We start from the raw sequence: 72,089 nt of genomic DNA on the forward strand, positions 1-72,089 counted from the left end.
CTATAATAAGGCATCGATCCTCAAGGCGAAGGTACACGTGATTACTCACATTCAAGCTCTCTAGCATTCATACTTAGCTCGCAAACACAGTATTCTGACTTAAGCATTGGAGTGACCTCACCAGGTCTTCCACCCCAGTCCCTCTGAGCATTGTTTTGTAGATTGATCCAGCTCACCACGCAAGTACGTCTAGGTAGTTCTCCAACTAGGAGCTTCCAGATCACGCACCATCAATTGACATCGTTTGTGAGAACTGATCAAAAGGTCATCCCAATCTCAGTTGCAGTTCTATCTTTTGATCTATCTCAACGGATTCTTCTAGCAACACTAGGAAAAGCATTGAGATGAATACCACCGAAGGGCAAGATCAGCCATCAACCTTCCCCCAAGGCCCCACGGTATGTATTGGCCAGTTTACTATTCCCCTTATAGTTTTAGGGGTCTCGCCATTGCCCGTACCATAGGGCACCACGCAAGTGAGCATCCCGCTCCCCCCAGTAGGCGCAACTTTCTCTAAGCCATCCGTGGTCCCCCTGGAATCGAGCAGTCCCAATTCCATGACATCGTTTAGTGCATCCGAACGATACAGATCCAGATGCAGCAGGCCCAACAACTTCAACAATATCAACAGTACTACCTGTACCAGTAGTATCAGCAGCAATTCCCACCACTACAGCCGAACCAACAATTGATTCCACCCCAACACCTAGGGTTGCGCCAGGGCCAAAACCAGAACCATCCCGGAACCAGCCAGAATGTCCGCCGATCCCCCCATCGAGGTGAGGGGACCTTGCAGGTGCTAATCCCTCCCAGGGGTTAGACTCCACCTCGTGGGAGGAGGGACGGTCAACACACTCCTCTAGTATCACAAGGAAACTTTAGAAATAGGCTTGAGGATAGCCAACTCAATAGGGCCAAACCGCTGCGGCATTCATAGTAGGAGAACAATGGATCGCGGGGAGATAACAACCAGCCCGAAGTCTGAGGTGCGAATTCGAGGTCGGTCCCTCCGATGCCTTGTGATAGCCGATGCGAACTCCACAACTAGGAGAACTCAACAAGAAGGAACCAGGACCCTCCTCATGACAATGTTTGTAATGATGCCGAGATACCAGACCAAACCGAGATCAGCAACACCAATGCTGAGCCGGTGAAGAAGCAACAAAGGCAACGCTTAAGACACGTCGCTCCTCGGCCAGAAACAGTCCGCTAGCAAAGCCAAACCAACAAGTAGAGCGAGTTAAAGAAAGGGAAGAAGTGAGCTCGGCGACAACGAAGACTATGCCTCCCTTGCTTAGCCAATCATCTCCTCCGTCTCCCGAGCTCCTAGCAACCCCAATGCCAAAAGACTTCAAGGTTCCCCCACTAGATAAGTATGACGGGTCGTTTGACCCCAATGATCATGTGGATTCTTTCCAATCTCAAATGCACTTAGTCGGGGCTGACGAAGTCTACATGTGTGTGGCCTTCTCTACCACGTTATGGGGGTAGTTACGACTTGGTATAGGAACCTCGCACTACGCATTTTATTACTGGCAAGAAATGCCCTAAGTCATAAAAGAGCCTTCTGAATGTGGTTCAGAGGGAAGGAGAGTCAATCAAAAGCTACATCAAGCGCATCATCGATACTTGCCTACAAATATCGGACCTTGATCTAGCGATGCGTCTCATTGCAGCAAAGAAATGAATCACCCACAAAGAGTTCCAGTGGCATGTGGTAGCCAACAAACCAAAAGATATCACCAAGTTTCTTAAGTTGGCAGACCAGTTCATCGGTACCGAGGAGTAGATTAATTAGAAGATTGATAATCCACTGGCTGAAAAGTGGAAGAGAGAGAATGAAGGGACGAGCAGCAGTGGACAGAAAAGGAAGAAGAGCAAGTCCCTGAGCAGAGGAAGAAGCAAGTCAAGAAGTAGATCCCCCTCGTGCGGCCACAAATCAGGTCAGCGTTCTAGAACTCCGCCCATAGAGAGAATGAACTATACACCTCTGAATGCTAAGCGATGAAAGATCTTAATGATTATTAAGGACTCCTCCTTCGTCAAATGTCCTCCCAGGCTAAGGGGAGACCCGACAACAAGAAACCCAAATATCCATGGACATTTCCACCGAGATCATGAACACAACATGGAAAATTGCATGAATCTCTGCAATGAGATCGTAGAACTTATCCATCGTGGGTACCTGAAGAATTACATCCTGCGAGAAGAGAGGGGGCAGGCAGACCATCAGAGGGATCGTCAGAGGGACCAGAGGAGGAATGCCCCCAAGACTAGCAGGCAGAATGAGCAGCCATCTCAGCAACTGCCAGAGGAGAGGCCAGTTTGCAGAGTGATCAATATGATCACCGACGAGCCCATCATTAAGGGATGTACATCAGCAGTTGGGAGGACCTTGGTTCGCGAATTGGAGAATGAAGGCGAAAACCCACCAAAGCAACCTTGGCTCAAAGAACCTATATCTACTTCACAAAGGACGATGCACGGGATCCAGTACCCACATGGTGATTCTTTCATAGTGAAGCTAAGGATCAACGACTTCGAGGTGAAACGCATTTTAGTAGACTCAAGAAGTTCAGCAGACATACTCTTTAAGGAGACCTTTGAAAAATTACAGTTACAACAGAGCGACCTGAAGCCGGTAGATACACCCTTGATAGGGTTCAACGGCGAAGAGGTCAGGCCTCTTGGTCGAGTCACAATACCCGTGGAGGCAGGCACGTGGCCAAACATTGTACGATTTGAGCATACGTTCTTAGTGGTCACGACTCCCTCCCCCTACAATGCGATAGTAGGTCGGCCTATCATGCACGTTTTGCATGCGATAGTGCTCACTTACTACTTAGTGATAAAGTTCCCAATTGATTATAGAGTGGGGGTCGTGCAAGGTGACCAGCTCGAATCCCTCAAGTATTACACTCTGAAAGAAAAAGCAAAGCTAGTGGAAGATGTCAAGCTCGAGCAACTAGTGGAGTACACCGATGAACGAGCTGCCCCGAAAGAAGAAATGGTCCACATACCGATCTCTGACGCCGAACCGACCATAACTCTTCAGATCGATGCCTTGATCAGTGAGCCACTTTGAACTCAACTAGGAAGTTTTTTACTTAAAAATTTTGATATTTTTGCTTAGTCCATGACAAAGATGCCCGGGACTGACCAAAAAATAATAACTCACAAGCTTAATGCCGACCCTTTAATTAGGCCAGTAAGACAAAAGAAACGCAACCTCGCCCCAGAACGTTGGAGAGTAGTCGATGAGGAGGTCGGAAAGCTCATCGCGGCAGACTTCACCAAGGAAGTCCATTACCCAAGCTGGGTGGCCAACCCAATTCTGGTGAAGAAGGCCAATGGCAAGCGGCGCATGTGCGTCGACTACACCGACCTAAACAGAGCCTACCCGAAAGACGTCTGCCCACTGCCCAAGATAGACCGCTTAGTGGATGCGACCTCAAGGCACGAGTTGCAAAGTTTCTTGGATGCCTATTCTGGTTACAACCAGATTAGGATGGATCCTACTGATGAGAACAAGACCATATTTGTAACTGAGCTCGGGCTATATTGTTATAAGGTCATGCCCTTTGGACTGAAAAACACTGGAGCAACATTTCAGTGCCTTGTAAACAAAGTTTTTGAACCATTGATCAGTAATAAAGTAGAATGTTATGTTGATGACATGGTCGTGAAGACCCAGTTTTTGAACTCTTTGTTAATTGATTTAAATGATGTCTTTCAAATTTTAAGAAGGTATAATATAAAATTAAATTCGAATAGATGTGTCTTCGGAGTCACATCGGATAAATTCCTAGGCTACATAGTCAACTGACATGGCATCCAGGTCAACCCGAAAAAAATAAAGGCAATTCTGGATATGAGACCACCTTAGAAAGTAAAAGAAGTCTAGAGGCTGATTGGCTGGGTACCTACCCTAAGTTGCTTCATGTCTAAATCAGCGGACCAATGCCTACCCTTCCTTAAAGCAATTAAAAAGAGCAAGAATTTCAAATGGACCAAAGAGTGCCAGCTCGCCTTTGATGAGCTGAAAAGGTACCTAAGTACTGCACCGGTTTTAACTCGACCTGAAGAAGGGGACGAGTTAAAACTATACCTCTTCACGAGCAACGAAGTAGTTAGTTCGGTACTGATCAAAGAAGTAGATCAGGTCCAATGACCCATCTACTGTTAGTAAAGTTTTGCAGGATGCAGAGGCTACGTATCCGGAGATCGAGAAACTAGCATACGCGCTGGTCATAGCAGCCCGGAAACTACGCCCATACTTCCAGGCCTACAATATAGCTCGGAGGGTAGAGCGTCAATCAGCCAAGTACATCCTCGTAGACGGACAGCTGTACTGGAGATCCTTCTCACTCCCCTACCTACGTTGCTTGCGACCCTTAGAAGCTGAGCTCATACTTCGCGACACCCATGAAGGCTTGTGTAGTGAACACCTGGGGGGCAGAGCCCTCGCACAGAAAGTGTTAAGGTAGGGCTACTATTGGCCCACAATGAAGGCAGACGAACTTGAGCTCATCAAGAAGTGTGACAAATGTCAGAGGCATGCCAATATTCACCATTAACCTACTGCCAATTTGAGGTACCTTACTAGCCCGTGGCCCTTCGCACAGTGGGGAATCAACGTCCTCACTCCTTTCCTGCTAGCAACGGGTCAAAGGAGGTTCCTGGTTGTGGCAGTAGATTACTTTATGTGGTGGGTATAAGTCAAGCTCTTAGTAACCATCATAACTCGTAACATATAGAATTTCTTCTGGAGGAGCATAGTATGCTGCTTCGGACTACTCCGGGTGCTGATATTCGACAATTGGAAGCAGTTCGAAGATATTAAGCTCCAAAAATGGTGTAGAGATGGGCATTCAACAAAACTTCACATCGGTGGTACACCCTCAAGCGAATGGACAAGCAAAAGTAACTAACAGGGCGATACTTCGCATATTGAAAGCTCGCCTAGCTCGAGCAAAGGGATTGTGGGTGGATGAGCTTCCCAGTGTCGTTTGGGCCTACCGAACTACTATCAAGACTACGACAGGTGAAATCCCCTTCAACCTCACTTATGGTACATAGACGGTGACCCCGACAGAAATCGAGGTACCCACATTGCGACTTGAGGCCTATGATGAGGAAGCAAACGACAACAAGTTTCGTACCAACCTGGACTTGGTAGAGGAGGTGCGAGACCTGGCCTACATTTGAACTGCGGCCTACCAACAGGGAGCAGCTCGGTACTATAATGCCAGGTCAAAGAAGTGATAGTTTTGTGTCGATGACCTGGTTTTTCGGAAAGTTATGGTACCTAATCTTGACACAGGTAAGCTCAGACCGAACTGGGAAGGCTCATACTGTGTAAGGCGGGTGTTCGGGGAAGGCACGTATGAGCTCGAGACTTTGGAAGGGAAGCAGGTACCTCGAGCATGTAACATCGATAACCTAAGAAGGTATTACATATGAGTCCATGACTCCAAGGTAAAATTCCTCTAAGACCATGGGACCACTGAACTGGTCAAAAAGACAACGAGCTGGAGAGAGGACTATGAGTCACTCCCATAAGCCTAAGGGCCACGATGCTGAGATGACAGAAGATCTTGGCACTATAGTAAGTCCTAGTCGCCTCTTCGGCATGGGCAGATAAGTCCTAATTGCCTCCTCGACATAGGCGCGACAAGTCCCAATCGTCTCTTCAGCTTGGACAAGTGAGTAGCTCGTGCATAGATAGGTCGGGTACATACCCTACAGTGTCCATCCACCTCGGTGTATAGCAATACTGGGTTATTCCTACTTGGAATTCAGCTCGTTAGCTTGGCACTTCGGGATAACCAACACTTAGAAAAAATTTTTTGTTCTTCCTACTTGGAGTCCAACTCGTTAGCTTGACACATTGGGATAACCAACACTTAGAAAAAATTTTGGTTATTCCTACTTGGAGTTCAACTCGTTAGCTTGACACTTCGGGATAATAAACACTTAGAAAAAATTTTGGGATAACTAAGACTTAGAAAAATTTTTGTACACAAAAGGATCTTTGAATCATTATGCTTCATTAACAAAAAGTTCTGAGTACATGGAAAAAAAAACAACTATAGCCGAAATCAGAGATCTGAGACATACACTATGTGCGGGGGGTCCAAGAAAAGAGGCAAGAGGTTTCAATCAATCTGGGGTTCTTCGTCCCTAGTAGCAGTGTTGGTTGGCTGATCAGTCTCCAGGTGATCGGCGGCGACATCACCTCCCTCATCCCCTTCCATAGTCTCCTCGCCGAGGAGGTCGTCACTCTCCTCTTCCTAGTAGTCGGGGTCCTTAGCTACCTCGAGGTCCATCTCCTCGGTGATCTTTGATGTTGTAATGGTGCTAAGGTCGAGGTGAGGAAACTCACATTGGGTCAACCACCTGCTGAGCTTGAAGCCTTTGTGGTAGCCCATCGTTCCGGTCTCGAAAAGCAGCTCGCGTTGTTCCACCGAAGACTTATAGTCCTTGACGTTCTTAATCTTCACCTCCTCCATCGAGCGAAGCAGGATGCCAGTCCGCTCCTTCACCAGCTCTTCAAGGTTCTGGACCTCTCTCTTAAGGGTTGCCTCACACTTCTTTAGCTCCTCTTCCGCCATCAGAATAGTTAATAATTCTTTCTGAGCTCGCACATCCCTCATTAATTTGTTGTTCTTGTTGTGAGCAAGGTTCAGATTGGAGTGAGCCTTGCGAGATGATTCCTCGGCCTCGAGAGCCCGCTTCAAGTTCATCTCGGATTGGTAGACCAGGGCATGGATCAAAGAGTTCACCTGACAATAGGAGAAACGAGACATAAGTATTGAGAAAAAATCTATGTATAGAAGGATTGAAGGTTGGGTACATACCACCTTGCATTGTGTCGCCGCTCTTCCCCCGAGTTGAGCGGCCGGTAGTTTGGCCCACCGAGTAACCTCTTCAGGGAAGACCGCATCTTTGCTCTTGAGGAGACCAACCTTCGGGGTCAAGACGCTCTGAGCTGGGACGTCGCTGCTTGATAGGATGGCGTCTTGAGCTTGTTGAGCCTCGAAGGATGTAGTTTCCTTGGGTAATTGGTGTGGGGAAGCTCTATCCTGGTCCTCCTTGATCAAGTCAATTATTGGGGGTTGTTTGGTGTTAGCTGGGGGTTTGGAGGAGGTGGCACCAACGCCCGAAGTGGGAACCTCCTCTTGAATGCGGACCTTCTTGGAGACCCTCTTCTTCTTCTTGCCCTTTTGCATGCCTTTGAAGAGTCGTCGACAAAGAAGTCGGCCATGAAGACTGCAAGAAAGCAACAAATAGAGTCAAATGCAATATCATCAAAGTAAAACAAAATAAGAAAAAGATCACAATAGTTGGTGACCTACCGGGAGGACTTAGGCCGGCCTACGCGAGTGTCTCTTCGGTCACAAAGTTCTCGAACTTCAAGCCTAGCTTCGCCTAAGCCCGGACTTCCTCCCACACTTTTTTATCCAGCCTAACGCTGGGGTCCTAGATGGCACGTCTCCAATGGGTTGGAAAAGGCCACCCTTCCGCGTTACGAACTACGAAGTAACGCCTCTTCCAGGTCGGGACTTTATTGGGGAGCTCGTGTAAAAACTTGTACCAGGGGCGAGGAGACATGTTACATCTATGCTTGTGCTCAGGTAGAACACAGGTAGAATTCTTTTTGATGGAAAGGATCGAGGAAAAAATGGCAAGGTCAAGAGGTCGGTTATAGTCATGAAAAAGGGAGATGGTACCTATAATGTTGCGAATTGAGTTCGGGTGGAGCTGGTCTATGGCGATGTCAAAGAATTTGACGATCTCGATTGTGAAAGGGTGGAGTGGAAAACGAAGGCCAGTTACGAGCTGTTCCTCGAAAACTACGATCTTGCTGTGACCGTGATCCCAAGGAAAATTGCCTAAGGGGATACTGTAAAAGAGATCGTTAGGAAGTCTATAGCGATCAACCAAGGATAGGAGCCTGCTCGTTGTCATTGTAGACGGGCCAAAGCTGTCTAATAGACGACCTTAGTGTGAGGGGGAAGCTGATTTGCCAGAAGCTTCTCGCTGTCGCCGAGGGGAGTCTACCTCGGAAGAATCAGGGTTCTCATCCTATGCTGAAGTGCCCACCTCGACAGGATGAGGTTCCGCAGTCCGTGCCGAGGTACCCACCTCGGCCCTAGCGGATTCACCGCTCCCATCACGAAGGCTATCTAAACTAAGGCTAAACATAATGAATAAGAAAGGAAACAAGTAAACTCACCGAAAGACGAAAAAAGAAAGCAGACTACCCTGGACACAAGACGCGAGCTGAAGAATGGACGCACGACCTCAACTCTCGAATGCGCTTTGAGGGACGAAGGAAAGGGGACTTGGATCCCCCCTATTTATAACCACCATACTCGGGAACCGGCGGTTCATATTGGCGCAATCCAACGACTCTCGTGAAAACCGGCCGCACTCTCTCTAAGGAGAGGTTTTGGCTAAGCTTGATTTTTGGCGTCCGCGGAGTTTATAGACCGCGTTGCATTCGTGCATCCCCAACATGCGACCTGTTTTTTCCATTGAGCCACATGGGTTACATCGGTCCGAACATAAAACCAAGAGATGAGCCAAGAAGAAACTAGGCCAACCTGCTTGCGTTGACCGTAAACTCCCCGCACCAGGGTTGCAACCCCTAGCACAGGGAGTGGGGGGCAATTGATGAGGGGTAATTTGGCCCGACCTAGCGACCGAAGTACACGTGGATGCAATCAGCCACTAGGGTGACAACTTAGCAAGGGAGCCTCGCCAGCAGCTCGGGAGCTTGGGGCCTTGAGCACCTCAACACCTAATTCAGTTCGGGGCCAAAGAAATGAGGTTCCAGTTCGGAGCTAAAGAACCGAGGTGCCAGTTCAGGACCAAAGATCCGAAGTGCCCCGTAATCGACTCCAGAATCTTCCCCAACGGACTCTGAATCTCCTGGGATAACAACGTCTAATAACAGGACTCATCCTCACCCCGCCTGAATCAGAGGAAAGTGATAAACCTTATCAACTGGCGCATTGCTCTCATTCAAAAACAAAATGGATCTTATCTATGCAGCCCGTGGATCGCGGAGCTTTTTTGTAAGGATCATGGCTATTCAACTATATAAAGGCATCGATCCTCAAGGTGAAGGTATGCGCGAATACTCACATTCAAGCTCTCTAGCATTCATACTTAGCTTGCAAATACACAGTATTCTAACTTAAGCATCAGAGCGACCTCACCGGGTCTTCCACCCCGATCCCTTTGAGTATTATTTTGCATATTAATCCAGCTCACCATGCGAATACGTCCAAAAAATTCTCCAAGTAAGAGCTTCCAGATCACACAGTCATCAATTTCTATTATTCTACTAGTAAACTACAATGTCCTCCATATCTCTTCAAAATGCTTAGTGGGAATTATTAAACTAGTAAGCTACCAAGAGTTCTCTAAGGGCCACTTATTAACCATTCCATTAAAAAACACCAAGACATCTGATGCCCTAATTAGTGACGAAATTGTATGTTACTTCTTTTGATGTTACCCTACATCCGTGTAAAGTGGGGAAGCATTAACTTGAGGACCACATCCATCTTTTCCCATCTCCTTGTCTCCGTCATGGCCTTCTAAGAGATGGGCCATCCAGAGAATAACTTAAAAGTGGTTAAGTACATACCAATTGGATGGCTAACAGTGGATGCCCCACTCTTGACTGTTTGTTCAAGCAGAGAAGCATCCACTTTTTTTTTCTATATATATGTTTTTAATTTTTTTTTCTCTTTTATTTGGATGACTGCACGTGCTAGCACATTTAAAGGAATCAGAGTAGAATTAATTAATTGAGTTATGAGTTTTTTAACCCATGATTTATATTTTTTTAATTAATTCCAAAGTTGTCTACTGATTTTCGCCAATCAAGATCACATCAATCAATGACAAAATACGTTTATTGTCTTAATATTGCTTAAGTAATTAATTAATTATACCAAATTAAATATCAAAATCACATCAATAATTGAAATCGTTGAAAAAGGAAAAGTTATTTTATTGCAGTGATGGATCGTGTTGACATACATAGGACGGGACTTCTAGATGGATGTAGGCCCCGTTATCTGCATTTAAAATTAAAATTATTTTCAAATCTATATAAAGCCCACTAGGCCCCAATATCAAGCAGAATAGAGAGGCCTGGCCCAAATCACAAGCCCATAGCCGTATCCATTGACATGGAGTGGAGACATCGTATGTCGTACACATAATAAGATAAAGATATTACCTGGAATTAATTAATACGTGTCCAGCTCAAGGCCCAGAAACATAGAAATTAGGAACAAAGACCCACCACCGACCAATGAAATTTCAACTACTCGAGGCAGTATCTCCGACGAGTGTGACTGCTGATGACTGGGACTTGTACGTGCAAGATACGCGGCGCCAATTCCCAAAATGTTACACGTGTCTTGTATACGACGAGAATGCGTGAAAGCTATAGATGCATGAACGATGGACCCCCCTGTGGTTCGCCACCTCGTTATACCTCGTCAAATTTGCCAACAAAGTGGAGTCCTTTAACCGACTGCATTTATGAACTTCACATTCATCTCTTTCCTTGACGATTCCATTTGCATGGATCAGGTTCGTTTAGCCCACGCCCACACCTGAGTCGTATGGGCTGTAAGTGGGCCGCCCAATTAATCCACTTTGATGGTTTCTCTATTTTCAAAGGATGAAGGAGACCCATTATGCCTGCTGTGTCCCATGACTCCTATCTGAGTAGCAAATGGAGAGAAATTCGGGGGTTCATGAATAGGTCCATGAATCTGCCGTGGACAAATCACATCTTTTACCGAAATTAAGGCCTACTTGTACCTGGACAAATGTCATCCAAAATTACTTTTTTGGTTTCAGCATAAAAGTACTTTCCAAGTGCTTATTATAAGAACTGAAATCCTTTGTTGCCTCCTCCCTAGTCCCTCCACCTTGAAATATATCTTTATGGATGATGGGATCCCATCCATCATGTGAAGCCAAACACCTTTCACGATTTGTCACATGGATCGGTGGGAAATTGAAGCCAACTTTGTAATACAAAAACCCTATAAATCCAACCCATCTGAGCTCCATACTCTGTCAGGGTTTGAGGGGGAGTGGAAATGAAGCCAATCTATGCTGGTGTTCATGCTTGTTGTTTGGCCTCAGAAATCCCTTTCTGGTAGGTATGACGGGATGGATACCATACCCATCTGGTGTTTGGTTCCATTTGTCTGCAAAAGCAATTTTGATAGTAGTTGGTCCCATTGGCCTGCAAAAGCAATTCTGATGGACCAAACACGCAAGAATTATATCAAGGGGGTGAAAAAATAGGTGGTGAATTTTTAGGATTGGTCTAAAATTCTCAGGAACTCGAAGGAGGCCCTGGAAGTTACGCCAACAGTGGGGGACGGAAGAGTGAATTTGTTATTCTACGTGTAATGTCTAATGTGCCTGGCTTGCTAGTTTCTAGATTGTGCAAGGTCGGCAGTGCGCACACTAGTGCTTTCAACTTACGTGTACTGGTTTACTCGCTGAGGTGCTAACGTGTAGGTTTGCATTGCAAGGGTGCGCAAGTACGCGGAGGCGTTGGTTAGTATTTCGCGCGTATGTTTTGTTTTTTTTTTCAAGTTCCAACCGCTTTCGTCGTTCGCTTGAGACTAGAGCGAGCTTTAAAATCTCCGAAACAAGAAACTTGACCGCTCTGCGGAGAGTCGTCACTCGTCAGCTTATCACAGTTGATGAATTTGATAAACCGCTTTCCGAACTGGATTACTCCCTCCAAAACCGCTTCGATTTCTCCTGCGAAACCAATTTTCAAATCCCAACGACGAATTGTATCCTCTTTTTTAATGATTTCAATTCAATATCTGCAAAACCGCTTCGACCTTTTTCTTGCTGCCAATTAGCTTTCTGTTCTCACTGTTTGTATTGAAGCTGGTCAAGCTACTGACAGTTGATAAGACTCTGACATTCGATTATCCTTCTTTTCGTTATTTTTTTTTTCATTTTTGTTTTTGATCGGATTGGAGTGGATCGGAAGCAAAATGGCATTCCTGCTTTGTTGCTTCTCTTCCAAGGTCCGGGGGGACTTGCCGAGATTTGTCGATAAGTTAGGCTTTGTAGTTAGGGAGTAGAGAGGGAAGTGTTGGTGTTCATGGAGGATGTGAATAGATGAAAGATTGAAAGGAAGCGAAGCGTGTGTTGTTTGTTGTCTCGTGATACTCGTGAAGATGCCTCACCGAACTACCTACTTCTTTCCACGGCAATTTCCAATTCAAGGAAATGATCCATCGTTGAAGCTGTTGCTGCCGGATCACGAGAATAAGAATTCGGAAGGAACTGTTAATGCCGAAAGCGACCGGAAAGCGTCTGATATCGCCAAGGAGACTAAACTTGGTAAGAATCTAGTTGCGTCGGATCTTTTCACGGACGAAAAGCTTAAATTTGGGAAGCAATTTGCGGCTTTTGGAAGTTGGTTGGCTGATAGGAAGGTTGATCGTACCGTTCACGGAAACTCAAGGTCCTGCAATGAGGAAAGGCAGCTTTTACTTCTACCGGAACAACCACCGGAGGTGATCGTCTGCCGGGACTCGGTTCCTGGCCGGAAGGTGTCATTGCGGAGGCTGTCGAGTGAGAGCAGTTATTCTGGGAGCCTTTTCTCCGCGACGACGGTTGACGACAATGTCTCAACCGATGCTAAGGATTCGCAGCTGTCGAGCAGACATGAGAACGACGACGAAAACAGGGAAACTTTGGCGCAAAAGTCACGGGAGAGCTACTATCTGCAGCTTATGCTCGCGGTTCGGCTCACGTCTCAAGCATCTCTCGCTGATGAACCTGTTTTTACTCAAGAGAGTTTATCAGAGGCCCCTGGTGTTTCTTCTGATATAGAAGCTGTTTCTTATCGTCTCTGGGTACGCAAAGCCTTATTCATTTTCTCTACCTTTCTCGCACACGGAAAGAAGTTTTGTTAAAACTGTTCACAGGTTTGGGTCATTTTTCTGGTGCATTCTTAATTCTCAGAACAGAAGCATTTCTGTTTTTTGGTCGTACATTTCAGCTTGGGGTGTCGGAAATGAAGAAAAAAAAAGATGATTTTTTGGTTGGCTTCAATAGTTTAAGTGTTCTTGATGGTGGGTTGGGAGAATCTTTTATAGGATTTAGTGGAGATAGAGTGGAACTAGTTGAAGACATAGTGTAAGCTTCAAGTAAAGATCGGACCGATGTTCATAATCTCATTGCCTTTAAGTCTTGTCCTATTTGTACTTAAGGTGCCTAAGCTCTTCATTATTCTTGCATTTTGCAGGTAAGCGGATGCTTATCATATTCCGATAAGATATCAGATGGATTTTATAACATCCTAGGGATGAATCCGTATTTGTGGGTGATGTGCAATGAGTTGGAGGAAGGTAAACGGATACCGCCATTGATTTCACTTAAAGCCATTGATCCTTGTGATTCATCGATGGAGGTTGTTCTTGTTGACACACGTGAGGATTCACGTCTAAAGGAACTTGAAGACAAAGCGCAAGAACTTTATCATGCTTCAGGGAAAACCTTACTCTTGGCAAACAAGCTTGGGAAACTTGTTTCTTTCCATATGGGGTAGTTTTTAATTTTGTCTTCAGTGCATTATTAGATCCTAACTTGCTTGCTTCGTTGATCTAATCTTGTTTTGTTTGAATTTGAAGGGGTGCTTTTCCAATGGAGCATGGTGACCTTCATATGCATTGGAAATTGGTTAGCAAGAGATTGAAGGATTATCGACGGTGTATTGTAGTTCCCATTGGCAGCCTATCTATGGGACTTTGTAGGCATCGAGCCATTCTTTTCAAGGTGGCTTACCATTTGTTTAAATGCATTAATCACCTTTTATCTCTTTCAGATTTAAGCGTTTATTTTCATCCATTGTTTAGATTACAAGTACCTAACTGACATTTAATTCTTTTGATATATAGTTTTGGCAGTATAATAATTCTTGGTATTAGTTCTTTTGTATGTCTGAGATGGTTCTTCTGGTACATGGAAGTTCAAGATGTTAGGTCATACTGTCTAATTAGGCACCTTTGATTGTTTCTGACCCAAAAATCCTAATATGAAGGCTAAACAAGATATCTATTGGAGCCCCCCGTAGTGGTAATATGGGATTGGGGATGATGGTATAGAATGTACACAAATTGCTTATGCACTAAACTCCAATTATATTGCTGAGGTACAAGAGCGAATATCGCAATTGTATACATCAACTAGTTAATCAAAACATTTATTTGATGGAAATAGCACCCCAAGTGCCTTATTGACTGTCCTGTTGACACCAAATTTTAGAAATTTGATCTGACCCAAAAATCCTAATATGAAGGCTAAACAAGATATCTATTGGAGCCCTCCGTAGTGGTAATATGGGATTGGGGATGATGGTATAGAATGTACACAAATTGCTTATGCACTAAACTCCAATTATATTGCTGAGGTACAAGAGCGAATATCGCAATTGTATACATCAACTAGTTAATCAAAACATTTATTTGATGGAAATAGCACCCCAAGTGCCTTATTGACTGTCCTGTTGACACCAAATTTTAGAAATTTGATCTGATTTAATTAATATTATTTTCTGCCATTTGATAAGGGCTAAAATTCAGGTTGTCCAATTTGAACTTGAAGAGTTTCAACTATGTCGGTTCGGTTAGGGTTTGGGTCCATTAAACATTTAACAATTTCCCAACCCAACACAACCCAAGTTGCAACATTGGGTGCCAACAGCTTTCTCATTCTGTTCTGGAGAAAATTCTTACCCTTGAATGAAGAACTAATAATGGCATTTAACTATGCTGACATTAACAAGTCATTGCTGCAAAATTATTGACTGTGTATTCTCCATTTCTATAAATTTATTCATGAATAACTTGAAAAGGTGATGAATAGGTTAACAACTAGTTTTGGCTTCCATATGCATGTCTGTTACTCAAGGGCCTCAAGGATACAAAGTTCATGTTTTAGTTTCTTTTAAAGCCAAATATAAACCTCGCCTGCAGTTTATTATGGAAGACAACATAATGAAGTGTCTGGCTGCTTACATGAAAGGCTGAGCTTGTTTCTTTTGTGGTTGATGAAGTTAATTTCCAAAAGAAATGTATATTTCTGTTCCTAAGTTCTTGTCAGAAGTTGAATATAAAGTTCTAGGGTCATCAAAGTTTTAAAGTTTTGGCCCTTTGTTAAATTGGATAATAATATCAGATAAGATTTTGTACTATTTTAACTTTCAAGGATTGAAAATTATGGTAAAAGTTACTTATTTAGATATTTGGTTTTCTACCCCCCATCCACCCAAAAAAAGATATTTGGCAAGTCATGGTGCATAAATATACGAATGAATCCACCAAATCATGATTAAAAACATGATATTTCATTGAAGTTCCTTTAATAAATTCTGTATTCTTTGGAGAAGAAGCTTCTATAGGTTTAGCTGAATTTCTCTTAAACATTCCAACTCCGATTGTGATAAAAAATTTGCACATTCTTTCACTGTCTCTAATATTGTGCTACTGTTTTCAATTGGTGCTTATTCACAGAGACAGATAACTTATGCTCTTTTTAAACTCCAATTACTACACTAGTTCTGTGTGGGCTTGTGATTTTTTTCATCTTTCATGATGATTAGATTGCTTTTTGTTATCTAATAAGTCACTCTTCTATCATTTCTAAAGCAACCCTATAGGAGAACTGCACAATTCTATCCTCTCAGAACTCAAAGGAGGTAATTTTAGACTGTGTGATGAACCAAAAGAATTCTTGTCAAAATAATGAGGTTGTTGTTGGATGCTTGTTTAACTAAATAGACTATCTTTCACTTTTTGTTCGAACAATATTATTGCTTAATTGATTTTGTTCTGTTTATAGTTTTACAGATAGACCCTTCCATTCTATGAATAATGTTTTTGTTTTCTATTCATTGGAAAGTTTTCTCCTTGATTCCATTTTTGATTGTCTAAACATAAGGCAGTTAATTTAGTATTCTGGCAAAGGGAAGCTGTGTTTGCTATGTGTTCAGTTTTATAAATCTGACTTTTAAATTTAATACTGGTCTGAGGTTCTTTTTCCTCTTAAATCCATTTTCCCTTCTAAAGTTTATTTTGGTGAAGACATAAAGAGAAGTTTTTTACATTCTCTTCAGAGCATATATATTCACATTGATTGAGTTGTCATGCATTTATTATACTTGACAAGTCTGGATTTGCCTTTTTATTTATTTATTTTTCTTTCTTGTCATAAGTAATTACATGTCACATATCCAACAATAATTGGAGGGGGGCAGTGTTGACTGTTGAGGGGATAGAGAATCCTAACTGTTGAAGAATGCAGTATACTACTATATTTGGTATGCTTGGTTGATAATAGACAACCGGCAACATAATGATATTGTACATCCATCAGGTCCATATCTTGCAGTTATCCTCAAAATTACGGTTATCCCTCTTGTTTCATCACAAAAACATACAAGTAGAATACTTCTAACCCCACTGTGGTCAGCTGTGACAAGCATCATGTCCTAATGAGGTTTACTATTACACGTTCAATGCAGGTCACTCTTCATGCCACAAGTTGAAATCATTGAACTGAAAAACAAACCATCTACTCACTCTCCTCCCATGGATGTACACTATCAAGATGAACCATCTAAAATCTCATTTGTTTTTTCATGCTTCTTTGTTATCTCCATTTCAGAGCTCATCTTCTACTAGCAATCTGATTGACAAGGGGCATTTCAGGACCAAACAATAGTCACATGCATGAAATGATAATAATAATAATAATAAAATAAAGTAGTCCCAGTTGACATGTTTATGTAAAACACTAATGTTAATAAACAAAAAGTAGTTCTATTTGACATATCTTTTTTTGTGAAACATAGAAAAATTATACTAATTCAATAAGTTACATTTTCATGCACATATTGAAAGCAATCATTTTATTTTGTCAAATCATGATGTTCCAAGCATCGTTTTGATGTGCAGAAATATTGTATATTACTAATGTAATTAGTATGTGATCCTGATGGGTTATTGATGTGCAGAAATTGGCTGATCATGTAGGCCTTCCTTGTCGAATAGCCAGCGGGTGCAAATATTGTGCAGCAGACCATCAGTCCTGTTGTCTTGTAAAAATTGGAGATGGTATGCAGTTGTCAAGGTAAGGCAATAGTTTGCTTATTAGACCTTTTTGCTTTGACCTCGGCTCCTTATCTTCCTTTGTGGACGTCCATGTAAACTGAGCAACTGATACTATTTCAATAACTTCCTGTAATCTTATGAACTTTGAGAGTTTCTTTTCCTCTTGTGGCTTCACATTTTCTGTTCAAACCCATATTGTCCAATTTGCTTGAATTTTCTCAAATGTGCTAATCTGTGTCTTTTTTTTTTTCCATTTGTCATCAGTTTCAGTATACTAGACAATTCTAGAACATGGTCAAATTGTGTGATGCTTTCTGCATTTCTTTTTAGTATTTTTCTGTTTCTTTTATTTTTTTGTCCCAATGAAAGGTCCATTGCTTGATACAATGGTAAAGTCTTGGACCAACAAGTGTGAGAAAGTAGTTAATACTGAGAGTTGCACTGTGTGCAAAAAATGCCTAAGATATATTCCATGCCTAGGCCACTCCTCCCAAGACCTGGGTATATGGGACCAATATTGGGAAACGATCCTTCTGGTCCTTCTTTTTTCAGTACTTGTTAGCAGAAGATATATCGGATCTTTTGGCTATGTAACATAATCCTTGTTTCTGTTTTCTTTCTTCATTGCATGCTTCTACCTTGTAGTAGTCATTATACTCTTTAGCTTGATTTTTTTGGAGGACGTTAAACAACTTAGATAATGATTCATCAAAAAAAAAAAAAAACAACTTAGATAATGGAATAGTGGAGGACTAATTACCACTATATCTCTTGTAAAACTTTTATTAATTCCAAATTCTTAACATGTTCTTGAGATATTACGTACGTTTTTATGCTTGCTTGGAGAAGATAATCCCTTCTAATCCTCTACTATTCTCTTGTATATGTATATGCATACCTTTTAGCAGGGAATATGTAGTTGATCTAATTGGAGAACCAGGAAATGTTCATGGTCCAGATTCTTCAATCAATGGAACTTTACTTTCATCAATGCCTTCACCATTCCAAATTTCTCCTCCAAAGCATTTCCAACAACCTCTCATGGGTAATGCTTCCCTTACTCAAATGCTGTACCAGGAACACTTCTGTTTTCTTCCTGAAATTCCTCAAAGTTCAGGTATGATCTTGTTAGCCTGAAAATGTGTTTTCTAGAGTTATTTATATGTAAGATTTTGTAGCATGTATGACATAAATGTAGTTAATATTTCATCTATTACATGAGGATCTTTAGACATTTTAGGCCTGGATACATTATTATGGTAATGGGAACTCATATGGGGAGATAAACTCTAACAATTCTTGTGTCTATGATAGACATAATTATAGTGGTAGTTAAGTATCTATTTCCATAGTCCAAACTTTGCATTTAGAATTTGGGATTGTGGCTTGGAGTGTATTTATGCCCTGTGTGAATAATTAGGTTTGAATGACCTGTTTTTTCTATTCCAGCAGAACATGTTTTTATATACAATTGGAGTCCTAAACGTTAGGACTTGTTTCCTATTTTAAAAGAGAATCTTGCCTAATCTATTCTAAATAAGGAAACAATTATATAGCTAATTACACCTGATTTGTAGCCTAATTTATAGCTAATTTACAGCAAAGAATCCCAACACTCCCCCTCAAGCTGGGTTGTAAATATTTATCATACCCAGCTTGCAACTAAGATCTTCAAAATGCGCCCTTGGAAGTGCTTTAGTTAGGATATCGGCAGTCTGAAAGGAATGTAAACAGGCTTGATTACTTTCCCTTCTATCTTTTCTCTGATAAAATGCCGTTCTATTTCCACATGCTTGGTTCGGTCATGATGAACTGGATTTTTAGCAATATTGATGGCAGATTGACTATCACACAGTAGCTGGATTGTTCCCTCAGAAGGTATCTTCACTAATACTCTTTTCACCCAAATTCCTTCACAAACACCATGAGCCATAGCTCAAAATTCCGCTTCTGCACTACTCCTAGCCACCACAGCTTTCTTTTTACTTCTCCATGTTGTCAAATTTTCCCAAACATAGGTACAATATCCAGAAGTTGATCGTTTATCTGTGATTGAGCCTGCCCAGTCTACATCAGAATACAATTCCACTTCCCTACTTGAGTTTTTTCTGAATAACAGTCCCTTTCCTGGAGTCATTTTCAAGTATCTCAAGATTCTATACACCGCTGTCATGTGTTCTTCAGTAGGGTTGTTCATGAACTGACTAACAACACTTACTGAGAATGCTATGTCAGGCCTAGTATGTGAGAGATAGATCAACTTCCCTACAAGCCTTTGATATCTTCCCTTATCTACAGGAGCACTTTCTTTATTTGAACCAAGTTTGGTAGTGTAGTCCATAGGTGTCTCTGCAGGTTTACACCCAAGCATACCTGTTTCTTTAAGAAGATCCAGTACATACTTTCTTTGAGAAACTGCAATGCCCCGCTTAGACCTAGCCACTTCCATTCCCAAGAAGTATGTGAGTTTACCTAGGTCCTTGATCTCAAACTCTCTAGTCAGAAATTCTTTGACTCTTGGAAACTCCTCAGCATAATCCCCTGTTAGAACAATTTCATCAACATAGACAATCAACGCAGAAATCAGTCCTTCTGAAGAATGTTTGACAAACATTGTATGATCAGACTGTCCCTGTATATACCCATTACTCTTCAGAACTCTGGTAAATCTCTCAAACCAAGCTCGGGGTGATTGTTTGAGACCATAAAGTGACTTCTTTAGTCTACAAACTTTGTTGATGTTTGATGAGTTCTGTAGTCCCTGGGGAATGTCCATATAGACCTCCTCTTCTAGATTCCCGTTCAAGAACACATTCTTGACATCTAGTTGATGGAGGGGCCAATCCAAATTTACTGCAAGAGAGAGAAGTATCCGAATAGTGTTGAGTTTTGCAATTGGAGCAAAGGTCTCCTCATAATTTATGCCATAGATTGTAAATCCCTTAGTTACCAACCGAGCCTTGTATCTCTCAATACTACCATTTGCCTTTGCTTTTATAGTGAAGATCCACTTGCACCCAAATACATTCTTTCCATGAGGCAAATCAGTAATTTCCCAAGTACCATTCTTCACTAGAGCATTAACTTCTTCATTAACTGCCTTCTTCCATTCTGGGATAGCCATGGCTTATTGGATTGAATCAGGAATGGAGATAGAATTGATTTTGCTGGTGAATGCTTGGTAAGATGAAGATAGTTCCTCATAATTCACATAGTTGCCAATAGGGTACAATGGCCTACTTCTGCATTCTCTCACCCCTTTCCTGAGTGCAATGGGTGGGTTCTCATCGTAATTATCATGCTCACTCAAACTAGTACCTGCAGAATTTTCCTCCACAGTCTGTAAGTCAGATGTAGGGATTTTTACCTCAGGTTCAGATGCTGGCAGTATCTATGAATCTGCTAGTCTCTGATTCCTTCGGTTCTCCCCTTTTTCTATGATAGACAATTATCTCGGGAAATTCAGAGTCAGTTGGTTTCGGTTCAGGTTCAATTTGGACACTTGGAGAAGGTGTTTCAAGTGTTTTCAATGTTTTTGGTGTGCAATCTATGCTATCCAAGAAAAACTGATATTCTTGTGGTTGACTTTGACTAGAACTCTCCCCCTGAATATCAGTTTTGGGGTAATAGGGTTTGGTTTCAAAAAAATTGACATCCATGGTGTGATAAAACTTTTGGTTGTTAGGACAAAAGCATTTGTAACCCTTATGGTTGGGAGAGTACCCTATAAAGATACATTTGGTGGATCGAGAGTCAAGCTTGGTTCGATGTTGTTGATGGATATGCGCAAACACAGTACACCCAAATATTTTTAGCGAAAAAGAGGAAATCAGCCGACTTTGAGGAAAGTGTTGTAAAAATACTTGATTTGGAGTGGAAAAATCTATTACTTTGGATGGAAGTCGATTGATTAGGTATGCTGCTGTAAGTATAGCCTCACCCCAAAAACGTTTTGGAACATTGGATGAAAGCAACAGAGACCTGGCAAAGTCCAGAAGGTGTCTATTCTTTCTCTCGGCTATCCCATTTTGCTGAGGGGTATCTACATAGGAACTTTGGTGTATGATTCCCTCAGTTGATATTTATGAGCCAAGATTAGAGTTAAAAAAACTCTCTTCCATTGTCAGTTCTAAGTATTTGAATACAAGTTTGAAATTGATTTTTAATCATTCTTTTGAAATTCTTAAATATTTGAGGAACTTCTGATTTATTTTTCATGAGAAAAATCCATGTGAGTCGTGTGTGATCATCTATGAAATAGATGAACCACCGAGCTCCTGTGACATTTGGAACTTGAGATGGACCCCAAACATCACTGTGGATCATAGAAAAAGATTTTGCTGCTTTGTATGGCTGAATTGGGTATGAAATGCGAGAGTGTTTTGCAAATTGACAAATTTCACACTGAAAAGAACTAGCACTTTTATTTCTAAATAAACTTGGGAAAAGTTTGGATAAGTACATAAAACTTGGGTGACCTAACCTGTAATGCAACACCATCACCAACGTCTCACTCTCACTTTTCAACTCACTAATAGACACATAAGAATTATTGTGACAAGAAATAGGTTCACTCACTCTTAGATGAGATTGTCTTACAGAATCCGGTTGAACCTCAAGATGATAGAGCCCAGCATGACTCCTAGCACTGCCAATCATCCTCCCCGAAGTCAAATCCTGAAATTCACAGACATAAGGAGAAAAATTAGCTATACAGTTAAGATCTTGGGTAATTTTATTTATGGAGAGAAGGTTGCAGTCTAGATTAGGAACATATAGAACAAATTTGAGTGTTACGTCCCTGGATACCACAACCGAACCAGTTCCTTCAACTTTTTCCAAAGAACCATCTGCAATTCTAACTGTGAGAGTTTCATTACAAGGAGAATATGCGTGGAAAACTCGCCTATCTCCTGTTATGTGATCGGAAGCACCAGAGTCTACAATCCAAGGTTTATAGTGCTCTTGTTTTACAGTCAAAGCCTTAAGAAAGTTACCTTATTGAGCTATGGAACCTGACCCAACAACTGGTGGATTTTGCTGTGATTGCAGCAGCAGCCTTCTCAGTCCATCTCTTTCCTCTTTGCTAAAATTTGCAAGTTGCTCTGAACTGCCAGCCATGTTGCCTCGAATTTCCTTCTCTACTGCTGTCTTTGGCTTCCAATCAGTAGGTTTTCCATGGAGTTTCCAGCAGATTTCTTTGGTATGACCAGGGCGGCGGCAATGTTCACACCATGGCCTTCCCCCTTTGCATGGCTGCTGCTGGTGTCGGGCAGCCACGGCTGATGACTCACCACCAGCAGCTGATTTTTCCATCCCCAGCATCAAATGGCGTTTACTCTCTTCCCTTTGGACCTCAGAGAATGCTTCACGTAAGCTTGGCAGTGGTTTTGTGCTAAATATCCTTCCTCTTACAGCATCAAGACTTGAATTTAGTCCCAAGCAAAATTTGTAGACCCGCTTATTCTCAATTATCTTCTTGTATTGTTTGAGATCAGCGGTAGTATCCCAGGAATATTTTTCAAAAGCGTCCAGTTGCTGCCAGCTTTGATGGAGTTTGTTGTAATACTCGGTCACAGATAAATCACCTTGTCGGAGATCATGCAAGACGCCCTCAATTGTCACCAGTTCGGGGGTGTTGTCTTTGTGAGAATAAGTGTCTTTTGCAGCCTCCCAGATCTCTGCAGCTGTTTCATATAGGAGAAAATTTTCTCCTATGTGTGGCTCCATGGAATTCACTAGCCAAGACATAACTTGGCTGTTATCTCTCTTCCAAATCCAATAACCAGTATCTTTTTCATCTGGTTTGGTGATATTTCTGGTGAGATAATCTTCTTTCTCCTTGCTGCAGACATGAAACATGAAGGATTGAGACCATTGGATGTAGTTTCGGCCATTCAATTTGTAGATGGTAATGGGTGTGGATGAGTAGTTTGTAAAGTCTCCGCCATTGTAGTTGAACATAACAGTTTCAACGTTTGAGGAGGAGGATTTTGGAGTTTCAATTGAAGATTTGTTGGCGTTGTCATGGATGGTATTTGATGTTGCTGCCGGGAATGAGATAAAGGCTAGGATGGCTGATGAATACTGCCGGAATAAGCAGTGTAGAATGCTGCTGGAAAAGCAGTAGATAGAGAACTGACCTAAGACGGCTGTGGGAAGAACAGGAGGCGTCTAGGGTTGCTCTGATACCATGTGAATAATTAGGTTTGAATGACCTGTTTTTTCTATTCCAGCAGAACATGTTTTTATATACAATTGGAGTCCTAAACGTTAGGACTTGTTTCCTATTTTAAAAGAGAAAATCTTGCCTAATCTATTCTAAATAAGTAAACAATTATATAGCTAATTACACCTGATTTGTAGCCTAATTTATAGCTAATTTGCAGCAAAGAATTCCAACACCCTGTAACATGTCATGGCAGAAACCTCCAGTAGTCTCTGCATCTGAGTTGCAGTAAAACTCACCAGTTTTTTCTAGTTCATAGTTGTCAAGGTGTATAGGATTATAGGTGATGATAAATTGCCTAATTGCTTTGGCAGGGGCATAAACAATAAAATTTGACGGCCATGGTAAACCGTCATCATGATAAGTAGCATTTCAAATCTACTTATTTCAAAATTTTCAAACATGATATTATAATGTAACAAGCATCTAATAGTGCAATTACATTTCAATAAATTATTAGCAACTAAGTCTATAGTTTCATATTAATAAAAGATTTAAGAGAGATAATAATGAAAAATGGAAAAAAAAATATTTCACGAGAGAGAGAGAGTACCCAAAAAGAAGAATAAGAAAATGATTTTTTATCCATCTTTTGCATTTCTTATTCTCTTCCCAAATTCTTTGGAACCTTTATGTTTCAACTGTAAAACCCTAAAACAACTAGGCAGGCACTAGTCATCTAGATGGGTGGATTTGATATGCCAAGGTATTCAGGCTAGGCACCACACCAAGTGTGCTTTGTTGCCTAGGTGACACCTTGACAACTATGATTTGGCACTATTTTCTTCTTGTTCATGTACTAAATTACTTGTTCTAGAGTATCTTGCCTTTCCCTATCTCTGACATACAGGCACATTTATTTGTAATTACAATACACTGATTTATGCACAGAATCTGATTATAAACTTCATAAGTACGTCTATTTAGCTGAACAACTGATCATCCAGTTGATTGTTTGCAGCAAGTAACAACCATGGAGGTAGGCCTCCCACATGCTCCAGGAAAGAAGTTCAACTGATGAATGACCATAAGTTTCTCAAAGATTCAGAGTTCTCTATGTATTCACAAGGTAATACAGCTTATGAAAGGTCAGAATCATCAGTGATGCCTCTGGAGTCCAAGGATAGAACTGATGGTTGCATTCGAAGATCCACTCCAGATGCTGTTCCAGAAATTCCAATGCTTGGATCTAAACTTGATGGAAACAAAGGTCCTACTCAAGAAACTTATAGAGAAGGGTTTGTTGCATGTGGAAGTTCGTCTATGAACAATGCAGTAAAGCCATCTGAACTAGAAGCATGTAGTCAAATTGAGCTGTCAGAGGTTGAGAGAACAGACAAGAATCAAGGTGATCTTGCTACTGCCAATGTCCCAAGATATGTGAATATTGAGCCTTCTCTTGCAATGGACTGGCTTGAGATCTCATGGGATGAGCTAGAGATAAAGGAACGCATTGGTGCTGGTACCTTTTACTGTTTGTTAATTGACTTGTACAACCATATCTTGAGCATTTCTTCCCCATTTTTATTTGCCTTGGGATGGGGAATATGTTTGGTAATTCCTTTTGTACTTATTGCATTCTTTTTTTGTAGGTTCCTTTGGGACAGTGCATCGTGCTGAATGGCATGGATCGGTTGGTATTTTATACAAAATTGTTACGATTGGTATTAGTTATTTGTTACGTTCCTGTTCTCTCCATCTCTCTCTCTCTCTCTCTCTCTCTCTCTCTCTCTGTCTGTCTGTCTCTCTCTCTCTCTCTCTTTCTCTCTCGTGTATCATTCTCTGTTTAAGTCCTCTAGAACTCAGTAGTAGAGGGATTATATAGCTAACCTTGTTCCTTTGAGAAGTAACACCATTTTCTTGTATTTCATACTTCATCGGATTCAAAATATAAGAAAAACCTATATGCCAATCTTTTTGTGGACTCTGAATTTGCAATTATTGCTAGATGATTTGGGCTTGAGATCCTACTGTTTGGGTGGGTAGCAGTTTGGTGATTTAAAGTGCTCATGCTGTACAGAACTATGATCCATTTCTTAATCTCACACTGTTCTCCACTTGGGCATTCCAGTGGATGCTTTCTCTGGTTACTGCAAATAGGATAATACATTTAGAAAAGATAATAGGAGATATATCCCACTGGAGAATCTGAAATGCCTACTTAGTATGCGATGTGATCCTGGGCTGGATGAGTTTAGTCCTGATTTTCATTCTGTCTATCAGTCCAATGTCTTTCATACTTCTATATCTCTTTACATTTATTGTCTTCAGATACTATTTAAATGGGTAAGCTTAATCATTTTGCATCTGTGAAGCTCGTTTTTTGGTCTTTTGCCTTCATCGTTAATCATTCTCTGTTACTGATAACAAAAATATTTTCTTTCTATTGCTTGTTTTCATTGGAATTTCATTTCACCACATTTAAATTACATATGTTTGTTGTGATTTATTGTTATTCTTATATCACACTTCTTTCCTGAATTTTATCCAGTTAAAGCTGAGCCTGGATATGCTGCCAGAAAAAGCATGTTAACATGCTTTTAACATAACTCATTAATTCCTGGTATAATTTTTCACCAATGCTTTAAAAACCTTAGCCTCAAGGAAAATTCCTCTTCGCTCAACCTTAGTCTAATGCCTGAAAGTACAAAGCATATTCTTAGATACATTTTGAATGTTTTTATATATTTATATTATATACGTGTGTGTGTGTGTGTGTTTATTTGAATTTATGTTTTGACATATTTAAGTGTTTTGTTATGTGATCTTTTATTCATTTAAAAGCTTTTCTTACATAAGGGTATGCTTCTCAGGTGCTTTTTTTTTTTTGTATTCTTATTTTATTTTAACTTTTTTTCTTAAGAATCAGCAACTGTGAGGCTTATGCCTCAAGCCTTGAGGTTCGTACCTTCTGCATCTAAACCTTTCTTTGCATCTTTGCAATTCTAAATACTTTGTTCTCTGCAATTTTAAATATTGGTTCTCATAACATGTAATAATGCTTGTCATGATGTAATCTAATCATGCATACATATGCATATAAATTTGTATTTTTCTTTCCTTTCCTTCTTATCTAAAGATTGTGCTGCCATATTTTTGCTTCTGTGATTTCTACCAATATTTTGTCCATCCAACTAATTTCTGGTCGTTTATAAAGAATTGACTGGAAGCGTGCAATGCAGGATGTTGCTGTCAAGGTTCTAACTATTCAGGATTTTCATGATGATCAATTGAAGGAGTTTCTCAGGGAGGTATGCATATAATAAATATGAAAATGCAGTTACTTTTGTCAGCAGATAATCATCTTCCAAGATTTGTTCTACCTACTCGTGTTTGTCTACTTATAATTGGAACCATTTTCGTATCCAATATACCTAGGGCCAGATCCTCAGTTCCTTCTCAAATTATTTTTTTGCCACTTTAAATTTTAAACATTTGGAAACCTTCCTCATGCAAGAGCATGCTTAATGACATTAGTATCCTTCATTGTGCAATGACCACATCTTTTGAATCAGCTCCATCTACATAAGAAATCATTCTAATGATATGTACCGTCTATAAAAAAGCAGGTAGGTTCTAGTGATATGCAAGTGGTTGCTACATTCGACTTCATGTTAACTTGTTTATCACGTTTCTTCTCTGTGCATTTTACCTATGTGATTCACAATTCATATTGGGAATCCAAAGGGTTTCTATTTGAACCATATGTTTGAATCCTTTCTGTGGAAAAAAAACTTATTATAATTGTTAATACTATGACTAGATCCATGAATCTTATGATTTATATGCTCTGTGCAGTTTGAATCAGTTTAATTAATAGTCATTTTTCTACTCTGTTATTTCTTTGTTTTTTTTGAACTTTTTAAGACTGTTGTTTAAAGTCCTAATTAGAAAATGATTTATTTAGATTATTCAAGGCATTTTAGAAACTGTATTGACATGTGAGTCAAAGAGCCATTAACATGTTAGGTGATTTGTTCCATTGGATTTTGGGGATCTTGTCATTTTTATGCCATGTGTTATTTCATACTGAGCTAGTCTAAGATAGATGCTTGTATAGTTGCTTCACTGCCTTCAGTGACCTAATTCTTTAAATTTTTTTGTAGGTTGCAATAATGAAACGTGTCCGCCATCCAAACTTAGTTCTTTTCATGGGTGCAGTTACAAAGCGTCCACATCTTTCAATTGTGACAGAATACTTGCCTAGGTATACAATCTTAGATTCTTCTATCATGTAAGAATGGTCCCCTCGGGCACAACGTTTTGGCATTACTAACCTCCAGTGTTCTCTAAATATTTATTGAACAGGGGTAGCCTTTACCGCCTCATACATAGGGCATCTGCTGGTGAAATCTTGGATAAAAGGAGAAGATTACGCATGGCATTGGATGTGGTCTGTGACAGTCATTGTTGTCATCATTTTTTTGACCTACGGCAAATGATCTTCATTCTTGTAATCATTTTTACTGTTTACTCTATGTAGGCTAAGGGTATAAATTATCTCCATCGTCTAAACCCTCCAATAGTTCACTGGGATCTTAAATCTCCAAATTTGCTGGTTGACAAGAACTGGACAGTTAAGGTAGGGAAGACTACACACCCGACTTAGCATAAAGTCTTTATCTTGTTGCCTGCATTTCTTTACCTTAATCTCTTGCATGCAGGTTTGTGATTTTGGGTTGTCCAGGTTTAAGGCAAGAACTTTCATACCATCAAAATCTGTTGCTGGCACGGTATGAATGTTTTATACTTTTGTTTCTTGCTCCTGGGCATTCAAAGGCATTCTTTTGATAACATCAGTTTGAAATCTTTTAGATCCTTTGGGAGCTTCTTAGGTCAATAGGTACATTGTATATGTTTCCAGAACGGGTACTTGAATCTTGGATGTTATGGTCTGGGGCGGAGCCAGGATTTTTTCTTGGGGGTGGGGGGGCAAAAGCTAATATGCTTACTTAAACACAGATCCTAATTTTCATAGTAAAAATGCTAACAATTAAAATAAAATCTAATACATGATTCTAAATACCAAAATTCTAAAGTTAATACAAGATTTTTTCTTGTGCTTTCAAGAGCTCCTTAACTCCTAATTCAAAATTTTGTGGTTTTGTTGCTTATTAGATTAGTTCAATAGTTCTAATTTGAATATTGTAACTAAATTCTATTTTTTATTATGTTTATACATTTATTTTCATTAGATATTATCTGTTCTGTTGATTTCAAGATGATATATTGAAAATTTTCACTCATCAAAATGTTAAGTGGTTTTACGGTTTTGAATAAGTGTTTTTCTATTGTTGTTGACTACTTGATTAAGAAAAAACGCTTACTGAGTGCTTTTCTATTGTTTTTTCAGTTGTTGGTTAATGTTTTATATACTTTTCTTTTTTTAATTGGATTTCCATTTTTTTGCCTTGTTAATTGCAAATTTACAAGGGAGTGGCTAGACTAAGGTGGGTGGGTTGGGTAAGGGTACAAGGCGGGTAACCAAGTGCAGGCAGGTGGGCTGGGCACTGGGCAAGCCCAGGCAGGTGGGCAGGCAGTGGGCAGGTTATAGGTAATAGTAATACAGGTTATAGGTGAGTCCACTTTTAACTGTATATAAGTATTTGGTCAACCCATAGGGGGGACCAAATCCCAACGAGCCCCCTCTCCCCAATATCCACAGCACAAACTAAATTTTTTTTTTCAAACCATGGCCTCCCCTGGGTCCCCCCACCCCCACCTAGCTCCGCCCCTGGTTATGGTTCAAAATTTAGTTGTTCTTGATTGGTCGTTCTCTGCATTTTCTTATAAATCATCAGGAGATAGTTTTAATGTGGATATAGTGTGTTGTATCTGTTGTGGAATGGAAACCTCAAGATCTGAAACTGATTGGCAATAGAGAAACAAAAATAAAATGAAAAACAAAGAACTCAAAGAACACACAGATATATGTGGTTTTGCCTTGATGCCTACGTTGATGGGAGAGGGAAGAGCAGAAAATCCACTATCACAGTAAACAATGGAGTACAAGTGTAAGAAAATAGCGTATCTCAAACCCTAGCGCCTTTACACCTAAAACCCTCACACTTAACATGTCTCGGATGTCTAGCCCTAAAGGACAGGATACATTATATCATCATCATCATCCATGCCTTATCCCAACTATATGGGATCGGCTACATGGGTCCTGTTTTGCCAGTCCATTCTATTTAAAGCCATATCCATTCTTAAATTATTAGTGCTTAAATCATTTCTTACTACTACCCAAATCACAAGATACATTATATACGGGACGCATATTTGAACCCTAGCCCTCCACATCCACCACAAACCTCAATGAATTTTTTGCTTCGTGTTTTTCTCCACAAACGTAGTCAGGACATGGAGCTGGCTACAACTATGAATTCAAGTCACATACACAACAGCATCTGAAATAAATGCAAATGCATGATGAATTTGTTCACTTTCCATGCATCAGTTGTTTAATCTCCTCCCATGTTCTTAACCAGATTTCTGTTTAATTTAATGATCTGCATTTTTTATCCCAATGTCAAACTAATCTTTCACGTAATAGATGCCAATTACATGTTTCCAGCAACATATAACATTGCTCTTTAATAGAGAGCTAAATGTTTTATCACTTGCAGGTTCCAGATTTTCTTTACAGTTCTAACAGAATTTAACTAACTACTTTTCCATTTCAGCCTGAATGGATGGCTCCAGAATTTCTTCGGGGAGAGCCCTCGAATGAGAAAACTGATGTTTACAGTTTCGGAGTGGTCTTATGGGAGCTTGTCACCATGCAACAGCCTTGGAGTGGACTCAGTCCGGCACAAGTATTGTCATTGAACATTTGCTTTTTCTTTGATATTTCTGTTATTTGTATGCATGTGGCCATATTCCAGACATGTTTTCTCCAGGACTTACACATCAAAGTTTCAGGTGGTTGGTGCTGTTGCTTTCCAGAACAGAAGGCTTGCTATCCCTCAGAGTACGTTTCCTATGTTGGCATCCCTGATGGAGTCCTGCTGGGCAGAGTAAGTGCCAAATTACGTTAAGTAGATAATATTGTTTTATTGTCATTAATAATATGGTTTCCAGTCAACATGATAGAACTCTAGGCACTCTATAAACATAGCAAAAGAAGTCCAAACAAGCATTCATGTCTTAACCCCAAATTTGTGGCAGACTGATCTGCAATTTGGTCACCAATACATAGGTTGAATGGGCCTATATGGTATTGAAGGAACTCATTTTTCACTTGAATGACTTACAGATTATAGGCCTGCAGCAATTTGATCACCAATGTTTTAAAACTCAGAGCTGTTCTACCTGGAGGCGTGAGGTGTATTTCAGAACGGAAGAGGCATAAGCCTACCAAATGCCTCCTTTTTTTTTTTTTTTTTTTTTCTTTTCCTTTTCCTTTTTCTTGTTTCTTTCATTTTTATTTTCTCTTTTTTATGTAAGGCGTGTGAGGTGCATGAGGTATATACCACATCAACGCCTCAGGGCATTTTGGGGGCACTTTCGCTTTAGGGGTGAGAAAATAAAACCGAAAAACCAAACCGACTGAAATTAAACCAAAAAATCAGTTAATTGAACCGGTCAGTTCAGTGTTTTAAAAAAACCAAAGGTATCGGTTTGTTTTCGGTTAACCAATATAGAAAACCAGCGGTTAACCGAACCGACTGGTATACATATATTTCTATATATTTTATATATATTTATGCATATTATATATATTTAATATTTTTATATATTATAAATTAATAAATATGCATTATATATAAATATATATTTATAATATGTGATATATTATTTATCATTTAAAATATAATATTATATATATTTTTATATTTTTATAATATATATTGTAAAAATAAAAAACTGAAAAACGAAACTGATCAACTGGTTAACCGATTCGTTTTAGTTCGGTTTCGGTTACCGGTTTTCCGAAAACCGGTAGTACCGGTTCGGTTAAAAAAAAAAATCCACGGTTCGGTTAGTGGGCTCCCCTACCTCGTTTGCCTCTAGGCGTACACCACTCCGCCTTTTAAAACACTGTTTAGTTGCATAGGGTATTGAAGGAAGTCATCTTTCACTTTCGACTTACAGATAATATGACTTGGATTGCTTGAGAAAACAAAGGCTCCATTGCCCACCCGTCTTTTCTAGTTTTTACCCTGAAGTATGTTAAAAATCGAGAGGCAAACAAGAGCATGAACGTATTACAACTCTTTTCACATTCTGTAATGGTAAATATACATGTTGATAGTTCTTTTTCCTTTGACAGTGATCCCAAGCAGCGCCCGCCGTTTGGAAGTATCGTTGATTCACTGAAAAAGTTACTGAAAATCCCCGCTGCAGTGGGTGCAGATGGGCCTCAATGAGGTAGGGGAGACCCCATGAAGAGCTTCACTTCGTAGCTTCGTGCGGATAGGCGGAGAGCTGCCACGTTGAAGTTTGAACTTGTTATTTATTTATTTGTTTTAGCGAATTGGTTTCGGAAGTTGAATCAATAAAGACTTTTCTTAAACGCCGGAGGCTCCTTTTCTGCACTACCAGGTACCAGGCCCCTTCCCTCGCACTGTACGTATTTTTAAGTCTTGGTCGTGGGTGGTGATTTCGGTGCTTCTGTTTTGCTGCTTGGGAATGTGTATAGCAGTGTCTCTTTTTGTCTCCAGGGTTTTTTAATGTGGAGATGAGTCTATAGTTGCACAACATCTGTTGACGCAGATCTGAAATGTAATAATAATAATAATCTCTGGATAAATGCTTCACTATGCTGTAAATGTCTTTCTTGTGCTGTTGTTTAATATTAGATACTTGATGTCGTTAATGGGGGAGAGAGCATATTCCTGCACAAAGAAACCAGGAATATGCTCTTCCCCCACTTCCATTTTTGGTAAAGACGGGATGGGGATGTCTTTATTTTTATATCATTTGTTTATTTGTATTTTTTTTTCATTCGAACTCCCTTTTGTTTCGAATCTCCTGTAACTACAGTTACTGACTCTCAACTCTGAAGCTGAAAGCCGAATTGATTGATAAGCAGAAAAAGAAAAAAATAAAAAATTTAATTTAAGTTAATAAATGATAAAATAACATAATTTATCAAGTTAGAAAGGTAGAAGGTACACAGAAGCTTGTAAGTGATAAACTTTAGCTTTTAAGCATTAAACAAAATAATAACTACAACAATTATAGATATTTTACAAAAATGCAAAGTTTTCAAATTATTCAAACAACTAATTTAGAGTAAAAAGAAACACATGAAGAATTTGATTTATGGTCATCTAATAGATCATAACAAAATAACAAAATTTTATCTATATTAAGAAACACATGAAGAATTTAGTTGATTTTATGGTCATCTAGTAAAAAGAAACACAATAACAAAATTTGATTTATGGTCATCTAGTAAAAAGAAACACGTGAAGAATTTAGTTGATTTTATCTATACAGAAAATCAATAAAAATAAAATAAATCCATTAGAAAAATAACAAAATTTGATGTTGGATTTAGAATATTAAGAAAAAAATCCCACTTGATTTACACAAGTGGAACTAAGAATTCGATTGGCCCTTTTTGCATTGAATTCTCTTGTTCTGTTATATTAAGAAAGAATTTGATTGGCCCTTTTTGCATTGAATTCTCTTGTTCTATTCTTATATTAAGAGAAACTAATAAAACTTGATTTTATTGGTTTTTTCATTTTTTTTTATTTGTCTCTAGGGGTGGCAATTTTTCACCGAACCCATTGAACCCACCCAATCCACTCAGTATCTAACCCACCCAATCTGTTCATTTACTTGGCGGGTTGTGTGATCAACCCATCACTCAACCCGTCCATTTAAATGGGATGGGTTGGGTTGGGTTGGGTTGTGGATAACCATTGGGTTAACCATTTCAAACATAAGTATTAATTCCTTAGCCTTTTTTTAATTTTCATTTGAATTAAATAATTTATAATTAATGTATTATTTTTTTATTAATTATTGATTAAATTTAGTTTTGTCTTGAATCAACACACTTCACCTAACATAAATCGAAATCAATTTGACCCAAGTCCGGACCAGTGCAATGCGGTCTGGCCCGATCCAACATATACCTATCTAGGTTGACTCGAATCCAAAATAGCCTTGGGCGAAATGGCTTGGTACCGCTTGCTTTGCCCAGTTGTCCGGTCCAACTAGCATTCATATAGCTCGACCCGACCCAATACAAGTTGATCCAGGTCGACCCGAATTCGAAACAGTTCGGGCGGGATGGTTCGGTGTCTACGTGCTTTGCTCGATCTAGACCATCTGGTCGACCAAAATCCACACAACCCGACTTGAATCTAGACCGACCCAATTTACTTACACTGACCCACTTCGGGTCAGTTGGTTCGGTCCCAAACCTATGTACAAACCTGATATGGTTCGGTTCAAGTCAATTTACCATTGATTGAACTGGTCTGGTTCAACAGATCTAAACGATTCAACCACCCTTGATGTGATTAGCTCAAAGATAATCCAATTAGATAGTTCAAATTGGTTAGACCGGTTTGAATCTAAGTGGTTAGGTCAAACCCGAAATCCGAACATAATCAAATGACTTATCCGCTTGTGTAAAAATAACATGCATGTAATGTGATTTGAACCTTCACCACTTGTGTAAAGAGTAAATACAATTACCAAGGTAAGACCAACTTATTTGTTAAGAGAGTTTGTTTTTAGTCCATAAATATAAAATTAATGGATTTGGGCGGGTTGGATTGGGTTAAAGCGGGTTTGGGTTGAACCCAATCCATTTAATTTTATATAACTGGGTCATTAATGGGTTGGCGGGTTTGTAAATAGTAAATACAATTATCACCAAGGTAAGACCAAAAAGAGAGTTTGTTTTTAGTCCATAAATATAAAATTAATGGATTTGGGTGGGTTGGATTGGGTTAAAGCGGGTTTGGGTTGAACCCAATCCATTTAATTTTATATAACTGGGTTATTAATGGATTGGCGGGTTCGATGGATTGGGTTGAAGCTCAACCCAAACCAAACCCAACCCAACCCACCCAATTGTCATCGCTATTTGTCTCATATAGAGCTATTTTTTTATGAAAAATATATATTTTTGAGTTGGTATTCACTAAATAACCATTCATACTTGAGGCTTATGCCTTTTTATGAGGCCTCATTTTGGGAAAGGCTTAAGCCTTGAGAAAAATCTATGGACCTCACCTCAAGTTGTATTCATCACACCTCAAGGCTTAAGCCTATTAAACAATGTTACAAATTAGATTTACAATACGAAGTGGTATAGGCGTATGGCACTTAACCTAAACTAGACTATTCCTCTGCTCCTTGTGAGTTTCCCATGCTCTCTGTGAGTTTCAACATTCTGTGTCTATCTCTACTGCTCCCTATGAGTTTCGCACCTCTCCCCCCCACGGTTTTCGTTGATCCCTTTCCCTTTGAATCGAACAAGAGGAACCTCTTCCGACTTCGAATGAGGGAAACGGAAGCTTTGAGAATCTTGAATGCCTAGAAGAGTTGCTTGCAAAAACACTATCCATCCAAACTCTTGAAGTGCCTTTCAATGAAGGTATTTTAGCGGATCAAGAAAGTAATTTCTGCCTATTAGGCAAACTGATTTGTGATAAGCTCCTAAACCTTGATGGTGTTAAGGAAGCAATCACAAACTCCTGGAATATGGTTAGAAGTGGATTCAAAATCCTGGAGATGCACAACGACATCCTGTTATTCAGATTCAACCACGAGATGGATAGAAACATTGTGTGGGACGAAAAACCTTGGTCCATTAAAAGCTAACCGTAAATTCTCAAATAACGGATGCCAGGTATTCCAGTCAGTATGATTGATTCCTCAGTCAATACCTTTTGGATTTGAATAGTGGATCTTCCAGTTGATTGTACGACGATTGCAAAGGGCATGCAGTTAATGAGCATAGTTGGAAATCCAGTTAGGGTAGATACTAGAAATATCAATGAAATGGGTCTTTGGGAGAGATTCCTACGTGTTCAGGTTGAGATTGACATCACCAAGTCATTGCCTACTGGTGTGGTGGGAGTGAATGCAAATGGTGAGAAAGCTTGGTTTAATTTCCAATATGAGAGATTGGCTACCTTCTGCTAATTTTGTGGAGTTCTAGGTCATGAGGAAACCAGAAGCTATACTAAGTTTGACCTTCAGAAGAAATTACGAGCTAAAAGGAGAGAGTTGCTGGCGAAAAAAACCATGGGTCCGGGTCCATGCTCATACGGTCCTTGGCTATTGGCGTCCCAGAGTCCCTCGCTGAACCAAAATACTCCCATCTAGTATTGTTGTGATGACCTCAAATCGAGATGGACGTGATTGGAGTGGATCGAGCAATAGTGAAGCTCTTGGATCAAAAGGGATAGAAGCCAAATCATGGAATGGATAATCTCCTCACAGATGCAATGCCCAAATCCTTCCAACGCCAATGGACATTAGCCCTTACAAGTCGAGCAAAAAAAGGGCAGAAATTGAGATGATCACTAAGAAGGGGTCTTCATCGGCGATGAACGGAACTGGAGACGATGCAGGCACGGTTACACAGAGCCCAATGCAAATGCATTACAACTACCGAAATGATGTAGCTAACTCTACAACTAAGAGGGTAGGGGAAGTGCAGGACCCCCTTTTCTCAATTGACTCAGCCGTAAGAGGATGGATTAATGAAAACCCTCAAGACTTCCCCTTTTTAGGTAAAGACTTTTCCCCCAAGGAACCTCGTACAGCGGGATGTCACCAGAAAGCAGAAACTTCTCGACTCTCAAAAGATAGAACTACGGAGGCTAGAGTTTCGAACGGAGAGAGAAAAGATCTTGACAATATAGTCTTTACCGAAATGGGGTCAGTGAATAAAGTTGAGATCTCTTCACCGTTGAAGTTGAATGACAACATCGAGAGGGTTGACATGTTCGCTAAGACACGTAAGGAAGGAAACATACAGAAGGGAAGGAAACATCGAGAGGGTTCCCTGAACAGCCATGGGTGGGTCAATGAGGTGTTTATATCAAGGGTTTGGGGCCCCTTCGGCAGTTCGATTCCTGAAATTTTTGCTCCAAGATCACCGTCCTAATATTGTATTTTCAATGGAAACTAAATGCTGTTGGAATAAAGTTAAAAAAAGATTACGGTTAGATTACAAATGGAATAGCACTGGGGTTGATTCCCTTGGGCTCTCTGGAGGCCTGTTTTTGTGTTGGGATGCTTCGGTTCATGTTACCGTTCTGGATCAATCTAACTTTGGATTTTTATGCCAAATTGAAGATGAAAACAACAAGATTTGGAGCCTTAGTTGTGTGTATGGAGAACAAAAAAGACAAAACAAGGGTGTCTTCTTTGAATATCTTATTAGATCCCTCGGTTCAATTGACCTCCCAATAATGTGCATAGGAGACTGGAACTGCATTTTCAGCAAGGAAGATAAGAAAGGAGGTAATCCGGTATCAGGTTCTACAACTAGAGACCCAAATAAAATGATTAACTCTTTTGGCCTCACTGATTTGGGTTTTAGTGGCTATAGTTTCACTTGGTGGAAATCAGGCTAGACAAAGCTTTTGGAAACAATGAATGGAGAATGATGTATGAGAATAGTACCCTCAAGCACCTACCCAGGATTCATTCGGATCACTGCCCCATCCTTTTGGATTCTAGTCCGTACAGAACCTAGAGCCCCAAGCCTTTCAGATTTGAGCAAGCTTGGACTACTCGCGCTGGATGTGATGAGATAGTCAAGGATATGTGGGATGAAAATATTCAAGGATCCCAGAGGTATAAGCTAGCCCGGAGAGTGTCCTCTCTAAAAATAAATTAAGGAGGTGGAACAGATCTTGTTTTGGCAATATTCAGGATAAAATAAAGAAAATCATGAATTCACTGAATCAGTGTGATCCCAATAGTTTGGAAAAAAGGGAGCTTGAAAGAGAATTAATCTAGAGCTGAAACGGGAAGAAATGCTATGGGCCCAAAAAGCTAGAGTTAAATGGCTTAATTGGGGTGATAAGAATACGAAGTTCTTCCATACTTCTACCATCATTAGAAGAAATGTGAACAAAATCCGTAAGCTGCAGGACAATAATGGGAACTGGATTTTGAGAACCAAGAGGACCTCAGTGAGAGTATAGCCACTTTCTTTGACTCCTCGTACACCACTCAAAGATCTGAAGGAGGGAGAAACTTGCTGAACAAAATAACTAGAAGAAATGATGATGCTTAGAATTCCATGTTAGAAGCTGATGTTACTAACGAAGAGATAGAGGCTGCTCTTTTTCAGATGGCCCCCTCAAAAGCCCCTGGATGGTTTACCAAACTATTTTTTTCCAAAAATATTGGTAAACCATTAAAGAAAATGTCATAAAGGCAGTGAGAGAATTCATTGCTTCGGGGTACCTACTTCGGGAGCTTAATAATACTTCCGTAACCTTAATCCCAAGGTGTAAGCATCTGAGTAGCATTTCCCAATTTCGGCCAATTAGCCTTTGTAATACCTCCTATAAGCTTATAGCAAAGGTGTTAGCAAGTAAGCTAAAAAAGGTGTTGGGTTCCATCATAGGGCCAAACCAAAGTGCTTTCATCACGGGCAGACAGATCTCAGACAATATTCTTATTGCACATGAGCTCTTAAATCATTTGAGATCATCAAAAAGCAAGAATAAGTTCATGGCAATTAAATTGGATATGGCTAAGGCTTATGATCGGGTTGAATGGTCCTTTTTGATGGATACTATGCATAAAATGGGCTTTGGAGAGAAGTGGAGAAACTGGGTCTATCAATCTGTTTCTTCGGTGAGCTACAAAATTCTAGTGAATGGCTCACCCAGTAGGGTGATTTACCCCACGAGAGGCATTAGGCAGGGAGATCCCTTGTCTCCTTTTCTTTTTCTGATAATTGTTGAGGTTCTCTGTTCTAATTTGGAGTGGTGTCAGCAAAATAGAAAGATCTCAGGGATAAAAATAAGTAGATATAGCCCTCCTATCTCTCATCTCTTATTTGTAGACGACAATTATATTTTTATACGAGCCTCTATCCAAGAAGGTGATGAGATTCTTAATATTCTTAGGAAGTATGAGTTGGCAGCAGGTCAAAAGGTGAATATGAACAAGTCAGAAGTTTATTTTAGTAAAACTGTTCACCCTAGAGTTCAAAGAATGCTCTCCAAAGCTTTAGGCTTTAGAAGAGTAACCAAACTAGGAATTTATCTTGGTCTCCCGGCTGAAATTGGCAGATCAAAAAAAGAGATTTTCTCTTTCATAAAAGAAAGGGCTATTAAAAAGACCCAAGGATGGCATGAACAATTGTTGTCCAAGTCTAGTAAGGAAATCCTTATCAAAGCAGTTATTTCAGCTATTCCTATGTATGTTATGTCATGCTTCTTATTACCCCAATCTTTGTGTGATGAGTTGACTAAAACTATGAGAAAATTCTGGTGGAGAGAGAGAAATAGTCAAAACAAAATTCACTGGATGAATTGGGAACTTCTTTGCAAACCCAAACAAGGAGGATTGAGGTTCAGGGATCCGAAAGCATTCAATCTAGCTCTCCTTGCAAAACAGATCTGGAGAGTGCTAACAAAACTTAACTCCCTCTTGAACCAAGTGCTCTTTGGAAAATATTGCAGAAACAATACTTTCCTACAATCCAAACCTCGTAGCAAGTGTTCTTGGGGGTGGAGAAGCCTCATGGCTGGCAAAGAAGTTCTACCGAAAGGCCTTTTTATGCAAGTTGGTAATGGGGAGGACATAAATTTCTAGGATGAGCCATGGCTTCCTAATAGCCACAATCACAAAGTATCTTGTGACAAACCTCTAAATTGTCCCTTCAGTAGAGTTTGGGAGGTAATTGATCTAACCTCTAAAACTTGGAATGTTATGACTTCTAGATGAGTGGCTTCCTAATAATATAGTTAATGATATCAAGGAAATTTGCATTCCTTAAGGAGATGTTAAAGATGAGTACATTTGGAAGTGGGAGAGAAATGGCTTCTTTTCAGTAAGAACTGCTTATCATACTACAAAAGCATTGGTTGATAACAAGAGGAATGTAGTCGATACAAGCGGGGCAAACCAAAAAGGCCAAATGCTCTGGAAAGAAATTTGGGGACTACCAGTCATTCCTAGAGCTAAACACTTTTTATGGAGGGATGTCCATGGAAAAGTTCCTATAAACTTAAACCTCTGGAAACGTTGAGTAATCCCCTCCAACCTTTGCTCCCTCTGTCAGTCACATATAGACATAGTTGAGCATTCACTTCTATGGTGTAACCTGTCCAGAGCTTGCTGGTTTGGATCCCAACTGGGTTGTAGGCTCTCGGAGACTGATAAAGGAACCTTTAGTGATTGGTTGATGATTTTATTAGATGAGCCTAATATGTCCAAAAAAGATAGAAAGGAACTTCTAAGCTCCATTGCTCTGTTAGTCTGAGCCATCTGGAAATAAAAAAATTCGATGAAATTTAAGGATATAGTACAAATGCCTGATTCTGTACTCTTACTACCATTGTTTGTGCAGGGACCTCATGCCCCAACTCCCAGTCCAACGAGAGGAAACTCCTTACAGTAAGCAAAGACAGGTGGCTGGCCCTGCTCAAGAGAACCTCAACTGTTTTGCAAAGATCTTTGTGGATGGGGCGTTTTTTGAAGGTTTTTTTGCTGGTATTGGTGCTCTGATTCTGGGTACTGGTAATAGTTTCATAGCTGTTGCGACTGTGACGTGCCTGCCTTGCTCTGCTATATTCTTTGAAGCTCTAGTTGTTCTTGAAGATTTCCGTCTTGCAAAATCATTGGACTGTACTAGAGTGTCTCTTCTCGGATTGTAAGCTTTTAATCGACGGACTTATAGTGTCTACTATTGGACTCCCTTTCTATCTGAAACCTGTCTTGCATGATATTACTATGAATTCTAGGAGTTTTGAACGTTGTGTTTACGTATATTCATAGGTCTTGTAATGTTCTAGCCCATAAACTGGCTAGTCTGTTGTGCCCAGCTAGAGGTGTATGGAGAGGTCTCCTTCCTCCCTTTTTGTCCCTCTGGTGGAATGGTGATATCTCTTTTGTAAACTCTTTCTTATTTGACCAACATCAATGAAGCTTAATTCATTTAGTACCAAAAAAAAAAAAAAAAAAAGACTGTTCATCCGTTTGAATTGGTTCTCCCTGCAATTGAAACTGGAATAATCTTTCCGTGAGGCATAAACAAGATGGGCCGTTTATGTAGAAACCTAATTTACTCGATTTGAATACCCTTATTAAATCAGTGCTTTAAAAACCTATCTAGAGGCATAACCATTTTGCTCTGGGCTACGAGTCAACAGTTCAACCATCGAGGATGGGTGGGTTAGAAAATATATATTATATTATATAGAATAAATAATATATAATTATATCTTAGGTTTCATTTATATTTTTATTTCAGTTTTAAAATTTTAATAAATAAAAAAGATAAAAATTAACATTTGAGGGAAAAAAGGCATTTTTCAAAAATTATAATGGGCGAAGACACCTTTAACACTTTGGACGCATAGGTCAGGATGGTCAATTTACTTTTCATATATTTAAACACCCTAATTTATATGGTGTAATTTGTAAATTGTAATCAGGGACCCAATCAAGCAGGTCAATTATTCAATCAAGGTGTGACCTAAGGATTAAAGTATGTACGATACATATCCATGTTCACTGACACAGGATATGTTACAATTCTGTGTATCCTGCCAGTTGTGTATATTGGCATGATATGTGCGTATCACATTATAATTGGTGGATGTGGCTTGATACTCATTGATACAAAGGCGCATCAGACACTCATATGATGACATATTCAAATTTAATTTTTCTAAAAAATTTAATAAGAACTAAAAGTTCTGAAATTAATTAATTTATTTTAAATGGTTTATGTATTTTACCTTACATATAAATTATATATTAAAAATGAAAACATATTTATTATTTGAATAATAGAGTTATTATGTATATAAAAGTACTAAATAAATAAATAAATAAATATTTTAAAACATTAATAACAATTGAAAATTATAATTATAAAAACTGAACTAAATAATTTAATAGTTAATTTCCCCAAAAATTTTATTAAAAACTGAAAACTATAAAAATAATTTATTTTATCTACTTTAAATGATTTATATGTTTTATTTTAAAATTATATGTAAAATAAACAATTGTATTTAAAAAATAAAATATATTTATTATTTTAAAAAATAGAGATTATTTATATAAAAATACTAAATAAAAATTTTCCAAAATATAATAAAAAATGAAATTTATAATTATAAAGACTAAAATAGAGTGCTAATTATTGTATGCTATGTACATCTTCTAGAGTTCTAGTATTGTTTATTGTACTTATACCTCACTAAAGCTCAATTTGGAAGGAGTACAAATACAAATTTGTAGAGTACAAAACCTTGCATTTTATATTATTTTGTATACATTTGTATTTGTACTCTTTCTAAACTGAGCTTAAAGTGTGCATTTCATGTATTTATATCTCATTCATAGTTAATTTAACTTTACATTTAGTATTATTGACACAACGTGGAAGCAATGGAAACCGGAGTTGGCTATGCAAGTACCGGGCGATCGCTAGCTTCTAGCAAAGAACACCGAATTCTCTAGGAGAGAGAAAAGGTGGCGAAAACTCAAAGAAGAGAACTAGAAGAAACTATGAGAATCTGAAGTATGAATTGATTAATAATTCTGGGAAATAATAGTATTTATAATACATTGAGAAATTGTAAAATAATTAGGAAAGAACATGAATCTTGATCTTAATCCTCTTGAGTTGTCTTGATAAGGTCGAACCCTCTTGGAATTCTTGGGCTTGATCTTCCATCGTCTGATCTCCTTGGTAGTCCTCTATGCTTAAATCTAGGAAGTCTTTGGAAATCTTGATAGTCTTGGGAGTCTTGAGTTGTTCTTGCTTATCTTTCTTGGACTAATCTTGATAATCTTGGGTTCTTGGCTCCTTCTCTATCTTGACTTCTTGCTTTATCCTTATCCTAGAGTTGCCGCCCCTAGGGGTGAGATGGGCTTTCTTGTGATGGGCCTCCATCATTCTCCCCCACTTAGAGAGAACTCGACATCGAGTCGTGATTAGGATAGGCAAGTGTGATCTCTGGCAAATACTAGTGAAGGTCAGCAACATTGAACTTGGATATACCCATCTGATCTGGTATGTTCACTACATAGGCATTATCATTGATCTTCTTCACGATCATGTATGGACCATACTTCCGGGGCTCCAACTTGTTGTAAGTACCCACGGGAATTCTTTCCTTCCTTAAGAAGACCATAACCTCATCACCTACATCAAACACTTGATACCGGCGGTGCTTGTCTGCGACCATCTTGTATTTGGTATTGGATTGCTCTAGCTTCTGCTTCACAGCCTCTTGGATGGACTGGATCTGTTCTGCCATCTGTTCTGCTGAGATACTGGCGTTGGGTACTTTGGGAATCTTTACTAAATCCAGTGCATGGTTAGGGACCTTCATGTACACAATGGAAAATGGTGATCTGCCTGTAGAACTGTGCACTGCATTGTTATAGGTGAACTCAGCCTGTGCTATGGTGAAGTCCCATTGTTTTGGCCTCTCTCGACATATGCTGCGAATTAAATTCCCTAAGGTCCGGTTTACCACTTCTGTCTGTCCATCTGTCTGCGGATGGGCTGTATTGCTAAAATTAAGTGATGAATCATACAACCTCCACAGGGTCATCCAAAAGTGACTGAGGAATTGTGTGTCACGATCTGAAGTGATGGTCTTGGGTACCCCATGCAAGCGGACAATCTCCATGAAAAATAGTTTGGTTGTAGCGGATGCATCTGCTGTTTTCTTGCATGGGAGGAAGTGAGCCATTTTTGAGAATCTATCAACCACCACGAAGACGGAGTCCATGTTCCTATGGGTCTTTGGCAAGCCTAGCACAAAGTCCATGGATAGGTCTTCCCATATAGCAGTAGGAATGGGTAGGGGCATGTAGAGACCTGTGTTCTGGGTTTGTCCCTTAGCTGTCTGACAAACATAGCACCTGCTTACAATGGTACACACGTCCCTTCTTTTCAAGTGTCCTGCTAATCCCTGATGATATTTTCACGGAGGGAAGTGCAAGGGATGCACAGTTGTTCCCCTTTCATAAGGAACCCATCATAAATAAAGAAGTCTTCTGCTGGCTGCTTATTCACACATTTCTCCCATACCTATTGGAAATCTTCATCTTGGGCATATAAGTCTTTTAGGCACTCAAAACCCACAATCTCTGCACTAAGGGTCTTGATGAGAGCTACACGCCTACTAAGTGCATCAGCCACTTTATTTTGCTGTCCTGTCTTATACACAATTTTATATGAGAACTTGTCTAGGAAAGCAGACCATCTGGCTTATAAATCACTTCTCAATTGCTTTTGCCCACTAAGATATTTTAGGGCCTGGTGGTCAGTATAGAGAACAAATTCTTTTGCAATTAAATAGTATTCCCATGTCTTCAAGTCTCTAACCACAACATAGAACTCCTTGTCATAAGTAGACCACTTTCTCCAGGCCTCACATAGTTTTTCACTGAAGAAAACAATTGGTATTTTCTCTTGGGACAATACAGCCCCTATGCCAACTCCACTGGTATCACATTCAACTTCAAATAATTTATTAAAGTCTGGTAAGGCAAGAACAGGAGCAGAACATAATTTTTCTTTTATGAGAGCAAAACTTTGCTCTTGTTCTTCTCCCCATTGAAATTTACCCTTTTTCAAGCATTCAATAATGGGAGCCATGATACCACTAAAATTCTTAATAAAGTGCCAATAGAAGGTTGCCTACCCATGAAATCGCCTGACATCTGTGACAGTGGATGGGGTCGGACACTCTCTAATGGCTTTCTTTTTCCTCATCTACTTTTACTCCATCATTGCTTATAATAAATCTTAGGAATAATAAATTATCATTCATAAAGATGCATTTCTTCAAATTAGCATATAATTTATTTTCCCTCGATGTTTGCAGGACCTCCCTAATATGTCACATATGCTTAGTGATAGATTTGTTGTATATCAAAATATCATCAAAATAGACTACCACAAATTTACCAATGAAGGGGCGCAATACCTGGTTCATCAGCCTCATGAAAGTGTTGGGTGTGTTGGTTAGTCCAAAGGGCATGACTAACCACTCAAACAAGCCATCTCTAGTCTTGAAGGTTGTCTTTCATTCATTTCCGGGACGGATCCTGATTTGATGATATCCACTCCTGAGATCTATTTTTGAGAAAACTACAGCTCCGCTTAGTTGGTCCAGCATGTCGTCCAACGTAGGAATGGGAAATTTGTACCCAATGGTAATCTTATTAATGGCCCTGTTGTCGACACACAATCTCCAAGTAAGGCAGGTACTGCACAAGGATCATGCTGATTTGAATGTGTCCCTTTTTCAATAATTCTTCTACCTTTTCCCGTAAGATTTCATTCTACTTAGGACTCATCCTGTAATGTGGGAGGTTAGGTAGACTAGCACTTGGAACAAAGTCAATATGGTGTTGTATATCTCTCATGGGAGGGAGTTCATTTGGTAACTCCTCTAGAACTTCATCATTAAATTCATCTAGTTGTCCATGTATTTCAGCTGGAATTTTATTTTCATCATTAACATCTTCTCCTTTTACTACTAACAAATGTATTTCATGAGTATCCTTACATTCTTTAACAAAGTCAGCATGATGATGGGTGATAGTAAGGAAATTATTCTCATGTGCCTTTGTAATATATTTTTTCTGCTATGAGTAACAAAGTATAACGTGTACCCTCTTTTTCAAGTTGATAGGTATTCTTCCTACCCATGTGCCTTGCATCTATGTCAAACTGCCAAGGCCTCCCTAACAAAATATGGCAAGCATCCATATCTACAATATCACAATATACTTCATCATGGTATTTACCAATTGAAAAAGGTATCATGTAGCGTTCTTCCACTTGTACGCCGCCTCCTTCCTTGATCCACCCAATTGTGTATGGGTTGGGATGTTTTTCAAGAATCAGCTATAATTGTTGGATGACATCCCTACAAATAATATTTTCCTGACTGTCACTATCAATAATTAAATTAAATAATTTTCCCTTGACAGTACATCTGATACGAAATAATCTGTACCTTTGAGAAGTATCATTGTTTTTCTAGGACAACATTAATTTTCTTACCACACAAGTATACGCCTCATGTTCATATGGACCCTCTTCATCCTCTCCATCAGATCCACAATATACTTCCTCCTCAATATTTTCTTCCTCCTCCCTTTCTACCATATTAACTGCCTTCCTCCTGGGACAGTCACTGGATTTATGTCCTACTTCATTACATTTAAAACATTTAATAGGAGCAGACCTTGCATAAGAATTACTGAGTTTAGGAGAGTTGGAAGGGTTATCTCGAGTATGTCCTCCTGTAGTAGCCTTACCGGCATTACTTGTGCTTGTCGGGTGAGAAGGTTGTACTGTCGGGACTGATTTGTTCCTATCGACAGTTGCCGGTCTGTTGTTGCTTTCGCTGTACCAGCGGTAATTATCACCACGTACCTTGTCTTGGAACATTAATTCTACTTTCAAGGCTAGGTTCCTTGCTTCTTGCACACTGAGAACCATCTGTACACCAATTTTATCTCTGATGGATGGTCTCAAACCGCTTAGATAACGGGCTGCCTGCTGGTTATCACCTTCAGATAATTGATTTCTCTCAGCTAATCTCAAAAATTCAGATGTATATTCATTAACACTGCGAGAACCCTGCGCACACCTCTGATAAGATTCGAACATATATTGTTCATAGTCAGGAGGTAAAAATCTACCTCTGATTAATTGTTTCATGCGCCTCCAGGTTCGAACAGGACCCCTTCTTTCTCTCATCCGGGCCTCTCTCATCCGTTCCCACCAAACAGATGCGCCTCCCTTTAATCGGAAAGCTACTAGTTTTACCCTTCGTTCCTCTGGTATCTCCGTGTAATCAAAGAACCTATCGACTTCTGTGATGCAATCCAAAAGTCCCTCTATACCAAGATCTCCGCTAAAAGTAGGAATATCTACATTGAGTTTAAATTCATCATTATTCCTACGGGAATTGAAATTACCTTGATTGTGCCAATTTCTACTGTTTCTATCGTTGCCGGGAAGAACTGGAGCACCACCAAATTCGAAATCATCATCACTGTGATCATTAAGAATTGGACGTCGGGACACAGTAACGATGGGTGGTCTGTCGTGGTTGTTTCCTTCAATCTGTTGTGGATTTTCCCGGTTTTGTGGGACAACCTCCCGTAACAAGATTTGCAGTTGCTCAGTCACCTCTGCCAACTGTCGTTCGATGTTACATGTGGCTATACGTTGTTCTTCAATCGCTCTCCAAACAGCTAGGAACCCCTGATCTCCGTCACCGGGTGGGTTGCGACTGCTACCATCTTGGTTGGCCATCTGACTAGGTGAACTCCCTGCTCTGATACCACCTGACGCAGCGTCGAAACAATGGAAACCGGAGCTGGCTATGCAAGCATCGAGCGACCGCTAGCCTCTAGCGAACACCGAATTCTCTAAGAGAGAGAAAAAGTGGCGAAAACTTAAAGAAGAGAACTAGAAGAAACTATGAGAATCTGAAGTATGAATTGATTAATAATTCTAGGAAATAGCAGTATTTATAATACATTGAGAAATTGTAAAATAATTAGGAAAGAACATGAATCTTGATCTTGATCTTGATTCTCTTGAGCTGTCTTGATAAGGTCGAACCCTCTTGGAATTCTTGGGCTTGATCTTCCACCGTCCGATCTCCTTGGTAGTTCTTTATGCTTAAATCTAGGAAGTCTTTGGAAATCTTGATGATGCTTGGAGTCTTGCTAATCTTGATAGTCTTGGGAGTCTTGAGTTGTTCTTGCTTATCTTTCTTGAACTAATCTTGATAATCTTGGGTTCTTGGCTCCTTCTCTATCTTGACTTCTTGCCTTATTCTTATCCTAGAGTTGCCGCTCCTAGGGGTGAGATGGGCTTTCTTGTGATGGGCCTCCATCAATTATTAATATATTTATGTTATTTGTTTGTATTTCCCAGGCGTATTCAAACATTTTCATATCTTTCTAAAGCATATTGGGCTTAATTGGATTGTCTAAGTCAGTGGCGGAAACTAGCATCAGTGACTTTGTCTATAAAGGGTGCGAGATAATTATTGGGCTTAATTGGAGCAATGGTCCAGCTCTGCCTGCTGAATGGACTGTTTGTCGCAATACAGACCTAACTAAGTGTTTTACACATCCTCCAAACTAGTAAAATTTGGATGGATACCATCCTTACGGTGTTACAAAAACTTCAAGTGTTTCAATTGTTCTGTATATAGATTTTACATGTGAATAGTTTTTTACATTGGTTTTTATTTTGTCTCTTCTGGGTCTGATTGCTTTTTGGATTCTGAGAGGAAATTTTGTGTTCTTTTTTCAGATTTATGTAGGTTGATAAAAAAATTATTTTCTCTGAGTATCGGGTATCACTTCCCGGGCAAGTGATACCCATCTCCTAGGTGAACAAGTAAATTTTCTAGTTGAGGGGAAAATTGTCAATATTTAGAAGGGATAAAATTGTCCCTTTTAATAATGGTTTTTTATAGCTAAAATAGTCATTATTTTATTTACCTAAGAAATAAAAGAACATGGGTAAATGCACTTACCTGCACAATTTAGGTAAGTGCAATTACCCGGATAAATAACTTACCGAAGAGTGAACGAGGATCAATATTTTAAAACCTGGCCCGGATCCGATGGTCAGACCATGAAAATGGGAACCGGTAGCTTTTCTGGGTCCCGATCAAATGATGATTTCAGTGGATTGGATGGACAAACCATCAAGTTAACCTGTAAAACCCCTAGAAAGCATTCAGATTTTTGCTCTGATCCGAGTCTTAAAACACTGGTTCATTTTTTTTTTTGGCACAACAAAAAACAACTTTCATTCAAACGGGAAGAGTTACAAGAAAGTTCTGTGATTGGTTGATTACATAACAAAGTTTTCAACCAATCTGAGATTTGATCATGAAATTCCATATTCTGTTTGTCTAGTCTGGATTTATTAGCCACATTGTGGGCTATGGAGTTCTTTTCCCATGAAATATATACTACTTCACAGATTGTAAAGAGTTTCCTGAGATGCAAAACTTCTTCATATAAGGCCTCTTTATCCCATTTGATTTATCTATTCATGCATTGTATATCACTTGTCGAGCGTCCATAAAGACTTGAACTCTGCTGATCCCAAGCTCATGAGCTCGTCTTAAAGCATTCGGTATGTACTGCTTATTGTGCTTTCATGCTGATCCAACTGCTGTAATCAGCCTCTCTCTGTTAAGGGTGTCAATAGATTGGTTTTGGATTGGACCCCATCTGGTCCAAAATCAATTTGAATAAATTAGATGGACCAATAAGACATATTGGATTAGATCAATCCAGTTTAAAATATTTATTAGATTGGATTGGACCTGGTCCGCTTATAATAAATGTATATTGGATTGGGTTGGATTAAGCTAATATCTGATCCATTAATATAAGATAAGAATATAGGTGTCAATGGACCGAGTTTGAGTTGAAACCAATCTAACTTAAAACGAAATTGAATAGATTGAACAGTCTTGTCGTTGAATTGAATTAATACAAAATGGTCCAAAATATTCATTAGATTGAATTGGGCTTGATCCATTTGTAATGATTTCACATTAAACTGGATCAGATTGCACCAAATCCAGTCCTATTGACCCCGCTATACTCTGGTGATACAATGACAAAGCCGGTTGCTGCTTAGGTATTATGTTGTGGATCTGATTGATTAGTTGTTGGATAATCATAGGTAGGGGTGTCAATCGACTGGTTTTGGTTTGGATCAAATCTGATCCAAATCTTATTAAATCGGATTTGGACGGTCTATTATAATTATTGGATTGGGTCAATCCAAAATAAATTGGTTCATATTTTTATTGGTTTGAATTGGACCTAAATCGAATTTCCAATAATCCGATCATGAGGCCAAACCCTTTTCCAATTTGAAATCAATCAAAACTAAAGCTAGCATAAAATTATTTTTATGAAAGTACCTTTACTAAAGCACTTTAAAGAAAACATTTTTACAAAAGCACTTTTATAAAGTAATTTTATGAAAAGTATTTTTACGAAAGCACTTTTATAAAAAATACTACTATGAAAGCATTTTTACAAAAGTACTTTTATGAAAGCACTTTTAAGGAAGTAGTTTCGTAGAAGTACTTTTACGAAAGCACTTGTATAGAAGTACTTTTATGGAAGCACTTTTAAGAAAACACTTTTATTAAAGCACTTTTATAAAAGAACGTTTATGAACGAATTACAAAAGTATTTTATAAAAGTACTATTACAAAAGCACTTCTACAAAAGTATTTTTCTAAGAGTTTATGAAAGTACTTTTCTAAAAATATTTTTATAAAAACAATTTTACAAAGTACTTTCAATAAAGTGCTTTTGTAAAAGCACTTTTATAAAATACTTTTATCAAAGACAGTATTTTTACAGAAGTGTTTTTTTAATACAAAAATTGATTTTATATAATTTTTGATATTTAATTCGGTTTTGATTGGATCCAATCCAATCCATTTACATTTTAATGGACTGGAATAGATTTGAATAAAATTGGGTCCAATCCATTAGGAAGTAAGACTCTTGGAATGGGATCAAATACAGTCCAATTGACACCTCTAGGATTTGATGTAAGCACCTACTTTCTCCCAACTCCACACTTGATGCTTCCATAAGTTCTGTGCCGTTCAGACTTGGGCACAGTGCAATTTTGACGTTTTAATGATGCAGGCTGCCGCCGGCCAGTTCAAACTAAAGCCACTTTGCGACGTCCGAGAGAATATTAATTATTAAGCCCAAGTGTGGCCGTGTGGGAATATGGAAAATGTTCCTCTTTCCATTGGCCCATCACCACGACTCCATGACTTACCCAAATTTTAAATAAATTAAAGCGTCTACTCCTGTAACCCACCCAGTCCATACTCTCTTTTTATCTTTTCCTCTTAATCCCAGGTGCTCGGAGTATTTCATTTCCAGTTAATATGGAGGAAAATGCAATCTCCAATTGAGCATATACGGTTTAATCTTAGCAACCCAGAAGGCAATTTCATCACACCGACATTAGTAAGAAATCTAGAGATAGAGAGCACATATGTGGCCAATGATCACAAATAGACCTTTTCTTGGCATCATTTTATTGCTAACTCATTATATTATACTTGGGAAGAATCATTATTTAAGACCCATTCATATAAGCCCACATCAGAGGCTTAAATGGAACAAGAGTATGAACAGCCCTACACCTGTGTCGCATTTGAAATTTATTTATGTTGATGTGGCATTGAAAAACGCCTACCATCAATATCCCAAAAAAAAAAGGTTTTCTGAGAAAATGACATGCTATTGCAGAACCGTTTTCTCAAAAAAAAACAAACTATCAGCAATTTCTGAGCCTAGATCTCCACAACGTAAAATTGTGCAAACATACTGAGAGCACGGTGTCAAACTGCATATCAAAAATATCTCCCCATGAATTTAACCGAGTACAGATGATTTGTAGCTGAATATTGTGTTATTAAGCTGTTTAAGCTTTACACAAATTTTCCTCTTGTTTCTCTGTTTATGTGCTCTTGTTTGGTCTCTCACAATTCTCTTCTTACCGAAAATAGTCGTTATTACAACGTTTGTTCTTTCCTTACAAGCTGGGAGATGTTCCCAAATCATGGAGGGGATGAACTGTGGGGGCACCCCACCCACAGTCTATCAATTGGGATCTCCTGCCAACAATATACATTCCAACCCCTACCAGCTTGATCTAACACATCACACCATGAGACCGGGACCCACCATAAAAGTGGGACAGACGTGCCCAATTGCCCATCAGTCATCACCTTGTGCATTGGGAGCCCATATCACAATGAGACTCCTGTGATGTGGCAATTTCAGAAATCAGAACAAATGAAAACAAAAAACAATCTGTGGAACGCTCTAACGGAACGTTGACGAAACTTGGAAGAATGCAACTATTAGTCTTTAGTTAAAGTCACTGGCAATTTTGTACGCAAGCCACAGACATATGTCATCATATAACCAGTTGAATCCGACATCTAAATCAGATTAAAGATGCATAGACAAAAGGGAGATATTAGTAGTTCGCACACACTGTAATAGTCATCATCCAAATACTGCTGTTGAAGGCAAAACCCACTTAACCACCGAAACCATAGAGATAGAGCCACTCCATAGTTTAGTCCATCCATGATCCATTCTTTCTCCAGAGTATAGTCCAAGGAAACAATTTACAAAAGCAATAGACAGACGGCCAAAAGCTAAAGAACAGAATGAGAATGTATGGTATAGAGTGTGGACAAACATCTTGAATGGTGACTCGTGATTTCATAAAAAGCAGGTTGGCCTGTTGGATGGTAGCGAGTAGCGCTCTCACATTTCATATTTCTTTTCCCATTTGTGAAAGTCAGTGAGGACTATTGAGGTACAATTTAAAGAACGCGGAACTGTGAGTGTGGAGACTGGAGAGTGGAGACTCCCCAAAAGGAAAATTAAAAAAAAACAGAAAACCCAGAAAAACAAAAAGGAGCCCCACCCAGATTCACATTTCAAAACTTAATGACTCTGTCCTGTTGTAATTCAAAAGGCACCAACCTCGAATAAAAAAAGAAATTGTCTGTGACTGAGCAATAAGCATGCATGCAGTCGGCACATTTTGTAAATTTCCACACCTCACAGACTAAGAGTGAGAGGGGAAAGCACTTGGGGCCTCGGGAGTGATAAAGAGTGAAACTACAAACGTCTAGTCAGTAGGAGGAAGATGCCACATTCCACGGCTGCTGACTAACTACAGCTTGAGCTTGGAGTTGGGGAGGATTGTCAGTGACGTTGAAGTGACCATTTATGTCGATGGGTGCACTCAGCCCATACAAAAATTTCCGGCCACACGGTGGGGGTGGTGGCAGCAATGCCAATGGTGAAGTAGATGTGGAGGAATCTAGAGAACCGCCTGTGCCAGAGTGAAGGTGGTGGAGATTCTGATGATAGAGACCTGCCGGTGCATCCACTGGGATAGCACATTGAGCAGCAGGAACAATGCTCATGGAGCTTATACTGCTGCTACTACTGCTGCTCTGAGGCTGCCTATCATGGAGGTTACGGTCCAAGGATTGATCTGCTGAGGTTTCAAAGGAGAGCTTCAGGCGTTTGGCTGCAGCCCCAATGGGGAGGGCGCTGTTGGTAATGGCCTCTATATCGTATCTGCTCATCTCAAAGTTGGTCACAGCGTTAACCCCTCTGAACTTTATTGCTGCTATATCATATGCTTCCGCTGCTTCCTCCTCTGTGCCTGATCATGCATTCAACAACCCAGTGAGTAGTCTAGTCTGGTGAATGTAGAGAGCAAAAACCCAGAGAAGATGGCATGGACCATTGGATTAAACACTTGGTCAATTTAGTGGGTCCCTAGACTGTCATCCCATTTCCATGACAAGAATGAATACCCGATCAAAAGGGAAGTAAAATAAAAATAAATAATAATCACCAAATGTGCCAAGATAGAGATCTTTGTTTCCTGCTACCCGTCCAATCCTGGCTTGCCATCGCCCTTGTTGGTGATGCCTGCAGAATAGGACAAGCTTAGATGATAAAATTGCAAACAGACCAAACAGACAGTTTAATATAATTGAGATTTTGGTCTTTACCTTGTCACACCTCTGTAAATTGAGGCTCCCCTTGAAAAACCACTGCTTTTCCTGAAAGTTGTTGTAAGAATCATGAATTGAGAAATACTTGTAAACCATATACCCTAAACATCAAAACAGGTAGAGAATGGGTAAACCTTCTGAGTGAAGCAATGAACTCTTGTCTCGACATATTCTTCATCTCCTCCAATTCTTTGGTATAATCAGAAACCTGAAAAAAAAATTGAAAGGGAAAGGGGAAACTTTGTCAACTAAACTTACTCAAATTTCGCCATCTAATCAAATATAAGAACGGCAATGTAAATACCGGGAAATTGATGGTGGCGGTGGGACCCCAGTATTTAAGAGCAGCGAGATCATAAGCCCGGGCTGCTTTTTCTTCCCTGTCATATCCACCTGATCATAGAACAACGCAGTTCTAGTCATCATTGGCATCATCGTCAATTAATATAAGAGAAATTATGCACTCTTTTATTCACGTATACAGCCTGTTTTAATGATTTTTCACAGAATTTGAACCCAGCAAATCATGTATTATATAATGGATTCTTTTCCTGCTGCTCAGCATTTGTTAAGGACAAATAATGTGGTGATTTTAATATAAAATCCCAAAATCATCTTATTCCGATGCTTAACAAGCGGCTGTCTTATTCTTGGATTGCATAAGCGGAGCTGGACCTGAACTCCTGTCTCAATCCAACAGAAATGAAATAAGCATCCCCAGAATCATTTCGAAGGGGAAAAGAAACTTAGATTATTTCAAACCCCACAACAGAAAAAGTGGACTCGAATAGGAGATTCAGGGACTAGACAATTACAGTTTCGTCATCAAAATCCAATTCATACCAATCTGTTTTTTTTTTTTGGCAAATAATTCATACAACCAATCCAAACGCAGCACAACAACCTAGACTGTCACGGAAATGCCTCATAGCTTGTTGCACTTCTTAATCCAACAAAAGATTTTCCACTTCTGCAATATATCTTTGGCTTCCTTTCCTTTTTATCTTTTTCCAGGATTTGGGGGGAAAGGAGTTGACAAAAGGGAAAGCCAGACTTACCCAAATATACTGTTAAATCGAATCCAGCGTTGAGTGACAGCGAGATCCCATGTTACATGCAAAAAAGAAGAAAGCCAGAATGGAGGCACATCAGTCAAAATAATGGTAAAAAATTTCTACTCCCACTTCCTTTTCTGTCCCCTTCATATAAGTATAAAAAATGAGGGTGAAAACAAGAGAAAAATAGAAAAAGAAGAGATCGAAAGAAAAGGAAATACGAAGGACAAATTTCAACTCACCTGAACAAATTTTTCCATATTCTAGTTTCCTTTTTTGACAAACAGAAACGACGAAGAAATTTTTTTTACCCGGGACAGAGGGGGAGAGAGAGAGAGATTTTAAGCATTTCAGTGAGTGTCGAATGACATTTAAATACGGTCAAAGACGCTTCGCATCGACATGACAAGCGACAAATTATACAATAACTCCCCTCCGCTTTACAGCAATTAGCAACAGGAATCCCTTTTCGACTGTTGCAGGAAAATGGTTATTTATTATCCTGCCTGGTTCTAGCTGTTGGCAATTCATATCATCTATTTGCTGCATCTACCGCGATAAAGATCATTCAACAACCCCGATAATGCAAAGATCATAATGTAAACCTTGAAACCAGGAATCAGAATCATAACCAGACATAGTTATTATGCATGGATGGTTAATGCATAGAAAAGCCAGGATAAAAACTCCACTAATGATAGCTTCTAGTGCAGCAGACTGTAGAGAGAGAGAGAGAGAGAGAGCAGGGTTCAGACGTTTGGTGTCTGGTATTCGGATGCTGTCATATCAAATATTTCCGACAGAAAATTTTGGGAGATTTCCTTGTCATCAAACGAGCAAGCTACCCCCCCAGGAGAGAGAGAGAGAGAGAGAGAGAAAAGGGAGAGTTGCAGAAGTAGAACAGAGAGGAAAGTTGACGTCGGGGTCTCGTCAAACATCACATTCACATAGAATGGCGGCATATGAAACAAACAGCACAAATGAAAGAACCTGTACCTGTGACGCACCCACCCACGCAGAGAGACTTGTCGCTACAACGCTTGAAAAAAATAACGTTTGCAAATGAATTGAATATCAAAATCCAATGGAAAGTGAACCCCAGCAACCGCAGATTCTCATGTGTCCACTCTGAAAAATCGAACTGAACTGCGATGGAGGGAAAGTTTTACCTTGCCGTCCTTTCCGGGTCTGCCCTTCTCTCCTGCAGCTGTTATCCCACAGATGCGCCTCGTATCTCCCCGTCCACCTGTGTCTGCATCGACCATTCACGCGTGAAGACAAAAACCAAGTTCGATATCAGAAACCGAAATGTATCTTCTTCCAAATAACAGAAACAAGCACTCGCTTCATCATCTTTTGATCTAGATTCAGGCTTTTACCTTGTGACCCCTCTGTAAATCGACGTTCTCTGCCCAAACGTATCCGTAACCTTCTTAGACGATTCCAACTGGACCGGTACCACGGCTTTCTCCGAGCTCTGTGCGACCGCCAGTGACAGGGACTGAGGCGGTGCATGGGAGAATACCATCTCGCTACCTGACTCAAGTGAGTGACCCGCTAAATCTCTGAGTTGGGTTTCGTCAACCGACACGGAATCGTCGACCTCCGAACCAGAATTAGCAGAAAAGGTCGGCTGAAACCCAGCCGTTGCAGTCATGCTTGTGAGATGATGGTGTTGATCAGCGAAGAGACTGGAACATCCTTGTTCGTAGACGTTAGTCATCGACGACTCTTGAGTTTCTGTTTGGCTGTCGGAATATCGAGCCAAGGACGAAGAATGGCCACCGAGAAAGTCTTCGAGCTTCGGTACTGTATGTTGGATTTGAGGGTTTAAGCTCGCGAGCATGGACGTATCAGCAGCATTATGTGCTTTCACATCCTTCACTTCCTTGGCTTCTTCTTCTTCTTCTGTGTATGGCATCTGGGTCTTGAGACTTGCCCAGTCTGCAAACAATAGTGGAAAACTCAACTGAAATATCAGCGACAGCGGCTTAACGAGAGAAGTAATTATCTCAGGCACTGTTACTATCAATGGTTTCTTTCTTGCTCCATCAAAGAATAAGAAACTCGGTTTTAATGCAGTGTCCACTCGCAGAAAAGCGAGAACCGCGTGAGCTCAAAGGCGTTTTTGCAAAGTGGAATGATATATAAGCGAGTTGTCATTATTATTTTCTAGGGTTTTGGGTTTGTACCGTTTCCATAGAAGCTGTCGAAGAAGAAGTGCTGGTGGAAGGAGTCGGACATCGAAGATTGGCATGAAGGCAGCATCTCCAACGGAGAGGCGGAGGAAGAAAGCCAGTTGCCCGCCGGCGCCATGTCTCGTCAGTATTACAAGCTTTCTCTTCTCCTCAGCAGCTTTTCCTTTTTAAAACCTAAAAATAAAAACTCTCAAAATGAGAGAAGCTTTAAAAGCAGTAACGGGAAAAACGAAACGAGCTACGATTTTATCCCAGAAAAAGAAGCCGAGCGCGTTGGGAACTTACGGTTGCAGGCTGTATAAAAAATGGAAATACCTGGTTAACCTTTTCCAGCACTCGCCATTTCCGGGGTTCTCGAAAACCTCACAAAAGTTCAGCTATCTTCGGAGCTCCCCCTAGTTGTAGTAGTAGTGGTAGTTAAAACGTCCGAGAAACTCCAAAGACACAGACAAACCGCCCAGCAATCACCAGGTACACCAGAGAAAGAACTTTACGAGAGGAATTCAATCACCTCCAGCTGAAAATATAAATTCCCGAGCTGGGTTTTCGAGTAAGAACTAAAAAAGGGTTGTGAACAAGGACAAAGAGTGTTCCTCTCAAGAACATATGAAGAGATCAAGAGAAGGAGGTGAAGCAGAAGTAGACGAGTCGTCTGTCATGGAGTTTTTCTCCTTTGAATCCATGGACTCATCTAGAGTAAACGGGGAAGGACTGTCGGAGGTCGTAGTTCAGAAAGAAAAGACAGAGGAGAGAGAGAGAGAGAGAGAGAGCTGAATCATCACCAGGTGTAGGTTTTTAACGGGAGGGTTTAGCGGTGGTTTCTCGATCCCTTGCCGCCCAACAAATGTGAAGTGTTTACATTACAACGTTGCGGGAGATCAGGCGGCGAACTTCCCTTCTCCTGTATGACTCGACTCGGATCGTTTTTATACCGAATCAAACACGTGATCCAAATTACCAAATTGCCCTTCATTATTCCCACCACATACATATCAAAGAGAGTGAGAGTTAAGTAGCAACACGATCTGTCAGGCTCGGACGGTATATCTGCGTTATCTCCTTTGACCCGAAGGATAAAAAGATGGAATGCAACGTCAGGAGATCGTAGGGGTAATATTGTCATTTTGAAAGGCATGCTTTTGAGTTGTGCAGCGAACCCACCGGTACGGTAAAAGGTGGAGATGGGGCCGTGGCGAGAGGGAGAGAACCGGGCATTGTCCGGAAATTAAGAGGGAGCGTCGTCAGATTGGATTTTAGTGCCGGGTTCAGACTCGGGAGTCAGACCGAAGAAACTGGGAAACCAGGTGCCCGGTTTTCCCGCCAACTCGATCGAAATTACGGGGCTACCCTTGCCATGGGGAAAAGGACAGAATAAGGCCACAGTCAACCCAAGCGTGGGGTCGGGTAAGTCAGGTGTTCCCCTCAGGAGTTGGGCGTCATAATTTAATGATTGGAAAGGGTTAGATTGGTCATTTCGGGGTAAAGAGCATAGGGATACAACTGACATTGACAGCAAAGATCACGCAGTATCGGTCCTTTCCGGAAACAGAAAATGCACGAGACGAGCGCACCCTGTTCTGTTCCATTTCCGTGTGGAACAGAGCATTACAGAAACAAGGGGTGTTGGATTGGGGTGGAGCCCACTCAGCAGGGGGCCCAGGCGCAGAAACTATTAAAATAATAAACAAACAAAGAGTCAAAGACGATGGGGCGAAGGAAGATATGACTACGGGCACAGTTCTTTTGTTTGGTTACGGCCACCAGCTACTTGGGTGATGGGTCGTCCCCTTTCTTTAATGGGGCCCAGCTGTAGAGACGTGTACAGCTGCAGATGCAAACACGTGTCGGAAGAGGACACCTGACACGGATTAAAGAACATGTTTGGTTTCTGGTGAGGGTCCTCCGATTGCTGATAAGAAAGGCCCATCCGCCCAATGCCCATGCTTTATTGTCTTCTTGTAGATGTAGTAGTATCTAGTATCTCACTTTCTGTTCCAACAGTTCAGCCCAGCGGATGCATGCACGTCAGTTGGCGGACCTGGGCTCTGGGGCCCAGAATAAGCCCATCTGATGGCCGTCGATGGTTTTCTTGTGTGGATCTATCAATATTGATTCCCCTGAACAGAACGTACGTGGAGAGAGAGAGAGAGAGAGAGAGAGGTGAATAGCATAAATGGTGAGAAGGAAAACGGGAGAGGTGAGAGGGGTGGACGTGGTGGAAGCAGAGTAACGAGGAAGAGGAGATGTGGAAGACAAAGGAAGCATAAGAAAGACATATATAATTGTTTTGTCTGTAAGGACTAAGGAGGGGATGTATTATTTATACTATTATGGGCCAGGTAAGCTGGGCCCACGTGCTATCATTGTACGCATTGTATACTGGATGAGATGGGCCTGGAGAGAGATGGGGAGGCACTATCATTATTCCAATCTATTTTAATTCTTTATTTTATTTTCCGTCTGTAGAGATAAGAGAATTTGGAGATATAAAGATGCTTGCAAAAAGGAGGGAGACTGAGAAATGCTTTTACACTTGGCACAATAATAATAAGAGACGGGTTTTTGTGAAAGCAAACACCGTGCAAAACACCCCCGAGAGCAGCATCCATTACCATTAGGGTGTTTGCTCCATTTTTGCTTTGCTTTCAGGGGATCTGGGCTGCAATAGTACTCGTTCTTATTGTCGTTTGTCAATGCCACCGCTTCTGATCAAGTGCTCGTTTGGGAGGGCTTTCACCCCAACGGCTTTGGCTTTACAAGGTGGTGGGCCCACATGAAAAGCTTAAAATCTAATTTTTGGTGAAAAACCCGAAAAGCCCAACTATGCTTTCCTTCACCCAAGAAGCTGGCTCTCCCATGGAGCTAACTTTAGAGCCCATTTGTGACAAATTCTATGGTGAAAGAATTGCGTTGACTAAGATGAAAACCAATCAAGCCTTTCACAAGATATTCAAGCTTGCCTCAGTCTAAACCGAGCTTTGAATTGAATTCAATTGTTTGTTTTCTAGTCGAGATTATATATATAAATTCTATGGTGAATGAGCTGCATTGATTAGGATGAAAATGAACCAAGCTTTTTCAAGCTTGATTCAGTCTAAACTGAGCTTTGAGTTGAATTCAAGTCTAATATATAAGTTTGTTTTCTAATCGAACCAATTTCAAGCTTAATATAATTCAACTTGTAAGGTTCACAAGCTTAATCCAGTTTATATAATAAAAATAGTATATATATATATAAACAAAAATATTATATATAATACTTTTTTAGTTTTTATATGTAAAATAAAAAATATATATATTTTTTTTATATTTATAAGAAGCTTGTTTCAAAGTCAAACTCAAACTTACAAGCTTTTAAGTCGATCTCAACTCTCTAGCTTGAGCCTTGTGATTTTTCAGTGAGTCAAGCTAGTATAACCAATTATTCAGCTCAGTTCAACTTAAATTCACCCAGTGTTGACAAAGCCGCTTCTCATCAACTCTTATTGTTGGTTTGTACTTTTTAGTTTTTTATCAAACAGGGCTTCATGACTTCTAGGCTATTGACTCGTACAACAGCAGAAGCCGCTGCATTCAAACGGACATATGGTAACAGCTCAATCAAAACCGAAGCCCTTCCAAACACACCCTAAAACTCTTTTTCTTTTGAAAAGCCATTGGACTGTAAGGCACGTGCGCATGCAGCTTCCATCCTGACCTCTACATAATACAAACACTCCCTTTGGCACGTGCATGTCCCCTTCCACCAGTGTTATTATTATAAACCCTCAGACAAATATGCAAATTCCACTATTCAGGTGAGGTACTTGTTATTTAATATTTTATCATTTCCGTAATTAAAAATTTAGAGCATAGATTATGATCTCGTAAAAAGGGTTTTATTTAATTAGACAGTGCCCAAAAAGAGAAACCAGACATTCGGGGTCCACACCATACAGAATAACAGCCATTGTTCATTGTTCTCCCTCTCTAGTCTCTTCTCCCTTTTCCACCTCCCCCTCCTTTTGGATCAGGGTATTTTTCTTTCCCTCTTTTCCTTTTCTTTTCTTTAGTATTTTTTAATTCCAAGGACGTAAGATGGAAGCATTTAAGCTGCTAAAGTCAGTCTAAAGCTCTAAACACTCAAACTGTCTGGGATGGATCAATTCTCTGGGTCTGTGTCTGGGTCTTTGTTAGCTTAAAGCTTGAAAGCAACTAATTCAACAAATGTTCAAATTCAAGTAACAGTGTTAAATTATTGGCTTAGCGAAGGCATACATAGGCTAGGCCAGTATGAACTGAATGAACAATCCTCACCTTATCACTATGGCGTCGTCTCCTGGAAATGGAACCCATTTCTGCACAAAGTGAAAAAAAGGGGTACCAGAGGAACAGGAGACAACTTGGGAATGAACAGAAGCAGAGAGAATATGGATTTATATAAATATGTGTCAATGATTGTGGTATCCAATCAGAACGGCAATACATTGTTGAACGGTCAAAAACAATTATGACTAGCCTAGTTGTGGGAGCCTTGGGCTCTATCTCCATGGAGCCTCGGTCTTCATCTGAGAGACTAAGACCATGATGAGAATGGTATTTCGAAGATAAAGATTATTTACTTCCGCGTAATAAACTCTGCAAAACAATCAAATTAAAAGTAAACTAATCTTGTCCACTGTCCATCTATTAATATTAATACACTAAACCATCATTTCCTTGGACTCCTTTGTATTTCTCTTTTCCTCTTCTCCCTCTTTCATTGACCCAATTCAATGAAATTGGGACCCACATTGAAGGGTTTGGAATTGGGATCCACAAAAAGTCTCAGGCTAAAGAGATCAAATGGTCCATCAATATCCTCTTTGTACGGTTGAATATGAAAGATAAAGTTGATCCAACTTAATTGGGTAGCCAATGGAGTATCTAGCCTTTTGACAAATAGCTTTTGGTAGTTGGTACTAAGTAGTACCCACATGTACTTTCTAAAGTAGTAGTATACGCCCACGTAGGTAGAACTAGACAAGAAATGAAGCGTTTAATCATTGAAAGGAAAGACTAAAAGAAGAGAGGAAGAAATACGAGTGACAGTATTTCATACTAGGTACATGAGCATCTCATTCCAAGGAAGACAGAAAAAGGAAGAAGAGAAGAAAGGAACAGTGTCAACTGACAAAAGTATTTCATATTTCATACTTAATACAATAAACTAATACTACCTCTCGCAGTCAATAGCTATTCCGCAATCAAAACATAGGATTCCTTGGTGAGTTACAGCATGGTAACTGTAATTTACATGTACAATTCTCTGCAGGTAAAAGCAAAAGGACAGGGAGAAACCTGTAGTCTTAAAGAAAAAGGGCAAGAAAAAGAAAAAGGAAAGAGATGACCATCTATACAAAAATTGAAGACTAATGTACCTCATCACCATCAAACCACTAAGACTAGGAAGACCATGGATCAGCAATAGCCTAAACTTGTTATTAACTATTGCATTCCCCACAAGATCTAATTGTCTCAAGTACAGGTATTTAAAAATCATTGCAGCTTCCTAAAAGTTTATCGGTTTAACACCATCAGTAACGAATGCATCGACATTCCAATCAGCACCTACTGTATGAGATAAAGAAGAGCACAAATACCTAGAGGTGCCAATAGAGTGTGCACCAGTCTCATTGTAGGAGATATCCAAAACTTTTTTAAAGATTTGAGCAGTTTTAAAGACTCCAGTGCACAACAACTGCGGATTCTGTTGTTTCTTAGATTCAAGCAAGTCAGGAGTTGCATTGCCTCCAAACCTGTTACCAAATCCCATTAATTAGTCTCGAGATTTGTTTCATTTATATTGACAACTGCAAATTATTATCAAGTGCTAGAACACAAAAATTCCACATTTCACGTTCTAATCACAGAAAAGATGGATATAACGATCCTGTCAGGACATGAAGACTAAAACCTTATAGAGGAGTTTCCTGGCAAGTAAGAAAATTTAACAAGGTTTCTACTTTCTAGTACTGAGAATTCACCAACTAGCACAAATATGGAATCAAATCCCCCTTTGCCAACAAACAAAATCAACATTGGGAAGCCTATATAGAACATGATTCTTCTCCCTTACAAAGAAGAGAGGTAAAAAAATTAAGGAAATGCATGAGGGATCTGTATTGTAGTGTTGTTTGGGAAGAAAGAAATGACAGAATTTTTTCAGGAGAGATTCAAGAGCAGAGAAGACATGATAGAGAACTTCACAACAAAAGTGGCAGATTTTTGGCTTCCTCCACCATTGATCACATTACCAGGAAAAAGCAAAAAAATAGTCCTAGTTAAAAGAAACAAGCTGTGAAGTCCTTGGAATTCCCTTCCCAACACTACAAAGAAGAACTTTGACTGTTGCAGCATAGAGAATCTAAGATCATGTGGAGTTGGAAGTATTAAGAAATTGTGAAGGAACATCCTCACAGTATATTCCAAGCTTATTGGATGGCAAGAATCAACCAAGGCAGAGTTGTGGGCAGGATTGTACAGGTTAAAGATTGCAAAGTCCCTTGTTTTCATTTAAGGGGATTTACTTGTAATCATAAGCTGGTTGGAAAGAGATTGGGTTGGTTCAAGGTAAAGGGAGGTGCAGTAGCAGGGCCAAGGTTTATTTCTTCTCTCTAAAAGCTATTTCTACTCTCTCTCTCTCTCTCTCTCTGTATATATATATATATTGTTTTCGGGGGACACAGTCACAGCTGTTTACTCTCAGTATATATCTTTTTTTTTTTTGTTTTTTAGTTTTTTGTGTTCTTTTTCATGCATTTTCTCCTCCTGTTTGATATTTAATGAATCTTGGGCTGACCAGGATGAGAATGCAGGTTCAAGTGTGAGAGTGGCTACTTTATGCCAAGAGACAATAAAAAATTAGGTCCATACCCAGTCCAGCCCTTCCAAGACCCCAGATTCCCCAGATAATTTCCAATTTGTATAATGTCAGTTAGAAAAAAGTACTGAAAATATGCCTAAACCATGTAATCTAAGTCAATTTTGAAAGAAATCATATTTTTCTTTTCCTTCCATTGGCACAAAATAAAATGTTATTAATGGGAGAAAGGAGAAAGAAGAAATACAATCTAAAGACTTCCGTGAAGTAAATAATGTTACAGTATTAGTACATAATTTTACTTTCAACTGATCATAGTTCATTGTGGGTTCAAATCTGAGAGTGGCCATTTTGTGCAAACAAAATGCCAAGGTTAGGACTATATTCAGTCCACCCCTCCCAAGACCCCAGATTTTCAGGACCAACATTGGGTAATGGCAGTTAAAAATTGACCATAGCTCATTGTGGCTGAGATCTAGCATCTGGACCCATAGTAAATTCTCAATACATCCAATTCATGATAGTAATCAAAGGCAGATAGAATTGCAAGGACAAGAGGTTGGCTCGGTGTATATCCAGCAGTGCATCAGCAGAGACTCTACATTAGAAATCACTTGCAGAAATAAACAAATATGATTTTCCAATTACATCTTAAAATGGTATAAAAGTGACCCATGTTTTATTGGCAGGTCAGAATTACATTTACTAAAAAAAACATGGAGTTGTAAAATTTGCAGTTAAGGATGTAGCCATCATGACTTCAAAGAGTCAACTCCAGAGCCCTTCAGAATGTAACAACACATGCTTGTTTGCTGACCTACTTTTTTACTTCATTATCAAATTTAAGGGCTATAATTCATAGAAGAGAAAATGTACAGTGTCGATTGATAGGCAGCAAAAATATACACATCACTAATTCAGAAAACCTGCTGTCAGACAGATGATTTGGATAGCCAACTTCCATCTTGGATCCAAAGATATGACACACAGATACCTGTAAATGGCCTAGCATACATATATTGGACAGAATACATGATACAACACTGGATACTGCAGAGTACAATTAGGGGCGTTTGATAGCCATTTCGAAGTAGCTGAATTGAATAACTTATTTCTTTGGCTTTTAGTTAATAAGTCATTAAGTATACTGTGAGCTGCTTGATGGATGGATGACATGTTGGGTTGATTACTAGACCCCATTATATTTTATTGTACAACTATTTTATCCGTTAAAAGACAAGCACTAGGTCATTCATTTCAGCTATTTCAGCTGTTACCAAACAGCCTCTTAGCTTCAAAAACTAGGTATAAAGCCATGATATAAGTATTTTAAATGTGATACATGCACCTATCTGTAGGGATAAGGCATGGATGATGATGATACATGTACCTGTCTCCATTTCGGGATCTTGGGAAATTGAGAGTCATATCCCCATTCCAGTATTCATGTCCAGTCTGGCTCCGGAATGCATATCTGGGCATCATAGATTCAAAGCTCATGGTGACAAAACACAAATACCTTTCCTATGGCATACCATGCTATACAGCATATAGACTATTGACCATTTCAAGAAAAAGGGTAAGGGTGAAACTTAGATCAAGTCGATTTCAGCATTTTTCTTTTCAATTTTTGAATGGGCCTGAGCCTCAACTTGAGGCCAAAGTAGTTGAAATTCTTCAAATCGCACAACCCAATTTGCATCCCTAAATAGGAGATTTACATAACTAGTAAACACAATGTATCCCAAAGGGATCCTTTCAAAGTTGATCATTTTTTTCTGACTGTTTTAAGCCAAAAGTCTTGTGGAGTCTCATTTTCTTTGCTGTTTGTTGGGGGATGTAGAATGAAAGAAACATGCAAGCACATTTATGTAATATTTTTGAGTTTTTTGAGATATTGAACATAATACTATATTCGACTTCTGTTGCAAAAAAAAATGAAGTAAAGAAAATCCACTTTCACAGTAGATTCGTTAGCTTCATTTCCATTTAAAGATTAGTGAGATAAGATGAAAAGAGTCATGTGCTTCCAAATACATAGAAGTCCAGGAAGATATTAAAGAAAAATGACATGTGCACGTAAAATCATGAATCAAACAGCAAAAATGCACATAGACACAGAAAGAAGGGGTAGGGTGGGTGGGAGAGAGAGAGACCAGTTCCAATAAGATTAAATTGTATTTGTCCTTGTAATATCTGGAATGAGATGGGTCCAACTTCAAGTTGCTAAATAGTTCTAGAACTTGTTTAGAATGGGTCCAACCATATACGAATGGCTTTTTATATGTTAGTATCGCATCATAAGCCATTAAAAGGCATGCAAGTGTAAGCTTTCCAATCTTACAATTAGAAAGCAGAAAAGGTAAGGAACATAAGATGTAATTGGATAAATAGAGAAACTGTATTCAAAGCCTCATCAAAACAGATAGATATACCAGTTTACTTAAGACAACTGCCAGACAAGAGCAATCTCATTAGCTATAGTCTCATGCTACCCAGAGTCTGTCTGCTGATAACTACTTGATCCGGAGAAACAATGAACAGGATTTAAACTCAGAAAAGGAGATCCATTAGCATGAAAACTTTCATCTTTTCCTACAATCATCTCTGTCAAGTGTACATTCACCATGTTCCCGATTAATAGAATGTACACTCACTGTACACACGAAATCAGAAGGACAATAATGGTGGGAACAACCAACTCTAACCTTGACTGGATAAGCTTTTAAAAACTTATCTTTCATATCAGCAAATCTCCAATATGTCATCCAAACTAGGGAATTTCCTGAGTTGTTTGTAGCAAGTTGCACGCAAATAAGATCTTCACTCTTGTCAAAAACAAAAAAAGTTTTACAGTTACAGTAGATGAATTGACCCCTACTACTGCTTGTTTAAAATAAATAACAAGTGGAAATGCTCCTTTGTCCAAACAGAAGCTTGTAAATGTAGATAACAAACCATCTGAATTTCCTTTAAATGATACAATCAAATCCAAACCATGAAGGCCAAGAAGAAATCAGCACAGGAGCATCTGGCATAACCGTTTGATCCAGAAACCAAAGATGATATAACCACCCACTTTGATCATCTGGATCTGTAAAAAGAGCTTGGTGTACAAGATCATACTCTTCTGTCAAAACTTTCTCTCTTGGAATAAACCCTGAACCCTCTGCTTTGGCAAATGAGACAGAAAAAAAAAATGCAGGAGTCTCTTAGTTGAAAATACATTGTAAAAGATGCTTGGTGCAGTAAAGACACCACAATTAAAATACTTTTCTTTTCAATTCATTACAAGTAAAATATTCATCCAAAGCAATGAAGATACATCCTTCATAGGCTATAACCATGTAGCAACAGAAAAGGAAATTGGGATAGGGAGTAGCTGTTTTTCCTTCTTTATTTTGGGGGGATAACTCCCAGAAAGATTTGAACTTTGAATTATAAAGATCTAAAATATCACCAATGAATGCAATGATTTCCTATTTATCATGTTCAAGTGCACTTGACACTTATCATATTTTCTTTGACATTAATTAAACTAAATCTTGTGAACGGCAGATTTAGGTTAACAAAATATGTGATGCTGTACTTAAAATAGTTAATAATAATTCCTTTTTTATAAAGAAGGGTTTATTGCTTTTGTTTCCTCTGCCACAAAAAAATTATTAAGACAGGAAAAATGCTCTGCAATGCACATGACTAGAGAGCTGATAAAAAAATGCACATGTCTAGAGCATCTAAGTCTACCTTCTCTCATATTGTTACATATAGGAAAAACCCTTTTCATAAGAATGGGTCTAGCCATAATGTGCAATTTTGCATGGAGGTGTCTTTTGGAAGAAGAGGCAAAGTTTTTTCATGGGAATGTGTTTGCATTTTGTAGTTGTTCCTTGGCAATGTGGGAGGAAAAAGGTAATAGAATATTGAACAATAAATTCAATTGCATCGTTGTAAGAGAGAGGGGGACTTGGATCTCTTCTAAAGTGACTTCTAATAAATTACTAATTTGAGTGGGGCCAAAATTTGTCTTACTCATATACTCATCAAACTACTGAGTCTCTTGGAGAAGCTTTAAAATTCAACTTTGACCGCTGATCCTTTATTTCTTTGATACGTAAAGAAAAAATTTTACTAACAAAGGCTGAAGCCATATAAAAACGTTTATAAGTACAAACTTTGAGAGAAATTACAAACTGTACATTATAAATACATCAATAGAAATTTAAATCCATTGAAATCCACTAAGATTGAAGACCAGAGTTAGGAATACTAAAAGATTTTCCCTTCTCTCCTGAGTGTAGCTTTGTCTTGGACCCTAAATTTGAATTCTAATAAAATATTTCAATACGTTATCAAAACAGAAATCTAGAGAAAGAATGGTCGGACTGTTCTATCTGTGTCTCTTTTGTTTGGTGATTTCCTAGCACCTATTTTTGTACTCTTAAACTAAAACCTAGAGAAAGAATGGTGTTAAAAAATGAACTAGATTTTAATACCCAATCCGCCCCCCCCCCCTAATTGGTTCCATCAATCAGGAATACCAACAACACCGGCACATGTCTTTAAAAGAGTCTAAGCATAGAAATTTCCCTCTCCAGCACAAAATTTCCAACACCATACATTTCCATTCACCTATATTATGTTTGTATATGTTTTCCTACAGATTTTACGAGATTAAATTCAAATATATCAGAACTAAGAACAGAAACACAAGTTCAGTTGTTGTTTTCATAAAATCTTCAACAATCTATACAAATTGTAACTCCGAATTGCAATACAAGAAATTGGAGCAAACCGCCGGTCTAGAAACTCCAATTATGAATCTTCTGTCGTAGTTTAAATCATCAACGATGAATAAATTTTCGTACTTACGATTGTGCCATGCGGAATAGTTGCTGAAATTGATATTTATCATGTCCATAGTAAACCTTAGCTCCTCCTCCTCTGGCACATTTTCACAATTTTCAATTCTGCAACAAACCTAAAAACGACAAAAATCAAAACTAATAAGAATCTCACAGCTGTACTACTTAAAAAGCACGAGCAGACAGAGAGCCCAACTTCGGTATTTCCATACATGAAAATTACGAGAATCAGCTTTCTGGAACTGATCCAAAAGCCTGAATTTATGATTGAGTGAGGATAATCCCATGTTTAAAGCCCATTTCAAGTGGTGCCAAGCTCCATAAGACTCGTTAGAATTTCTTCTCAATGCACTCTCCACCTACATTATTAGAAATACAACAAGAAAATGGTTATTATTTATGAAACTAGACAAGAGAAGAGGAAATGGAACAGCGATGAGAGGGTCGATCAAAACATACGACTTTGAGTTCAAGGACGGCTGTAATAGTGTCGAGATCGGTTTCAGAGCGGAGATTATGCTCCACGGCAAGCTTTCTGTAATTCCAAGCAGTGTGAGCTTCAGAATTCGTTTCTACTTTCTAGGAGCTTCGAGCATAATTTGTGATACCTCGTCGTCATAAATGGGTGTAAAATTTAAAACCCTGATCATTGAAAATTTTCCCCGATCACATCTGACAGTGTAGAGGATATAAATTCAAGTAAAGGATTTTCCTTTTCCGTTTTCTTTCGGGTTTGTGGGATTACATTTTGTTGTGATGATTGTGGGAAAGCTGAGAGCTCAGTAGATTTAGCGATTGAAAGTTGAAACGGCGTCTTCCGACTTCGTGGACTTGCGAGACCGGCCGTGCATCTTGTCTCTCCTCCTGCACCTGCGTTAGTGGTTCCATAGTTCGTGTTCAAACTTCGGAAAATCGGGGGTTGAATCCTTCTCGCGCTCGTCCGGATGACGAAGGTCTTCCCGCCGAGTACAAATCTCCTGCGACCCCCGATTGTAAACCAAATCCTAACGAACGCGCCAGACTAGTTTTTTTATTTTGGTCAAATTTTTTAAATTACCCCTAATTGACAAACTTTAATGAAATCTCAAATTTACCCTTTATTATTCCACAAATTTTCAAAATAAAACCTATCAAACGAAAATTTTGAGAAAGCTGAAGAAACACACAAGCGCACGCCTTAAATTGCGACCTCTATCTATACTTCTGCAACTCCTCACGAGATGCCTATTGCAACTCTTCAGGCAAGATCGTTATTTGAGTTTGATTTTCTACCTTTTTTGGGAAGAGTGTACGGGACCCTCCCCTGCTTGAGCATGTTAGTCTTAGGCCTCCCCTTCCGCAGTACGAAGAAGGAAAGGGAAAACAAAGAATTGAGAAACAAAGTGAAACCTCCTCCAGAGAAAGTTTACCGCATGCTTCAAAAATGCAAACGCATCATCATCATCATCTCCCTACCCACCCCACCTCTCTCTCTCTCCCTCTCAATTGCAAGGTGTGAGAGGTCCCAAGTTCTAAAGAACATGGCGAAAGCCTGTGAAGAATATGGGCTCTTTCAGGTGGACAATCTGCTTTAAATTTCAATTAACTTAAATGATTTAGTTGTTGTGAACTATTAAGTTGGTCATTCAAAGACAGGAAGCTCATCATAGTAGATCAATTGCAGGTGACAAACCATGGCATTCCCATGGATATTATATAGAAGATGATCGATGTGTGCAATAGGTTTTTTGATCTCCCCTCTGAGGAGAGATATGGAACCAGCTTTAATCAGAAGAACGATGGTGTGTTTTGCTAGCGAGACTTTTTGAAGCTAGTTTGAAATCTCTCTCTAATGTTCTTCCTTATTGGCCTACTTCTCCTGCTGATTTAAGGTGATGAGAAGACAGCTTAGATGCTCTCTCTCTCTCTCTCTCTCTCTCTCTCAACATGCAAAGACAATCTTTGGGCTCGCCTGGGTCAAAGCTCCAAACCTATGGCGGAGGAAAAGAAGAGAGAGTAGAAGGGATGCTCGAAAATCCTGGCTCCACCGAAAAATTGTCGATTTCTAGATCGCATTATCCAATTCTTTCCAAATTGAAAATAAAAATAAACAAATTAGAAATCAGAGAGAAATTTTGGAAAGAATCATTTATCCTATCCTGGTGTTCCGGTCATGGTGGTTGTTGAGAATGTTGGTGTCAATATGGGGATTAATGTTGGCTCTTCAAGCCAGAATTTGAAGCTACCGTGCTGGAGTCGCATGTTTCCAACAATCTAGATCAACCGAAGCAGAAACATTTAGTTGCGACAATGGTCGATCCTACTTTACAGCAAGACAACCCACCTTCTCCGGATACATTCTACCCTCTAGGTAAATGATTCCAAACCCATGGACCACCATGCTCTGCTCCTTGTACCTCTCCAATCATAGCTTGAACTCCATGTCCGTGAGTTAGTAAAGAGCAGCCGGGATTTGCTCCTCACAAATGGGCGCCTCACAGTCCACCTTCTCCGGATACATTCTACCCTCTAGGTAAATGATTCCAAACCCATGGACCACCATGCTCTGCTCCTTGTACCTCTCCAATCATAGCTTGAACTCCATGTCCGTGAGTTAGTAAAGAGCAGCCGGGATTTGCTCCTCACAAATGGGCGCCTCACAGTTACATCCACCATGCATTGGGAATATCTCCCGTGAATATTCACTAATAAGTACGGGAGATGTGTGAGGCGCAAGGTGTGAGGAGCAGATCCGGTCTCCATGCCAAGCGGCCTCTCTCTCTCTCTCTCTCTCTCTCTCTCAGGGGTGGATTGAAGTCAAATTGGACTGAACCGAATACTTAACTATTCAAGCTCAGCTTGCTGAAATTGTGTTAGGTTTGAGCTCAATTCGAGTTAGAAACTTGAGCTTGAACTTGGCTCGGTTCAAAGCTTGCAAGTTCGAGCTAAGCTCGATTGCAAGCCAAGTTTTTTTTCTAAAAATAAAAATTATAAATATTTTACATACAAAAAATTCAGAATTATAAAAATTATTTGTTATTATACATAAAAATAAAAGTTTATATATAAAATATTATTATATAATAAAAATTATATATATTTATATATGTATATGTATATGTATATGTATGTATGTATGCATGTATGTATGTATGTATGTATGTATGTATGTATGTATGTATGTATGTATATATGTATGTATGTGTGCATGTATGTGTGTATTATACTAGGCTCACGAGCCTCACAAGTCGAGCTTCACTAGGCTCGAGCTTGGCTCGATTAACAAACGAGCCTATATATCAGGAGAAGCTCGGCTCGTGGCCACCCCTACTCTCTCTCTCTCTCTCTCTCACTCACTCACTCTCTCTCTCTCTCTCTCTCTCTCCCTCCCTCTTTGGTGTTGCATCTTGACAACTATTAGCACCCAATTTTTTGCTTGGTCCCTTCACCCTACCTCTTTGTACCCCCACTTAGACCCCGAAAAGTTAGAGACACAACCATATCAACTTGAGACTATCCAAAACTCGAAATACCCTCCTTTGACACAATCCACAGGACAAACAAGAATCTTGGTCAAACATTATCCCCATACTTGGAAAACTACAACTTAATTACACATCACTTTTCATGAGTAAACGTTACCTACCGAATTATAGCTCAAAATTCCCCTGTTTGACCCATCATCAAGCATAGATCCTATTTGAGCAAATCTCATTAATTGGAGCTTACCATCTATCATTTCAACCTCATATTACCAATCAAACCTTACCATTGTATCCAGATACCTAAAAAACCCCAGCACATCAAATTTCACGACCAAACACCTCCGTTTGATTGAAAAACCATTAGTTAAGACCATGATCTAAACTAAAATAATCAATCCACACCTTTGATCAAAGATCCATCACTTCCATTAGATTCATGATGTTCAA

General features: G+C 39.5%; 2 protein-coding genes and 1 pseudogene across 4 annotated transcripts; 1 reads left to right on the plus strand and 2 right to left on the minus strand.

Moving 5' to 3' along the window:
* The first annotated feature begins 11,114 nt into the window (after positions 1-11,114).
* On the plus strand, positions 11,115-32,192 carry LOC148876580 (serine/threonine-protein kinase CTR1-like). 2 transcript variants are annotated; one of them, XM_088969335.1, is made up of 15 exons: positions 11,115-12,932; positions 13,325-13,623; positions 13,710-13,854; positions 17,093-17,208; positions 18,095-18,306; positions 24,380-24,880; positions 25,011-25,051; positions 26,601-26,669; positions 27,525-27,625; positions 27,727-27,811; positions 27,902-28,000; positions 28,083-28,151; positions 30,105-30,236; positions 30,343-30,437; positions 31,694-32,192. In XM_088969335.1, exons 1-15 carry the CDS (start codon positions 12,249-12,251, stop codon positions 31,788-31,790), a joined length of 2,745 nt encoding a protein of 914 aa, XP_088825461.1. In that variant the 5' UTR covers positions 11,115-12,248; the 3' UTR covers positions 31,791-32,192. The 2 variants fall into 2 exon arrangements, with proteins under 2 accessions (XP_088825461.1, XP_088825528.1); XM_088969402.1 differs by having other exon boundaries at positions 18,098-18,306.
* Positions 32,193-51,698: 19,506 nt separating this feature from the next.
* Positions 51,699-57,374, minus strand: LOC148876581 (AP2-like ethylene-responsive transcription factor AIL6). The gene is made up of 10 exons (XM_088969519.1): positions 56,788-57,374; positions 56,467-56,646; positions 55,654-56,218; positions 55,444-55,526; positions 54,278-54,286; positions 53,524-53,612; positions 53,354-53,427; positions 53,217-53,267; positions 53,057-53,133; positions 51,699-52,861 (listed from the first exon to the last, which is right to left on the minus strand). Exons 2-10 carry the CDS (start codon positions 56,588-56,590, stop codon positions 52,320-52,322), a joined length of 1,614 nt encoding a protein of 537 aa, XP_088825645.1. The 5' UTR covers positions 56,591-56,646; positions 56,788-57,374; the 3' UTR covers positions 51,699-52,319.
* Positions 57,375-65,692: 8,318 nt separating this feature from the next.
* LOC148876582 (geranylgeranyl transferase type-2 subunit alpha 1-like) lies at positions 65,693-69,186 on the minus strand (annotated as a pseudogene). Its single transcript, XR_016098827.1, has 5 exons — positions 68,924-69,186; positions 68,638-68,713; positions 68,391-68,537; positions 68,186-68,294; positions 65,693-66,482 (listed from the first exon to the last, which is right to left on the minus strand). The product of XR_016098827.1 is annotated as a geranylgeranyl transferase type-2 subunit alpha 1-like (transcript).
* Positions 69,187-72,089: the final 2,903 nt, after the last annotated feature.

The sequence above is a fragment of the Nelumbo lutea genome, chromosome 1 (assembly GCF_056320005.1).
Source record: "Nelumbo lutea isolate HS-2025 chromosome 1, American lotus-T2T, whole genome shotgun sequence".
In the NCBI taxonomy this organism is placed as follows: Eukaryota; Viridiplantae; Streptophyta; class Magnoliopsida; order Proteales; family Nelumbonaceae; genus Nelumbo; species Nelumbo lutea.

What these genes read in the sequence shown, in the direction of transcription:
- LOC148876580 (XM_088969335.1), top strand. Translation starts at nt 12,249, where the DNA reads ATGCCTCACCGAACTACCTACTTCTTTCCACGGCAATTTCCAATTCAA. An exon ending in AAAGGAACGCATTGGTGCTG is followed by an intron (nt 24,881 to 25,010) that starts GTACCTTTTACT and finishes CTTTTTTTGTAG; the next exon opens with GTTCCTTTGGGACAGTGCAT. An exon ending in GTGCTGAATGGCATGGATCG is followed by an intron (nt 25,052 to 26,600) that starts GTTGGTATTTTA and finishes CGTGCAATGCAG; the next exon opens with GATGTTGCTGTCAAGGTTCT.
- LOC148876581 (XM_088969519.1), bottom strand. Translation starts at nt 56,590, where the DNA reads ATGGCGCCGGCGGGCAACTGGCTTTCTTCCTCCGCCTCTCCGTTGGAG. An exon ending in TTCATTGCTTCACTCAGAAG is followed by an intron (nt 53,268 to 53,353) that starts GTTTACCCATTC and finishes AACAACTTTCAG; the next exon opens with GAAAAGCAGTGGTTTTTCAA. An exon ending in TCTCTATCTTGGCACATTTG is followed by an intron (nt 52,862 to 53,056) that starts GTGATTATTATT and finishes ATGCATGATCAG; the next exon opens with GCACAGAGGAGGAAGCAGCG.